A 72,089-nucleotide genomic window follows, 5' to 3' on the forward strand; every position below is an offset into this window, starting at 1 on the left:
ATGTGTTCTTCACTTTTTTCTCCTTTCAAATGGATGTTCTGGCATTATTAAAAAGAAAGAAAGAAAGAAAACTGCTGTGTAAATCAGACTGTGGTTTTGTCTCCCTTTCCATTCCTTCTTTAATCTCACTCAGCAAATGAATTTGCCTTGCTTAGAAATGGACTTGCTATAAAAAATATTACCAACTTCACAATGATTCTAGAATCCCATAAATTGTAATAATTAACATGACCTCCCTTTGTAATTTGATTAGCTGCAAAGGAACACTTCTCTTCAATAGATGACCTCTGTTATTCCTACAAAATTAGCTGGGCAAGGCTGCGGATGGCATCGTGAGCCAGCCCAGTGCTTTGTCCAGAAGCACACTTGTCTTGAGCTGAATCCAAGGGTATCTAGGGGCCTGGATATCTCGGGTCCTTCCTTCTTTTGCTGCTCTTCTTACCCAAGGTTAACTGTGATGTGGTATTTATATCATAAGTACAGATTATTCTTGTGTGCATGCTCAGTCACTCAGCGGTGTCTGACTCTTCGCAACCCCATGGCCTGTAGCCCACCAGGCTGCTCTGTCCATGGGATTTTCCAGGCAAGAATGCTAGAGTGGGATCCCATTTCCTCCTCCAGGGGATCTTCCCAACCCACAGATCGAACCTGCGTCTCCTGCATTGGCAGGCGGTTTCTTTACCACTAAGCCAGCAGGGAAACCCATTGATTCTCTTTAATCTCTAACAATGACTTAGTAAAATGTCTACTGTTGCTACTATTCCTGAAGTTTTCTATTTTTTTATAACCTCATTTCATTCTTTGCATTGGAAAGGCAGCCTCTGAAATGATGATACCTTAGAATTTTTGAATTTGGCAAAGATCAGCAAGTGGAACAGTGATCGCTTCCCCAGGACAAAATGAGAGGTTAGCTTATAGAGTCCCTTCCTGTTCTAAAAATCTGGGGATTGAGAATCAGTCAGAGTACAGAGCTACTCTGTGACACAGTCATGCAAGAAGCCTGCATGCACAGACCTCTTTCAAGGGGTCCTCAAATAAGCCATCAGGATTCTGACCACAGAACTGTCCACCTGGTCACAGCTGACTGGCTAGCATAGTTGAAGTAGGACTGTGATGATAGCCCTGGCTCAGAGTGACTCAGTGAGATCCAGGGATTGGGGAGTTCACTAATAGGAGCCCATACAGAGGACTGGGTTAGCTACTAGTGCCAAGAGTCATAGAAGCAGAATCATAGAAAAGTAATGGCAGAAAACCAGTAAATAAAGATCAAGATTGTCAGTATATCTAAGTTCCAGATCTTCACGGAATCTTGAAAAAAATTTTAGCTTCCTATGATGCTAGACTTTCTATTTCTTCTCTATTTTCATATACTCCCCATGACTAAGGTCTTAACATCTGAGTTGACTTGAACAAGCCAAATTTTGGTATAAAGTAAATGATCCTCAATAACTGTGATATAAAACTATTTATTTTAAAAAAATCTTATATTATCTAGCAATAACTTGAATGTAAAATATTTATAGAGGTTTAATTGTATGTCTGATTAGGCAGAATATAATAATTGTATGATTCATTGTAAATTTAATTGTAAACTATTTTTAGACCACTAAGTTCACTGTGTGTGCAAAGCTTTGAAAGTAAGAGTCATATAATGCCAACCAAACAGTGGAATTATACAGAGCCACTTTGAAAAATTGAATCTATTTACACCAAGCTCTTTCCTTTCACTTCCAAATAATCTATATGGTTGTAGAAAAAGTTCATATTCTTACAAGTAAAGAGTTTTGCTTAATGAAATATATATATATATATATATATATATATATATATATATATATATATATATGCATGTGTGTGTATTTGTGTGTAGTTTTCTTCAAGATCACAGAAGAATTATTTGATTTGCTTCTAATTCACTTGACTTTTTAAAACCTATTTAATACCACTATATTCAAAACTCTTAGATTCTCACAAGGGCAAGTAGTGTAATTAAATTGACAATTGAAAGGTCATGTGGTTCAGTTTGATTACAGATTAACAAGTCTTTTATATGGAAAAAGAAGAATATATCTGCAGAAAATGAGGAAATTGTTTTTTTTTCTTCGCTAAAGCCATTTGATTATATAATTTAAAAGGTTTTAAAAATTTAAATAGCAATTACAAAAAACTAAAATGAATAGTTGAAGCTATTGAACTATACTGGGTTTCATGCTTTAAAAAATAATATGTACTCGAGAAGCAAAAATGAGTCAAAATTAAATGCACATTGAACAATGCTATTCACAGCACAAGTATGAAATGCAAAGATAATGGCCTCTGGAAAGAATAACAGAAATTAAGTTAACTAAATGAATGGGGGAAAAGTGACCATTTGGATCCATTTTTAAATACCCATAGATTTTCTTTTTAAATTATGCACATAAAAGTTTTTAATTTCTGATTTTAAATTACTATATACCACAGAAGAACAATTCGAAGCCCGTAGGATAAAATATATCTTCATTCTAAGAAATGCACTGTTTTTTCATGAGATGTTGGAACTCTGTAACTAGCAGCAAAGCTCAAAAGAAATAATTCCCTGTAAAGGTTCTTGCTGTGATAACTATTCTTTATTTTTGCACCAAAAAAAAAAAAAAAAGAGAGAGAGAGAAGTTTTTCAAGTTGCCAAAAGGAGAATATAAACAAGAGATATGTGAAAAATTTAGGATTCATTCATGACATTTTGTTCTACCCTGTTGACCTTGGCACAGGAAGAGCCTCATTAGCATGCGCTCTGAATCAGGATCCAGACCACCTTTCATAATACAAGGTACCGGGTTCTGGCAAAGTCCCTAATGATAATTTCTTCAGGCCAAGGTAACTTCCTTTCCACAAATTAAGAAAACTTTGGTGGTCTTCATATTTTCTGTCAAATTGTTATTCCTATCCATTTAGACAGACTATTAATTAACGACAGAAGAGTAATATTAAATCTATGCACAAATAGTGAAAATGCTGACTTTAATATTCAGGATAGCATTAAAATTAATTTAAAACAAAACAATAAAATGATAATCTCTATGAGGTTGATCCTCATTTTTTTAAAGTAGCATTAGTTACCAAGAAAAGAAGCTTTTAAAGCTAAATGTTTATCTCTTTTTAGGAAAACAGTTGAATTAATTTTATATGTTCTTTGTTTACATTTTTCTAATATTTGCAACATCTTTTCTCAAAGATCCTTTTACATAAAGATTCTTTCCCCCCTTTTAAAGGAAGGAGACACATAAAATCTGGTCTAATTTAAATGTACTATTTGATTTTAAAATTACTTGACAAAAGAGTAATATAACGAATTATTTTTAACCTGTGGTTCAGCTCTTAGCATCTAAATAAATGGTCCTAACTTCCTGTTTTCCTCCTCCTAGCAGGGAGGGGGTGTGTTTTAAAAAGAGACAGATCCCATCACATTTCAACATTTTTGTTTAGTTCTCAAACACTATTTCTGAGATGCACCTGATGACTTGATACAACTTCATATAGGAGCTAGAACCGGCTCTAGGCTTATATCTCCTCTTCTTGACAAACACTATTTCCTTTGAAATCATGATAGCCACCTCGATCACATCTGCCTCTCCTACGTCCCTAAGGACCTCAACTGATTCCTCCTCAGTGCAGGTCATGTCAGTCGCTCAGTCGTGTCCGACTCTTTGCATCCCCATGGACCGTAGCACACCAGGCCTCCCTGTCCATCACCAACTCCCAGAGTTCACCCAAACTCATGTCCATTGAGTCGGTGATGCCATCCAACCATCTTATCCTCTGTTGTCCCCTTCTCCTGCCTTCAATCTTTCCCAGCATCAGGGTCTTTTCAAGTGAGTCTTGAAATTTGATACTCTTTGTATCAAATGGCCAATGTATTGGAGTTTCAGCTTCAGCATCAGTCCTTCCAATGAACACTCAGGACTGACCTCCTTTAGGAGGTACTGGTTGGATCTCCTTGTAGTCCAAGGGACTCTCAAGAGTTTTCTCCAATGCCACAGTTCAAAAGCATCAATTCTTTGGCACTCAGCTTTCTTTATAGTCCAACTCTCACATCCATACATGACTACCGGAAAAACCATAGCTTTGACTAGACGGACATTTGTTGGTAAAGTAATGTCTCTGCTTTATAATATGCTGTCTAGGTTGGTCATAACTTTTCTTCCAAGGAGCAAGTGTGTTTTAATTTCATGGCTACAATCACCATCTGCAGTGATTTGGGAGCCCAAAAAAATAAAGTCTGCCACTGTTGCCAGTGTTTCCCCATCTATTTCCCATGAAGTGATGGGACCTGATGCCATGAACTTAGTTTTCTGAATGTTGAGCTTTAAGCCAACTTTTTCACCCTCCTCTTTCACTTTCATCAAGAAGTTCTTTAGTTCTTCTTCACTTTCTGCCGTAAGGGTGGTGTCATCTGCAAATCTGAGGTTATTGATATTTCTCCTGGCAATCTTGATTCTAGCTTGTGCTTCCTCCAGCCCAGCGTTTCTCATGATGTATTCTGCATATAAGTTAAATAAGCAGGGTGACCGTATACAGCCTTGACGTACTCCTTTTCCTATTTGGAACCAGTCTATTGTTCCATGTCCAGTTCTAACTGTTGCTTCCTGACCTGCATACAGATTTCTTAAGAGACAGATCAGGTGGTCTGGTATTCCTATTTCTTTCAGAATTTTCCACAGTTTATTGTGATCCACACAAAGGCCTTGGCATAGTCAATAAAGCAGAAATAGATGTTTTTCTGGAACTCTCTTGCTTTTTCGATGATCCAGCAGATATTGGCAATTTGATTTCTGGTTCCTCTGCCTTTTCTAAAACCAGCTTGACTATCTGGAAGTTCATGGTTCACATATTGCTGAGGCCTGCTCAACTGTGGAATATTCTCGCTAGGTCGTTTCCTGCAAACATCCACCTTTCGTGGCCCCTCAGCCGCTTGAGCAACACATTCCAATGAAATTTCCTCTTATCTCCACTTGTGGTCATGCTCTGGACCTTCTCATGGTACTATTAATAAATGATGAATTTCTACATCCTGTTCTGGCTTTTCCCAATGTCACTCTTGTTCCACCAAAGCCTATTCTCTCAACAGTTGTCAGAGAAATTCCTTTGAAACATAGGTCAAATCTTCCCAGTTTCTGCTCCAAATACTCTCACAGCCTCCCATCACACCAAGAACACAATCCAAGGGCCTTACCAGGGGCCACAGACTGGATCTGTGCTCAGAGGTCTTCAAATCCTCACAACCCCCATCCTAGCCGATCCTCAGTCTCACTCAGCACCCCCACCCCCAGGACTGTGCACGCACTAACCCATCAGCCTGGATTCCTCTCCCTTCTTTTGGTCTCAAACATCACTTCTCAAAGAGGGGTGACAGCTCTAAATGAACATTCCAAGCTTCTGTTACCCCTTCATCTACTTTATTTTTTTCTTAGTATTTATTGCTGCATAACAGTATGCTTGTTTACATGTTTATTGTCCCCCTTGAAGGTACAATAAATTTCCTGAGGGACAAGGGCTTTATTTGTGTGATTCACTGGTCCCCCTTTATCACTGAACTTAGCTAGAATACACAAATACACTTAAAAAATGTGAATACAAAGAATACAAAAAAAAAAAAAAAAAACCAATAGCAACCAAAAATAAATAAATAAATAAAATAAAAGGAAAGAAAAGAACCTTTCCTCCTGAAAACACTGCCTGTTCCAGCTCACTTGTACATCTGTTTCTCTAACGGCCATTTGTCAGATTCAGCTCAACTTCAATAGAGAAACTTGCCATACCTCTCCTTCCTCTGGATGCAGCTAGATTAATGATGGGTCATCATCTCAGCCGCACCACCACAAACACCAGCCTCCTTGTACTGTGTCCGAGGCAAAGACAGAGTATTGGGTGGACTTTATAATCTGCTTCTTCCTTGAATGAACCCACACAACTCACTGCTACCACAACGGAATAAGTGAAAGTGAAAGTGAAGTCACTCATTTGTGCCCAAGTCTTTGTGATTCCATGGACTGTAGCCTACCAGGCTCCTCAGTCCATGGAATTTTCCAGGCAAGAATACTGGAGTAGGTTGCCATTTCCTTCTCCAGGGGATCTTTCCAACCCAGGAATTGAACCTGGGTCTCCTGCATTGCAGGCAGATGCTTTACCATCTGAGCCACCAGGGAAGCCAGAGAAGAGAGCTAATACCATTATTTTAGGTATTCAGGGGATCAAACTGACATCACTTGTTTGAAGATACATTACGGGAGAAGGAGAAGTAAATGATGACTGGTATCCTGACTTGGACTAGATGTACATGGTGGTGGTTTAGTCACTAAGTCATGTCCAACTCTTGCGACTGTAGCTTGCCAGGCTCCTCTGTCCATGGGATTCTCCAGGCAAGAATCCTGGAGTGGGTTGCCGTTTCCTTCTCCAGGGGATCTTCCCGACCCAGGAACCTAACTAGGGTCTCCTGCATTGCAGGCAGATTCTTTACCAACTGAGCTACAAGGGAAGACCAAAGTCACTTAGTCATGTCCGACTCTTTGTGACCCCATGGTCTATACAGTCCATGGAATTCTCCAGGCCAGAATACTGGAGCGGGTAGCCCTTCCCTCCTCCAGGGGATCTTCCCAACCCAGGGATCGAACCCGGGTCTCCCGCATTGTAGGCGGATTCTTTACCAGCTGAGCCACCAGGGAAGCCATGACACTCTCTAAAACACTAGTGAGGAAGATGGTCAATTTTAGCGTAGGAGGAAATCACAAATTTGAGCTTGGCTTTGTGAATGTTTGTTTCACTTATAAGACATTCAATTGATGCTACTGAGAAAGCATTTTATTTCCTCAACCTGGATATATAAAACTGGGAAATCAACAATCTATGAATAGCTATTAGAAATATGGACATGTGTAAGATTGTAGAGGTGCGGAGGAAGGATGAGTAAGAAGGTGGACTGCAAAGAGGTGGAAGGAGGTGGAAGGAAAAAGCAGGAAAATTTCCAGTGTAAGTGATAGTTTCAGGAAGAGAGTGAACAACAACATCATCTGCTGCAGAGATGACAAGTAGGAGGAGACCTGGAAAAGATCTCCAGATGCCACAGCTGCCCTTAGATGGAATACTTTCGGGACACGGCCAGGGAAGGAAGCAGAAGACAGCAGGTTAAAAAGTAAGAGGTGAGAAAACAGACCCACCAAGTGCTGTGTAGAGTAGGCAGATATCTTCCAGGATCTAAATCAGAGGAGGCTTTACTGGGCTTTCTTGGTGGCTCAGATGGTAAAGAATCTGCCTGCAAATGCAGGAGATGGCAGTTCAATCCCTGGGTCAGGATCATGGAAAAGGCAATGGCAACCCACTCTAGTATTCTTGCCTAGAGAATTCCATGGACAGAGGAGCCTGGTGGGTTACAGTCCACGGGGCCACAAAGAGTCGGACGTGACTGAGTGATTGATACTTGAACGCTTTTCACTTTTACTGGCTGTAGGTAAAAGGAGTGATATCTTCCATAGTGTAATCTGAGAACAAGAGAGATTTTGTGTGGGTGTAGGCAAGTTTGCAGATCTTATAGCTGGATGATGAGAGAGATTATGTTTATCGGTTTAGTTTTCAAGGAAAAGGGAACAATTTCCTCTGCTGAGGGTAAAGAGAGTGACGTTTGGAAGTGGAGGTGGAGTCCTAGCTTGTAAAAGAATGAAAAAGGCTCGTCCTTGTCATGGAAAGAGAAAAAGTCAGTTGCCCAGAGGTGCACAGAAAGACTGCAATGCGGAGAGATGGACTGTTTCTTCAATCAGACCACTCTGCACATCTTCACTGTCACCAACATGGTCTAAGCCCCATCTGCGGAGCTACAACAGTAGACAGCCTCCCTGTCCACTCTGCTGTCCGTTCTAACTCATTCTGCTCATGACAGCCAGAGAGAGAGCAAAAAACACAAATCTGTTATCGCTGTTATTCTATGGTCAAACCCCTTAATGGCTTCCTATCATTACTAAGATAAAGACCAAAATCTTTAACTCAAATAGTGTGACCATAAAATATATCATCCAACCCCAGAGCCTTTCAAGATTGATGGCACGTACTATTTGCAATGATGCTGGGAGAGCTAATGTAAAGTAGGATCGCCCTGGGCAAAATAGGATTGAGTATTACCTTGTATATTAGATGGTACTTGGCTTAGCTACTTCATCCCTCTCCAGCTTCTTTCATGTCACATCACCCTCAGCTTTCTCCTTTCCAGGTAAACAATTCTCTTTATTTTTCTCATCTGCCCACCTCACTCCCACTGCAGGTATTTTGCACTTGCTATTCCATGCACAAGAAATGTGAACTTCTCCCCCCTCAGAGCTGTTGGAAACACACCATGGGTTCGATGTTCTTAAAAAAGAGACGTTATCACGTTTTACAGTTGTCGTGAAGGGAAGGGACTGGTGCGTGTTCATAGCAGGAACCAGATCACCACCCCTAAGTACACTAGCCCACAGAAATGACAAGTCTGCATGAATATGGAAGTATTACCAAGATCTCCCATATCTTCCTTGTGGCGATGAAGAAAGTCTTGCTCAGGAAGCAAGGTGAGAAATTCTAACTGTAACATAGTCCTTAAAATGCTGTCTTGCCTTGTTTTGAGGTCTTGGCTAGAGGCCAGTCACTTCCTCTTAAGCAGCTTAAGTCCACATTCCAACCACCTGCATTTTGGGGTCTCAGTTCAGGGCTGCTACACACTCACCTGAATGGTCCCAGACAACAAGGACCCTCTGCCCAGAATCTGCCGAGACGACGTGAACTGGGCAGTCCTAACCCTGCTATCCCGGCATCACCCGTCTTTCCGCCGAGGCCAGGCTCATGTCCATGGCTTTGGCTCCCTTTCCCTGTGACCCACTCACTACTCTGCCGAGAGACCCTGCGGGGTCTGCTCTTTCTCCCCAGGGCGCTGCGAGTAACGAAGATGGGCGGCTCTTTTCGGTTTCTCTCTCTTGATACAAGTTTGGCCTCACTGTACTTCAGCCAAAATGATGTGGTTAAAACACAGACCTGTTGATTACAGCCTCCCGAGAACCTCTGAGATACGGTATGACGTGGTGGTACTCCACAGTGTCTGACTCTTTGCGACCCCCATGGACTGTAGCCCGCCAGGCTCCTCTGTCCATGGGATTCTCCAGGCAAGACTACTGGAGTGGGTGGCCATGCCCTCCTGCAGGGCATCTTTCCAGCCCAGGAATCAAACCCACGTCTCTTGCATCTCCTGTATTGGCAGGCGGATTCCTTATCACTGTGCCACCTGGGAAGCCCTGCTACCAGCTGTTAATCCTCAGAAACTTGGAGAAAATAAATCTTTGATTATTTTTGACTGCCAAATTTGGGGATAGTTTGTTATGCAGCAATAGATAACTAACATTCAAGCTAATGTTCCTCAAAATTGGCGTGATATTTGGGCTTTTTTCCCTCTCCATTAAATTAGATTCCTTTTGTCTGAAGGCTAATTTTTTCTGATCTCCCTCTTGCATATATATAGGAAAGAAAGAGTACACACAGACACACACACACTCTCTCTCTCTCCAAACAAACAATATATCTGGCAAGAGAATTATGCTTCTAATTCAGATCAAATTTTATAAATGATATATCTTTGGAAATGATTCATCCATACACCTGCTTCACAGATTTTCATATAATCAAATCATTTTACCATAATTTGATTCTATCACCATTCAATTCAATGAGTTAAGTGAGTACAAAGTGTCTGTGTAAAATTCTGGCTGGAAGTGAGAGGAATACAAAAGAAGGAAAGTATGCAATTCCTGTTCTCAAGGACTTAATGGTTTAATTAGCTAGTTCTCCAACTTTAATTAGTAAACTTGATAAATATGCAAATTCTCATTCCCCATCAAGATTCTGATTCAAAAATGATCTCTAGTGGACATAGAAATCTATGTATTTAAAAAGTTTCTGATAGAATTTTGGTACAACTGTATGCTAGATAATCCCTTGAAAAAATGCCCTATTTTAGGGTGAATATAGAACGGTGATTTAGGAGTTAATTTTTTTTTAATATCAAAGAAGCAAATCTAAAACATGCATTACTAGATTTGCCTAGAGATAAATCACATCCTCAACAAAGCAATGGCAAGGTTTCAGGATGGACATTAAAATCCTGAGTTCTAGGGAGCTGAGCCTAAGACTCTTGTGATGGCCTGGAGGGGTTGGGAATGGGTGGGAGGTGGGAAGAGATTCAAGAGGGAGGGGACATATGTATACCTGTGGTTAATTCATGTTGATGTATGACAGGAATCAAACCAATATTGTAAACCAATTATCAGTCAATTAAAAAAAAACAAACTTGAGTTCTGGGTCCACTTGTCCATCCATCTCTCTCTCTCACACACTGAACAGATTAGTTTACTTCACTGGGTCTCAGAGTCTTCACCTGTAAAGTGAGCGAAATGCATTCAATATTTCCTTAAAACATTCTCAGTCTTTAAAATTAGACAAGTTTAGAAAGCAAGTTGCTAGACACCAGTGTACTATTTTTGTCACACTCTCCCAAGATATGTTTTCTCTCCAGAATGTCTCTTCCTCAGTTTTTAGTATACAAAACTGAGTTAGTCAAGTATTATTCATATGATTGTTAAAAGGACCAAATGAGACAACGTAAGTAAAATTGCTTTTTAACTGTAAAGAGTGCTCAGTGAACATCCCCCAAACTCTGCAGGAAGAACTTGACCTGCCTTTTCTCATTTAAAATTCCTAACTTCCCATGGCACAGTTAGTATTCTCTGGTGGCTCAGTGGTAAAGAATCTGTCTGCAATGCAAGAGAGGAGGGTTAGATCCCTGGGTTGGGAAGATCCCCTGGCGGAGGAGGAAATGGCAACCGACTCCAGTATTCTTGCTTGGAGAATTCCATGGAAAGAGGAGCCTAGTGGGCTACAATCCATGGGGTAGCAGAGTTGGACACGAGTTAGAGACTACACAACAACTGTATTTTTACAGTCGAGGACAATGATAGAAAAGTTACAGAAGTGACCTCACGTCTCACAGCAACGTACAATATTGCCTCACAGTTCAGGTTCAAACTCAGGACCATCTCACCATGAAAGCTGATATACGTGGATAACTGGGACTCACACCATCACAGGGAGAGAAGCCTTCTTTATCCTCCCACTCCAGTATCTCATATCTCTGGTGGTAACAATCACTGAATGTATCCGCTTAGACACCGATTGCTGATTCCATCCTTGCCCCCGAATCTACATTTCCAGCATGGAGAATCACTACATGCCTTTGGTGGTTCTTACCATCAAGGACTTTTGGAAAGCGTGGTTCTGTCCATCTCTTTTCTATTGATTATGAGTACCTAGGAGAGTCTGGCTTCCCTGGTGGTTCAGCGGTAAAGAACCCGCCTGCCAGTACAGGAGCTGCAGGAGAGTGGGTTTGATCTTTGGGTCAGGAAGATCCCCTGGAGAAGGGAATGGCAACCCACTCCAGTATTCTTGTCCAGAGAATCCCATGGACAGAGGAGCCTGGCAAGCTACAGTCCATAGTCGCAAAAAGTCTGACATGATTGAAGCGAGTTAGCACACACTCATCAATGAGAGGTGATTTTCATCTTGCATTTGGGGCTTGACTGAATCCTATGATTAAAATCTCTAGCTCAGAATGAGGTGTATGCCAGTTGCATGGCCTTGTTCTTTCAGACTGAGCCTCCTCCGTGGCCGGCTTCGCTGCCTGCTGCATGATAACGGCTCTGTCTCATCCCCAGCCATCCCCAGATAAACAGCTGCGCTGCCGCATTCATTGTTGCTGAATCCCCTCATTGTCCATAGGAAGTCTCTGCCCAGCGCAGGGCGCTGGGAAGTCTAGAGACAGGTCAGCAACAGAGCTTCCAGGATTCCTTTCTGCACTAGTCATCCGGCGAATTTTGGGCCTGGCTGGACTCCAGGGATTCTGACAGAGGGGGGTGCAGCTCTGAGAAAATGCAAATAGCCTCAAGATTTCTTACAAAATGAAAGGTTTTATCCACTTACCCCATTCCTGAGTCATTACTGATCTTCCATCCTTGTCAATTCAAATGTGCTTTTCAAAATAATGGACAGCAAGACATAGAGGCGCCTTCAAAAGACAAATCTCATGAAGGAGTGATTAAAATACAAACAACGAAATAACATCTCATACCTATTATGACTTTTCATTATGCCTTTTCTGTCCATAAGATCAGATAAGCTCCATTTGGCTAGGATTTTTTTTTTTCTTGCTCGTAAAGTTTTTCCAAACAGTGCCTGGCAGAATGTCTTATTGAGCACTTTGTGCATATTTATTGAATAAATGGAACAACTTTAACACATCTCTACAGATATGAATAAGATTATTTGAACATATCATCAGTCTTGGACTATTCCAGACTGAGATGGATTATAGGAGTAGATAATTTAAAAGAATGGTACTTTTCTCTCCAGCATTAAAAAGGAAGTTGAATTCCTGGAGTGGAGTTGGATGAAGATAGTTAAATCAGAAAATTAATGTTCAGTGCATCCAGCTTCTATAGAGTCACAACCTGGCATTATATAACCTGAATCCATCTCACAGACATATTTCATTTGGTCTTCATACTTTTTTGGGGGGAAAAAAAGCCATTTAAAAAATCACATTGTTTCACATAAAAATCTAGGTTTCTGTCTGTCCTTGCAAAATCAGATCATCTGGCTAGGTGTGGTTCTAAATTCCACATGACAACCATTAACGGTTACCCATAGATGTTACCTAGTGAGACAGTGTGGTACCACAGTATTTAGGTTAGATGTGGTTCTAAACTTCACAAGACAACCATCAAGGGTTACCCATAGATGTTACCTAAGGAGATGGTGTGGCCCCACAGTATTTAGGTTCTTTGGAGGATTACAGTGGAATCTTACAGAAGTAACACATGCTGTCATTATCAGCAGCAGCATCAGTACTTCAACACCGCAACATCATCAACGTTGTGATACTTACGCGCCAACTCTGCACAGACCTAGGATGGGGACTCCGACATAAATATTACACCGTCTTTCTCCTTGACTCCTCCTCTGCGTTCTTATCCAACAGAACTTTCTGCAGCAAAGGAAGTGTTCTCTATGTGTGCTGTTCAGTATTACAGCTACTAATCACAAGTAGCTACTGCACACTGGGAAATGCGGATAGTACAATTAAAGAACTGAATTTCTGATTCTATTTAACTTTAGCTAACCACACATGGCTAACAGCTACTATACTGGACCACACAGCTTCAAAGCTTCACTCAAATATAGCTTATTTTTCCTCCCCTGTCTGTCAAACTCTGCCCTCCAGACCTGAAACTAATTTATGTTCTATCATAAGAAACTGGCAATATTTTATACAGGTTATCTCTTTAAGCAGCAGTCCCCAACCATTTTGGCACCAGGGACTGGTGTCATGGGAAGATTTTTCCATGGATGGGGGGCAGGAGATGTTTTTGGGATAATTCCAGTTCATTACATGTACTTGCACTTTATTTCTATTATTATATCAGTTCCACCTCAGTTCATCAGGCATTAGATCTCAGAGGTTGGGGGCCATTGTCTTCAAGGATAATTTAACAGTTTGCAATGACAAAATGACATTTAAAAACACGAATTCTTTGAATCCCCTTCCCCATCCTACCTTCACGATTCTAAGCAGGGACTCAGAACTCCTATTACACATGTTTAACAAGTATCTTCTAGGTGATTCTTAGAATCAGGTAAATTTAATTCAAAGAGGGATAAGGAAGAGGAGTGAGCTTGCATCATGCAATGTGTGGACGTTTTTGAACAAGTGCCAACCTCCCGGCCCACCTTCCACTGCCCTACCCCCACCCCAACCTCCCCCACCTCGACCACCCGCCCTCAAGTCCATTCCTTCCCATGGGCCTCTAAGAGGGAGTGTGGCCCTCTGGTGAGTCATTTCCTAACAGGCACTTTTCAGATATGAGCCAGCTCTGTTCTCTTGTGATGATTTATGCCCTAAACCCACAACTGCTACCCCTGCAACAATGTTTGAACTATGTGACCTTGAATTGCTTTCCATCATTGTATGCATCGTGGTAGAACCCGTGCTGGGCAGCCATCTTTTCTGTCCTGAGACTTTGAATTTGGAGTTCAAACAGAAGAAATCATGGTAGGATCAAGATGATATAAACTTATGGTGAGGGGCAGCCCGGTTTATTCAGATCCCCACGAAGGATCTGGTAAAGCCATTCCTAGGAAAAGAGAAAAAAGAAGCAAATGCTCAGAAGCAAAGAGAGGCACCTCCTGGCCTTGGATGGAAGGAGAGAACGACCCTCCTTTACATCCTAGTGGCTTTTCAGCGAGGAGAGGGCGCAGACTAGCTCTGATTCAGGTGACGAAACTGAGAGGACATCACTGGCTGACATCAGGCAAGGACAGCCTGTCACATTGGCTAAGCTCTCACTGCTTTCTGGGGAATCCATAAAGAACTGCAAGTTGGCCACTCAAGGACCCAAGACAAATGTCTCTGCTACCTTCCAGTCGACTGTTCTGCCCCAAAACGTGCAATACAAGTTCCACTGTTCCCAGATGGTCTTACTTTTTCTCTTCTCTCTCTTAGAAACCCTCTGTACCTCACTCTTTCTTAATTGTGAGAATAAACAATTAGCATGCAAAATAAACTCACCGTGAAGTAGTTACCCACGTGTCTCTGGGTTTTTCTATAACACCGATTTCCATCCCTAGTTAGGCCCTGTGCTCCAGTCAGCCTGGGGATGGCTCCGTTACATAGCCAGACAAACCAGCAGAGACACACGCACAGGTGTGTGGGGAACAAAAGAATCCTTGTCCTAGAATAGTTACTCCAAACTAGGTGTGCACCCCAGGAGCATTTCAAAGGTGTGGACTATTGGATTGGACACACAAGGATTCTTAATCCATAAGGCTCAGATAGATTTGAGAAACTGACATGTTTTTACAACACGTTGGTCTTTCTGATACTGGGGGGGGTACAAGTATTTTAATTTCGAAAGCAGTGTCCGAAAGGAGAGTCACCTGGATGGCTCAAGCAGTAAAGAATTTGCCTACAATGCAGGAGACACAGGAGACTCAGGTTCCATCCCTAGGTCAGGAAGATCCCCCGGAGAAGGAAATGGCAACCCACTTCAGTATTCTTTCCTGGAAAATCCCATGAACAGAGGAGCCGAATGGGCTATACTTCACAGGGTAGCAAAGAAGCAGACAATACTGAATACATGATGGATGGATTAACCCTAAAGGAAAAAAAAAATCAGATATTCAAAAAGATGTTTGTGGGGTGTATGTGGTGTGTGTGTGTATCTGTGTGTGTGTGTTCTAATATTTTTAATATCAGAAGGGGATTTCTGATAATCCTAAAGTCACATTTCTCCCTTACTGTTTTGAAGTCATTGATTTACTGCCAGTTTTGCCTGGAAGCCTAGTCCAGGCTTTCATATGAGGTGAAACAGCTGGGTTCAGCAGTGTTTTTGGTCAAGAGAAGACAAATGGACCCAGTACCCGCTAAACAGAAAGTCATGTGTGAACAAATTAGGTAACAGCTAGCTCAAGAACCAGTGGTGAAGAGCTGACTGAAAACCCAGGGGAGAATTCAAGACTTGAATTGAACAACTACTAACCATTTGCACGTAATCAATTTTTAGAGTCAGGGGGCTAGGGCAAAGTTTCTCAAACTCAGGAGTATTGACATTCTGGGCTGGAAAATTCTTTGAGGTTAGAGGCGAGGAGGGGGTGTGCATTGTCAGGTGTTGAACAGCTCCCCCCTGGCCTCTTCTCTCTAGATGCCAGCAGTTCTTCACCCCCAAGTGTGATGATCGAGCATTTCTCCAGACTTTGCTGAAGCTGCTGAGGGGCAAAACTGTCCCCAGTAGAGACCACTGTTCCAGATGCTCGGGGTGGGGGTAGGGGTGGGTGGAGGGAAAGAGGAAGGGTCCCATGCTGGGCTCCCTTAGTAAGTTTCATCTCCTTTAAAACTGTCTTTCATAGTAAAAGCAGGACTACAGGTAAGCAGAAGCGGTAGCAGTAAGATGTCTCATTTACAAAACACGAGCTTTTAGTGGACTTACGGGGAAACTTCTCTCCTCAGAAGCTGGCTTTGGTATTTTTGAATTTTCATAAATCCTGTTACTGTCATACAGATGTGTACAGCTGGATAAACAAACTCAGCCACATCTTCATTAGCAGCTCTGCAGGCAGAATCCGCGTCACTTTGAGATGTTTTGTATTCAAAGCAATTGCGGAGAGTATTTCCAGATCCTACTGCCTGCTTTAAATCTGTGGTTTTGTTTTTATCATTGGGGCAGCCTATTAGTGCTGGCCAGTTGTGTAATAACATTTGCAGCTTAAGTTTGGTGTCTGTTTCCGTACAGAGCTGAGCTGCTACCCTCCCAAACTCTGGTGCAAAACTAGTCACAGCAGCCCTCATGGATCAATACAACACACCTCTGTCCTTGATAAATGGTTCAAGGAATCTGCAACTGAGCTCACGCAGACAAAACCATGCCAAGGAAGAGATGTGCTAAGGGAAGAATAACTAAATCTTCCCTAGATTCAAGCGCCCAAGCTCTGCACCAGCCTATGCCTTGGAGACTTGGGCACAGTCAGCTGCTGAACACACAGCAATTAGTTCCTTGACATCCTTGCCCCAGTTATTAAGAGTCCACCAGAATAACAGATCACGAACAAATACGATTTCAGTCAAGGGACTTTATGTAGTGTCTTGGTTTGTTTTATTGCTTGCTCTTTATCCTTCTGTAAGGTGATGCAGTATTTACCTAGGTTCTAAGGCTCAGAACTTGAATTTACTTATCTTAAGACATAAAACGTCTTGCAGAAATTCTCCTTAAGATGTTGGCCAGCTTCCTTCTGAGGTTTCACTTGAATTAAGTCCCTCTAAGACATAGCTCTGACTCTGAGCTGTGGCAAGGTCCTCTGCACCACTGGGAGAGTAAGGACTTCTGTTCTACTCAGAACTCAGCAACCCACTTTAGATTTTTATGATTGTTTCCTTGCCTGCCATAAAATGAGGGTGAGAATTCATGTTCAACAGTCGATACACACTCGACACAAAGTGCTGGGCTCTGAGTTAGGTGTTGAAGAGTTTAAAAACAGAAAAGAAGAAAAAGAAAAGGTAAGAAAAAAGAAAGAAAGAGGATGGGAGGAGGAAAGGAAACCTCCTGCTTTGGGGAATCTAGTTGAGAAAGCATAATCTCTGATGTAAGTAGAGTGGCTGGGGGCAGCTGCTGCTGCTAAATCACTTCAGTCGTGTTCGACTCTGTGAGACCCCATGGACGACAGCCCGCCAGGCTTCCCCATTCCTGGGATTCTCCAGGCAAGAACACTGGAGTGGGTTGCCATTTCCTTCTCCAGTGCATGAAAGTGAAAAGTGAAAGTGAAGTCGCTTAACTGTGTCCACTCTTAGCGGCCCCATGGATTGCAGCCCACCAGGCTCCTTCATCCATGGAATTTTCCAGGCAAGAGTACTAGAGTGGGATGCCATTGCCTTCTCCAGCTGGGGGTAGGGTTGAAAGATATTAAAATTAAAAAAAAAAAAAAAGATTTTCATTAAGTGCTTTGAAATCACAAGGAAAATCTCATGTAGATTTAGGATCTTTTTATATAATAGGATATAGCAGGAAATCCCTAGAGCTAGAGTGACAGACTCTCTGGTTCTGCTCTTCTATTAAAATAAGATACTGCTCCAGGATTCTGAATTTAGCAGCTGTTGGTATATGTGTCTCTTGCCACACTCATAAAGATTTTTAATGTGCAATAACATAATATATACCTCATGCCTTCTATGGCTGGATGCATTATTTATAATTAACTAACTTCGTACCATCTTCATGTGTGGAAGGAGCAATAATTGGAGCTATCCATTTTTAGTTCACAGGAAGCAAGACGCTCTTCATTTTTCACAGAGCCGTTTACTTGCCACCCTTTCTTGCCAATGATTTGAAACGGTCAGCTATAGCTCCTGTTTTGTTTCAACAGACTCACAACTGGGAGACGATGCCAGTTCAAAGTGAATTAACCTGAAAGTTCATCTGGAAATGCTGAAAGGCCTGTGCACCCCACAGCTTAGGTGCAGACGTTCGGGGCAGACCTGAAAGTCATAATGTCTGTAAAGGAATGCATTCATCTGTAAAGTGAAAATGATCATATTGATGTTAAATCTGAAAAGAAAAAGCAAAGGCTTGGATGGAAGTTAAAATATTCCCCTGGCAGATGTTAGGGTTTGTAATTGTTTTCCATGGTTCACTTTTGCCCTGTGGCATGAGGCACTTTGGATTCACAGAATCAAAGAATCCCATCCACACATTTTGTTCTGAGAAACGGTCTGCATATTTACTCACTGTATTTACTAACACGGATTCCTAGTCACTTTCTAAAGTTCCTCTTTGCAGAAACTTATACCAATCTTTGCATCTGGGCTCCTCTTTCCTCCAACTCTACTTTCTCCTGTAAGGGAGGCTAAAAGCCAGGTCATCTTTCTCCATCGTGGAACGCATACAGGGACAGTCCCGACGTTTATAGGAAGTTCTGTCTCTAGAGGTCGGAAAAGGATCCTGGTTTCAGAATGAATCTCAGTGGAGGATATGAGACTCTACGTGAGCCCAACTGTTGACGCTTCAACTCATTTCACACGCAGGTACAGTCCTTATGAGAGGGGCTGAGTGACTGACCATGACCTGACAGAGCTTTGCAGAGAGCACAGTAGTCAGCCAGGGCAAGTATGACACATAAAACAAATGATCTGAGGCTGGATATATTTACAGATAAAAACTATAGCTGGTTAGGGAAAAACCTAGGGTGTATTTACAGAAGAATTTAAGCATCTGAGCTGGGACAAGTCTAATGAGAGAACTTCAACAGTCAGAAAAACTTTCAACCAGTAAATTGGGGTGTCGGGGGCAGAGAAAGCTATACAGGAAGGAGCTGGATAAGCATAGTTATGGAAGCAGCAGGCGAAAAGCAAGATTGGCCATTTGGACAGAGGTAGGGTTCCCAAGGGGCTCAAATACAAGATTGACAGTGAAGCAGAGACCACATTTCACACCCAAGGTAAATTATTTTGAAATGTATTCTGCTAGCAACAGTCTACTGTTTGGTTTTACCAGGAAGTGATCAGAGCAAGACACTCATTTTTTAGTACACATATCTGTCCCTTTCTACCAAAATGGAATGGAGTAGGAGGAAATTGAAGGCATCACCAGTCCCCAACGGGGTTGAGTTTGTTTATTTGCAACAACTGGTATTTCACTATATTAGACAGCAGACTCAGGTTGACTCATGTCCAAGTGTAATCTCAGATGTCAGTGAGAGGTTCCATATGTCCAGTACCACAGGAATTACAGCTGCTTGACGATTTCTAAAGTCTGGAATTGCACACACGCGTCACAGTAACTGAGTCACACAGTCTTCGCTGCCTGTGGGTCTTTACTGAACTGCAGGTTTCATTTCTTGAATAAGAAAGAGGTTCCTTCCACCTGCTTGTCACATACCTTTCCATATTTACACTGCCAGAGAAATTATTACAATCAATAAGGCTGATTAGTCTTTTTTGTCTTCCCCTGATCTTTAGCATCTGTGCTCCTGAAGTCCATCTTGTATTAATACGGTAAATTGATTTTGCATTTCTAAATGACAGCAACTCCAGCCCCGCTGCCGCACATTCCTCTCCTCAGCCCTTGCTCTTCCTGAAGGCCGATCCCAGACACCTCACGGCGTCACCCCGCCCATCCCCGCTTCCCCCATCGTTTGTAATCCGGCCCAGAACCTCCTCTATCTTCCTCCCATTCCTAGCCCTGCGAGGTCGGCCCTTTCCCCACAACCAAAGGGGTAACAGCAGCGGGACTCGGCCGGCAGGGAGAGGTCCTCGGACCCTCGCACTCCCAAATCCATCCCACCCTCCTTCTCTGGCTCCGCCGCTCCGGGAGCGCGCGCCGCCACGGCAGCCGGGAACACGCGCACTCGGAGGGCCCTCGGGTTCAGATCCCGGGGGCGGTCGGCCCCGCCCTCGGCCCCGCCCCATCTCCTTCTAGCCCCGCCCCCGACCCATCTCCGGCGTCGCCGATGCTCACGCTCCCTCAGCCCGAGGCCCCGCCCACGTCCTCCCCGCCCCGCCCACCACCCGCCTCGCCCTCCCAGGATCCGAGGCCCCGCCCCGGCCCCGCCCCCGGCCGTTCCCGCCCCGCCCCCGGCCCGCGTCGCAGTCTCTCGCCCTCCCCGGGCCGCGCGGCCGGAGCTGGCACTGAGCACTAGCAGCCGCGGCGGCTTCGCGTCCTAGGCACGCCAGCGCCTCGCCGGACACGGCGTCCCCGAGAGCGCCCGGCGCGCACAGATCTGCCTTCCACGGTGCCGGGCTGCCCGGGGGCGTCCGGCGCTCCCCGAGGGCGGGCGTGTCCGCGCGGCGCCGGGCGGGGCACGGGCGCGGGGCCTCAGCCTGTTGGAGCGCCGGGGGCGCCGGACCGGGGGCGTCTGGAGCCCTGCGGGGTCCGGGCCGCCCGGGTCCCACGCAGAGCAGTGTTTTCCAACTCTCCGCCTGCGTCTCATCGGGGCCCACCGCCACCCGGAGAGACCCCGTCCAGATCTGCAGAGGTAAGCGGACTTGGCCATTGAGGGGTCTCTTGTCCCCAGACCACTTGCCAGGGGTCGGGGATGGGGAGCGGAGGATGGAGCGGGCATGTTCGTAGGAAGCGAATCACAAAATGCAACAGGCGGAGCAGGAAACTCCTAGCGTTCGTGTTTCCCACAGAGAGGAGACTTGTCCAAGACTGAAACTTGGTGAGGTTCTTCGGAACCCAGACGGGCAGCCGCGAAGCTGCTCCTTGAGTCCGGGTTTGGGTCTGAGCTCCCTCTGGCGGCTTCTTGTAAGGATGGAAAACAAGGCTTTTCGGGAGGGAGACTGGAGCAGAACCGGCGTTCTTGGCTCCCACACATTGTCATGATTTCTTCTTCGAGAAAAGTGACTGCGCTTAGTATTATAGTTCCTCTGGCAAAGACACCTTGAGCCCTTGAAAGCTAAACCCTCATCTAGAATCATAAAATGGTCCTTTCAACTTTGGGTTTTTGTCTGAGTCTTCCGTGATCAAAACAAGAATGACGGCGGCACTCAATCTTCTCTTGACTGTATTTGAGTAAAAACATTTTAAATTACGAAAGCAAGCGGCCGTTAAAATAAATACTCTTGGGAAAGTTGCATCTTGTAGCCGCTTGTCTTCTACCACCATTGTTATCCTAATATGTGCCTTGAAAAGTATGAGAAAAAGGAATCATTTAGTGTAACTTCGATTGTATTAAATAACAGATCTTATTGTCATTCTAAAATTTCTATCAGGAGATGGTAGGACGTTGAAATCTTCCGTTTATGTCCCAGCATACCTGTAGCCTCAGAGAATTTCTGTTTTGTTTTGTCCCCCAGAACAAAATTTCTGTTTTGTTTTTCCAGTGTCATGAAAAAGGAACGGAAAAGAGACGTCACTGTTGGTGAAAGGGGAGTTTTCTTTCCCAGTTGGCGGTTACTTCATGATTGGAAAAGAAGTACCTAGGTGGTTGCAAAGATTAGATTTTCATAATTGTACATACAGATGAAGCTTTGTTAAAAGAAGATGAGAATATGCTTTCTCAGATGGGTCATAATAGGCCAATGAGTAAGTAAGCCTGAACAAGACAGATTGGAAATGAGGGCAGGAATCCGGAGTGTTTTAAAACCAAGTAGGACTTTGAACACTTGCTGAGGATGTTTTTCTCCCAAAAATGGAGGAAGAAAAAAAATTCTCACAGCCAGAAGTGTAAAAAGCTGAGCGGAGTAACAACCCAGTCTGCTCCAAGGATTTCAGTACTTCATCAACTTCTTTGAGAGCACACAAAAGCATCAGACCGGTATGATGATCTTATCACCAGTGATGGTTTCCTGCACGAGGAATGACTTCTTAATTTGGATTTTGGAGTGCCTTTTTTTTTTTTTTTTTAATTATTACAATGTGGGGTTTTTGACTCTTCATGTTAGGTAGATTTCTGTCAAAGAAGTAAATTGTGAATTCATAGTATTCTTGACTATTTCCACTCCTGTTTTCTATGTGACATGAGAAAATCAGAGGCTTTAACATTCTTTGAAGTTTTATTGGAAGCAACACTGCATCAGGGAGGCAGATTCACAGTGTAAGATTTCTCTTTTTGGCAACTATACTTTGAATGAGCTGAATGTCAGCAGGATTTCACAGCACATACAATTTACAGTCTTTGTTTTATCAAGGCCTTAAATGTATGTTTTATACTCAGCAGGTGGGAAGCACATTGAGCGCTGCATTTGACATGTATGCCTGAGGAAAGGAGCTCCCCGATGGATCATGGCGTTAATGTTTACAGGACATTGCTTATTTTTAGTATTAGTGATGTTTGCTTTCTCTACTTTGGAGGAATCTGTGAGCAATTACTCTGACTGGGCAGTTTTCACAGATGACATAGATCCATTTAAGACACAAAGAGTGCAAGATGTCAGACCCAATCAAAAACCGAAGAAGAGTATGCTTCATCCACGTTTGTATTTTGATGCTGGAGAGATCCAAGCAATGAGACAGAAGTCTCGCACGACCCATTTGCACCTTTTTAGAGCAATCAGAAGCGCGGTGACTGCTATGCTGTCGAACCCGACTTACTACCTACCTCCACCCAAGCATGCTGATTTTGCTGCCAAGTGGAATGAAATCTATGGTAACAATCTGCCTCCTTTAGCGCTGTACTGTTTACTGTGCCCGGAAGACAAAGTTGCCTTTGAATTTGCCTTGGAATACATGGATAGGATGGTGGGCTACAAAAACTGGCTGGTGGAGAATGCACCAGGGGATGAGGTTCCAGTTGGCCATTCCCTAACAGGTTTTGCCACTGCCTTTGACTTTTTATATAATTTATTAGATGGTCGTCGGAGACAAAGATACCTAGAAAAAATATGGGTTATTACTGAGGAAATGTATGAGTTTTCTAAGGTCCGCTCCTGGGGCAAACAACTTCTTCACAACCACCAAGCTACTAACATGATAGCACTGCTCACCGGGGCTTTGGTGACTGGGGTAGATAAAGCAACTAAGGTAAATCTGTGGAAACAGGTTGTAGTAGATGTGATGGAAAAGACCATGTTTCTGTTGAATCACATTGTTGATGGCTCTTTGGATGAAGGTGTGGCCTATGGAAGCTACACAGCTAAATCAGTCACACAATATGTTTTTCTGGCCCAGCGTCACTTTAATATCAACAACTTGGATAACAACTGGTTAAAAATGCACTTTTGGTTCTATTATTCCACCCTTTTGCCAGGCTTCCAAAGGACTGTGGGGATAGCAGATTCCAATTATAACTGGTTTTATGGTCCTGAGAGCCAGTTAGTTTTTTTGGATAAATTTGTCTTAAAGAATGGAGCTGGGAATTGGTTAGCTCAGCAAATCAGAAGGCACCGACCTAAAGATGGACCCATGGTTCCCTCCACCGCCCAGAGGTGGAGTACCCTTCACACTGAATACATCTGGTATGACCCCCAGCTCACCCCACAGCCTCCTAAGGAATATGGCACTGCGAAATTGCACATGTTCCCTAACTGGGGTGTGGTCACTTATGGGGCTGGGCTGCCAAATACACAGACCAATACCTTTGTGTCTTTTAAGTCTGGGAAGCTAGGAGGGCGTGCTGTGTATGACATAGTTCACTTCCAGCCATACTCCTGGATTGATGGGTGGAGGAGCTTCAACCCTGGACATGAACATCCGGATCAGAACTCATTTACCTTTGCCCCCAACGGGCAGGTGTTTGTTTCTGAAGCTCTCTATGGACCCAAGTTGAGCCACCTAAACAACGTGCTGGTGTTCGCGCCGTCACCCACGAGCCAGTGTAATAAGCCCTGGGAAGGTCAGCTGGGAGAATGTGCACAGTGGCTCAAGTGGACCGGCGAGGAGGCTGGTGATGCAGCCGGGGAAATCATTACTGCCTCTCAGCACGGGGACATGATATTTGTGAGTGGGGAAGCCGTGTCGGCTTACTCTTCAGCGATGAAGCTGAAAAGCGTGTATCGGGCTTTGCTTCTCTTAAACTCTCAGACTCTGCTTGTTGTTGATCACGTCGAGAAGCAAGAAGATTCCCCAATAAAATCTGTCAGTGCCTTCTTCCATAATCTGGATATTGATTTTAAGTACATCCCGTATAGATTCATGAACAGGTATAATGGCGCCTTGATGGACGTGTGGGATGCTCACTACAAGATGTTTTGGTTTGATCATCGTGGCAGTAGCCCTCTTGCTAGTATACAGGAAGCAGAGCAAGCCGCTGAATTTAAGAAACGGTGGACTCAGTTTGTCAATGTTACGTTTCAGATGGAATCCGCAATCACAAGAATCGTGTATGTCTTCTATGGGCCATACGTCAATGTTTCCAGCTGCAGATTTATTGATAATTCCAATTCTGGACTTCAGCTTTCTCTCAATGTCAATAACACCGACCATGTTGTTTCGATCGTGACCGACTACCAGAACTTGAAGACAAGGTTTGACTACCTGGGATTTGGCGGCTTTGCCACTGTAGCTGATCAGGCCCAAATAACCCGCTTTGGTTTGGGTGCTGAGGCAATAGTAAAGCCTGTAAGACGTGATAGAGTTATTTTCCCCTTTGGATTTAAATTTAATGTAGCAGTTGGGTTGATTTTGTGCATTGGCCTGGTGATCTTAACTTTTCAGTGGCGGTTTTACCTTTCTTTTAGAAAGCTTATGCGATGGATCCTCATCCTTGTTATTGCCTTGTGGTCTGTTGAGCTGCTGGACGTGTGGAGCACTTGCACTCAGCCCATCTGTGCCAAGTGGGCGAGGCCAGAAACTGAGGTGAGCGCGCAGGCGCCGGCCGCGGGAGGCCAGCGCGCAGACCCGCCAGACGTCATCATTACCTCACTTCCTGGTTCCGGAGCCGAGATTCTCAAACAACTCTTCTTCAACAGCAGTGACTTCCTGTATATCCGGGTCCCCACAGCCTACATTGACATCCCGGAAACGGAATTGGAAATCGACTCTTTTGTGGACGCCTGTGAATGGACAGCATCTGACGTCCACGGCGTGCGTTTCCGTTTACTCCGAGGCTGGCTGCAGTCCTTGGTCCGAGACACGAAACTCCACTTGCAGAACATCCATCTGCACGAACCCAGTAGGGGGAAACTGGCCCAGTATTTTACCATGAATAAAGACAAGAAAAGGAAGTTGAAAAGGAGAGAGTCTCTGGCAGAACAAAGAAGCAGAATGAAAGGCGCCTTTGACAGAGACGCTGAATACGTCCGGACTCTGCGGAGGCACCTGGTCCACTACCCCAGCGCGCGGCCGGTGCTCAGCCTGGGCAGCGGGAGCTGGACCTTAAAGCTGCATTTCTTTCACGAGGTGTTGGGAGCCTCCATGAGGGCCTTGTACGTGGTGAGGGACCCTCGGGCGTGGGTTTATTCCATGCTGTATAGTAGTAAACCTAGCCTTTACTCTTTGAAGAATGTACAGGAGCACTTAGCTAAGCTGTTTAAAACGGAGGGAAGTGCAGGCCGTTGTACCTTGAACTCAGGCTATGCTGTCGAGTATGAATTGCTGAGGAAGGAACTGTTGGCATCCAGACCTCACCCAGTCTCGCTGCTGGCCCACGCGTGGCTGGCAAACACTGCCGCTGCCCTGAGGATAAATGCAGACCTGCTGCCCACCAGCTACCAGCTGATCAAGTTTGAAGATCTTGTGCATTTCCCTCAGAAAACCACGGAAAGGATTTTTGCCTTCCTTGGGATTCCTTTATCTCCTGCTACTTTAAACCAAATATTGTTTGCCACCTCCACGAACCTTTTCTACCTTCCCTACGAAGGGGAGATATCACCCGCTAATACTAACGTTTGGAAACGAAACTTGTCGAAGGATGAAATTAAACTAATTGAGAACATCTGCTGGACGCTGATGGATCGTCTAGGATACCCAAAGTTTATGGACTGAGTGCTGCAGGTCAGCAGAGATTTGCACTAATACTTTCCAACCCAATTTGTGGATATGAATTAGAAGTTTGTTTATTCTTGTACTGTGTGTGTTTGTGTGTGTGTTTGTGATCAATTCGTTACATGCAGAGAGAGATTATTTTAAAAATAAGCACTGTATTTGGCCTAGCAGGATTTATTTTTATGTCACCACTTTCCTTGCCTTTGTCTCTGATTTTTTTTCTGCTCAGATGTTTGTGCCACGGAGGTGTAGATGAAGTTATATTACCATGGTCAGGGGAGATAGGAGGATTTTAAAGGTTTTTGTCTAACTCTCCGCTTCATCTGTAACTCAGCTGATCTAGCCCAGAGCCTCATGCACTGCTTAAAGCCTGGCAGTTACTGCTTTACCCAAGCGCCTCTTGCTTTCAAGACGAAGTACAAAAGTTTCTTATCTTTTTTAGAAGGTGTCCCAACACATTTATCTTGCACACCACACATACACACAAATCCTTTTACTGTGTAGAATGTTCACAGATATCACTGGGGAAATGGTGAAAGCTCCTATCGGAATTATCAGATCCCTTCTGGAAAATACAGATGGAAGTACAGAATGGACTTTTTTTTTCTTTCTTTCTTTCTTTTGAGGTAAGAAACAGTGACCTGAAAATCCTCCTTAAAGTGTTTTACTTAAAAGTCATAAGGAATCAGTTTTGGAACAGTGGATGCCAAGGGCTGGTAGGGTATTTTAGGCCCTCTTGTCTCTTTAAAGCCCTCTCCTTCTTGCTTCCTTGAAACTGCAGCTGTTGACCATCACCACTCCCACCCTGTCCTTTCTGCCACTCACGCAAAACAGTCAGTAGTTACTAATGGCTAAACTCTGATATTTGTGGGGATTTTCTTCTCCCCTGTCCTGATGATTAATTTTGTATCAAAGCCTGACCGCCTTAGAATCAGATTTCTCCTTGTGGAATTATCACTCTATGAGTCAAAGCAGTGCTGCTGCCGCCAGTGTTTTTTAGACTGGAAACAGAATTGGAAAACTGCCTGACTTATCCTGCGTCCCTTTGAATGAGTCTCCAGACTGCTGGTGTCTGCAGAAGTTGAAGGCCAATGGCAGATGATGTCAGAGGCATCTGTTTCCTTTACCATCTGCATCTTATTATAAATGTCGTCGTCAGAACACATGGTTCGTTTTATTTTGATAGACGCTGAAATCAAAATGCGATGCCATTAGAGACCAGTGGAGCAGTTACAGTGAACTGGATGAAAATGATGAGGCAGTGTGGAGACTTGATGCAACTCTCTGTAGACTGCAGTCGCTTCCTGATGTTTCAAACTGTATTTTCACACCACCCCTCTCACCCCCCAGGCACTAACACTTGGGATTCTGTCATTCTGACCTAGATAAAAGTGGCTCTTTCTCAGTAGTTTGTTGTTATGTCAAAATGTGCCTCCAGGGTGATCAAGCTGTGGGTATGTTACATTCCAGCTGAAGCTAACCAGGCTGTCATTTTCCTTCCCTTACAGTAGGAAAGCCACCCTCTCCTTCCCCACGCCTACTTCCTGGCGTAGCTCTCCCTGCCTTCTCTCTACAATGTCAAAATGAATGAAAATCTGTTGTATTAATACAGGTTGAGAGGGCAACCAAAGACTCAAATCCGCACTGTTATTCTCAAGGAAGATTATTCTTCCTATCTCAGGGTTATCACGATGCATGTAACATTTCTACATGGATGATAACACCATTTCCATTACTGGTCAGCATCTCAGTGTCTGCTTTCAATTCCCAGGATGTGCGATCTTATATCAAATAAAAAGGCTTTGGGTTGAAAGTAATATGAGGTTCAATCAAGGTAAGAATTACCAATGTGTGCAGGTAACAGCAGAGAACACAGATTCTGGACCACTGCCTTGCCTTTAACTTTGCACAGAAACATGCTCACAGGCAGAAGAGAGCCAGGTTGAGTATGCGCAGGAGTTAGGGAAGAGATGCGGAAAATGAAAAAGAAAGCAGTTCTGTGAATGAATATGGGAACAAAATGAGAATGCGTTACTAATAGATAAGGAAAGGGACGCACTTAAGGTGATCTTCACAGGGTATCTTTCACCACGTAGGAAGGTCAGGGTGAATTTCCTTGTCTACTTCTGACCCAAGGGAAAGTTTGCTGGAGGAGATGCCTTAGGTTCACAGGTTCTGTTTCTGAGGAGTGTTATACATAGGTGAAAGCTGGCCCAGCCATTGTATATGCAAGGACTTGTTCATGCTTGGGACCCACTGCCTTAACATCCCAATTATGATCTCAGAACACCAAGGTCCTGTACTTCCAGAGTGTTACCCTAGGAAAACTGTGAACAGACTCTACACTTACTTCTACTCTGATCGTCACAAAAATAAAGCAACACTGATGACTTTGTGACATTTTCAAAGGAAACACAAAAAGTTTTTTCCATAAAAATAATTCTTTCCTTCATTAATTTCCCCAAACTTGGGCTCAATTGGAATAAAAGCATTTATTAAAATAATACTGTTTACATATTGAAATTCTGAAAGAATGGGTTACTTTTGCTGACACAAAAAGTAACTTAAGGGTGGTGGTAATGTTGATCTAGTTTTCAAAAGTTAGAAATGATGCAAATTACTCACTTTGGATGAGAGAGGCCATATCCATAGCTGAATTTACTGTAATGACAATTCCAGGAAGGAAGGAAATGGGAGAACCTGCTTAGGAGAAAGAAGTCTATGGTTATACTTAATCTATAGAAACCTGAAAGGCATGAATTTTAGGTAGATACACTTTAACGCCTCCATAATGAGCCTAGAACCTGAGTATTAGATGTTTGATTAATTGGCTTTTTGGATAAACAGAATAATTAGTACTATATGTGCCTGGCAGGAATGGGGTAATTATTTATGTCTAATTCCCAGGTGTGGGATAGGATCTGCCATTAGTACCTTCATATTTGAAGAAGAGACTCCACACACTAGGTATGTTTTTTTTCTTTTTGTAAAAATACCACCCTTTCTGTCTGCCATTGACTTTTGATTGGCATCATTTATCAGCAGAGTTTTTGGTGATTTGGTTTAGGATCATCATAGATGCTGTGTGTATTAATCACTCAGTCGTGTGTAACTGCAACTCCGTGAACTGAAGCTTGCCAGGCTCCTCTGTTCTTGAAATTTTCCAGGCAAGGATAATGAAGTGGGTTGCCGTTTCCTTCTCCAGGGTATCTTCCCGACCCAGGGATCATCCAGGTCTCCTGCATTGCAGGCAGATGATTTACCATCTGAGCTACTATATAAAGTCTATCTCATTCAGTTATCTATAAGTAAACATGGACAATGGTTTTAAAATCTGACTTAATTCTGATCATAATTAGAAAAATGTCACTAGTGAAAAGTGTAAGTAGAAGACAATATGTTATAACACCACTTACAGAGGTAAGGAAGCCTAATATTCTAAGACAGATCTAGGAATTTAATATACATGTGTGGGCTATCTACTGCTTGTTTAAATATAGACCAAAGTATGTCTAAAAATAGCTGCTAGGGCAGTGTTTTCCCTACTTGACTAGTATTATTTCCCTTCATGTTGGCATAAAAATTCAAATAACATTTTAAGAACTAGACTGAGTTTTTATTTTTTATTTTGCACAAAGAATGGGAGAAACTTAAAACATTCTCACATTCTCTAGCTAACTTGTAAATGCTTGAGCTGTAATTTACATGAGCTTCTGTTGTGTTTAGTCCAAGTAACATGTTTAGCTCCATTTCCAAAGATAGGTTTGGAGAAGGCTTCCAAACCTTAGCTGGGTGTCTTGCTTTTGTTCTTCATTTTCATTTTTCTTTCACGTCTAACCAGTTACACGGTGAAGAAAACCCTAACTGGAGATCATAGCCCAGATTATTCCAACTATATGTATAACGTGACTCCTCTGTTAATAAAAAGCTAAAAGCAACTTGGCTATGGTTGGGATAATTTGTAATAGCCCTCTCTTTAGGTCTTTGGGTACTTGTGCTAGGATTTTGTTTGGAGCTGAGAAAGCAGAGTTGGGAAACGCAGTCCCATGATTTCAGCCACTTAACTTGCATCCTTCAGTGATGGACAAGCCATGACTCCAGTCCTATAAGTTAATTTTAAGTCCTGCCTTCAGTCCGTTTCACTCTTCTCTGTACTTTGTCCTAACTTACTAAGTAGCAAGAACATCCACAATTGCCCCTCCTACCATTGGTGGAATCTCCATTCGAGCAGGAGATCTATGAAAGGAAGGTTAGTGCAGGTCCCTTGAGTCATTCTAGTAGATAGATGGTGCCAAAGGTCAGTATATTGGAGACTTTTGTTTTTAAAGATAGAGAAGGATCTATTATAAATTAGTCTGCACATTAGTATGTGCTGCACAGAACTATAAGGTTTTCATGTACATCGTTACAATCTTCACAGCAATTCACTGGTGTTGATTTTACAGATGCATCTGAAGCCCATATTCTCTTTGCAGGGAACCTGTTTTTGTGAAGGCATTTGGAGCAGGTTTACAGTTCAGCTATCAATTCACAGTAGTTTTGGGGTATCTACCATCAAGGTATTGATTTGCAGGAGGAAAGAAGACAAAAAAACATGAGTTGACTCTGTGCTTGCCCTGTGAAGAACTGGTGGTCTCTCCAGAGACTTCAGAGCTAGTAGGAGTTCATCCAGAGGAGAAGGAGAGGAAGGGCATGCCGGTAGCGATTACCGCCGGAGGCACGGCGGTGTCAGCTGCTCTGCGGTAGAACGGTGGTTATGAGAAAAGGGAGTAGTTTATGGAGCTTCAGTACATTTGGAGAGAGATCACCATCCATGCCTTTCCTAGTTAGATTTGACTCTATCATCACAGGATGTTCCATCAATAAACAGTGAGAGGCACAAGCGGAACGAACTGCGGACACTCGCTCTCTCCCAGTCCTCCCCTGACTTCATTGCCCCAACACATTTCTCACATAGAGAAATGTGGTCCATGACTCAACAGCAGGGGATGCCCTGAAGAGAAGGCTGTGTGAGTGTGGTCGGACTGGGGTGCATGCAGATCGCTGCTGGTAATAACAGTAAAGGATGACTCAGGGTATCTCCTCCGGGCTCCTGCTGGCCAGTAGTATTTCTTTTCCTTCCCCTACCCTCTCAGTGCCTCCGGATTCACATTACCAGGCGGTTCATTTGGGGGGAAAATAAACTGTTCTTGTCCCTACTATGGAAATAATGTCAGAAGGAAGGGAAGGAGTGAAGGAAGAAATGACAAATGGAAGGAAGGAACTCTGAACCTAAATCTGAACACAAAGTAAGGTGCATAAGGAGAACTGTTCCTCTAACAATTGAGCTCATTATTGTATTAACTATTTAAGAATCTCTTTGAAATCTTATTATAGCTAAAACTTCAGAAAGAAGGATAGATTGTAATCTGAGCAAATCCTTTCTATAGTACATTGCAGTTGCTCTGTCTTGTTTCTTTAAACTATTTCTGTATTGCTGTGACTCTTGAGATGAAATGAATTTTTTCTTTCAAGGGTATTAACACTGGTGTTGAATTTCATCTAAGTGTCAGGTTTTACAGCTTCCTAGGTAGTGTGGTGTTTTCCTATATACTGTCTCCCTCGCTGTTTCCAAGCAAGGAGTTTATACCATGATCCCAGTGATTTAAGGAAGCAGATATTCATACACACAGAACATCCATTGTGCTCTCCATTCTTTTGGAAGTTAATTCAGCTCCCATCACTGTTACTTTTCTCACTTCATGAGTAAATGAACAACACAGAAATGTCTAATCCCTGCATTAAAATCTGACATCCCTCTATGGACAATGCATAAGGCACTTCTTACCTTATTCATTGCATAATGGAAATAATGCTTCCAAACTTTGTTCTACTGCAATGAAAGATAACTGCCCAACTTTATTAGTGTTTATTTATTGTTTTAAGTATTCATTTATTTCTTTGCCATGTTCCAAAAGATTAATTTTGTTTTATATATTTGTTTAAAGTTTCTGGAATTTTAAAATAAGGCTTTTTAAACTATGTTGAGCCATTTTAACTTGATGCCTTAATGCAGTATTTCACAAAACTTTGAAGGGAGATTTACAAGAACACAATAGAACCAAAAAGTGATGAAATTGCTTCCATAAAACACCCATGAAAAGACAACTGCATATAAAGAGTACAGTTAATAAAAGTTAACCCTACACAGTGAAATAGGTGGGTTCTGCTCTTCATTTTTATTCCAGACATTAACCTGGGTGTCCTGGCCAATTCAGTGTTAACTCAAGCATATCACACTCACAGTGGGCTTATGTGCGCCCAGGAACTTGTGTTAGTTTTCTTTAGATTGACCAAAATAAACTGAAATGTACATGCATTCAGTTATACTTTATCTTTTACTCAAAATTAACTATAAATTTTGAGTTTATAATTATTGAACAAAACCCCCATTACTAAAAGGTACTTGCTTTTATGCTCAGTCAGTCACTCAGTTGTGTCCGACTCTTTGCAACACCATGGACTGCTGCCTGTCAGGCTCCTCTGTCCATGGGATTCTCCAGGCAGTACTGGAGTGGGTTGCCATTTCCTGTTCCAGGACTTTCTTGGGCATCCACAGGAAAATCTGGCAGGATTCCATTATCATATGAGGTATAAGGTTTTCTGTGTATAATCAACATGTTGTACTCATGGGTTTTTCACAAGCTATGTTTATGCCTTTCTCCCATTTCCTTGGTTAATTTGGAGAGGGAGATTTCTATTAAAAATGTTATATTAACAGCACTTTGTATGTTATATGAACTTTGAAATTTGATAAAATTTGAATACAAATCCCTAGGTCAATAAATAATGACCAACTGTGAGGTGTTGGGCAGTTTTCTTAATTTGAAATCACCATTTCCCCATCTGTAAAACTCCCCCCAAGTTGATGTAAGGATTAAATAAAGTCACACGTGAAAATTAATAGAATGATACTTGTTTCCTCTTTGTGATCACCTCCAATTCATTTTCTATCAAACCCATATATAACAGAAGGCACCATTCTCCCAAGAAGAAAATATTAAAATGTCCCCAGTTGAGCCTACATAGTTGGCATATAGACCAGTTAGACACTTATTTTAATGTTTCATATATCAACTGAGTTGTAAAAACATGTAAAATCACAAGTATGCAATTAATATATTAATTTGGAAATAATTTGGAGCTTTTTTCATGTTCACATTTTAAGAAAAAGTCATTCAAATTTTCACTTACTTCAGTGCTTTATTTCTAGAGTCATGGTTTGAGTTATTACAGAGAATATTGTATTTCCTTCTGAGTTTTATGAAGATAGAGACTCTTTTAAGTTTATGTTTAGTTGCCCAGTTGTGTCTAATTCTTTGCAACCCCATGGACTGTAGCCGACAGGCTCCTCTGTCCAGGGGATTTTTCAGGCAAGAGTACTGGAGGGGGTTGACATTTCCTCCTCCATGGGATCTTCCCGACCCAGAGATCGAACCTGTGTCTCTTATGTCTCTTGCACTGCAGCAGAATTATTTACCCTCTGAGCCATCAAGGAAGCCTACTGAATTTAAGTATGATGCTATTACTTAAAGTTTTATATCATGTTACAAGAGCTATTTGTATAACATTTATCATAATTTTATGTTCATACCTTCATTCAGTGGATACATTATTGTGATCTTATGCATCATAATCAATGTATTTTTCCTATTTTAATGTTTTCATTTATTTATTATGAAATATGCTTAAAAGCTGGGAGTGTTGGAAGACTATGTGTGAACATGACATTTACTCCACTGGCTATGATGGAATAAGTGAGGACCGACCTGGTGGCTGCTAATGCAGGAGATGCAGGTTCAGTCCCTGGGTTAGGACGATCCTTTAGAGAAGGAAATGGCAACCCACTCCAGCATTCTTGCCTGGGAAATCCCATGGACTGAGGACCCTGTTTGGCCACAGCCCATAGGGTTGCAAAAGAGTCAGACACGACTTAGCAACTAAGCAACAACAATCTGAGGTAGCATATCCAAGTTACACATGTCATGATTATATACCTTGACACCGTATGTAACAAATGGTTTTATGAATAGAAAATGATCTCTTTACAGAACACTTAATGCCCACATCCTTCACACACATTCTTTGGCTCAGGGTTAAGTTCTACAATACGTTATCATCTGCCTGCTGCTTTGTAAGTATGGATGTTCTTTCTCTTCTGTGGCTGTAGATCACAACCCAGGAGCAGTTCCAGAGCCTCCAGTTGGAACCTCAGCCTTCTAGCGAGGAGCCCGGGACAGCACGCGCCTCTGCCACACACCTACGATCACAGGGTTCATCCCACTGAGGACAGGAGTTCCTCTTCTGTGAGTGGTTTTCCCTGGATACTACCATCCAAACCCTGGCTGAGGCTCACCATCTGCAAACAGAAGGCGCTGTTTTGCTGAGCCTTGCACATGTCAGGCCTGCTGCCCCCACTTCTCCAACTGTAGGTATGATGGATAGGTTATGCTAGTATGTGGACACTGAAAAGATGTGCTGACCCTATCAGAAGCCCTCTTCTCTGATACTGATAAGTCTCTGTGACCAGAGCTGGGACTGAGTCAGAACTCCTATACTCACACCCTACCCTGTGGTACAGAGCCTATACCTCTGACCTTCCATTACTGCATCCTCCTGCCCTTACCAGCGACCCCAGAGGTAACAACTATCCTAGATTTTGTGTTTGCCATTCCTGTGCTCTTCTTTATAGTTCCACCACATATGTCTCTATATTTATCAACACATTGTGCATTTTTGCATGTTTTTATACATTATGTAAACCAGTAACATACTGCATATATTATTACACAGCTTGCTTTTCTTCACTCAAAATTTTGTCTAATGCATGTTGATGTTTGTAGGTGGAGAGCACTTATTTCCAACATGATGGGTTCCAGTATAGACTACTGTCCAGAAAGCATACTTTGTTAATCTTTCATCTTGTTGGATTTGGGGAATATTTTTAATTTTTATAATTTTAAGCATTACACATAAAACTTTATATATGCTATATAATGCACATATGTTAATGCAAGAATTTTGTCATTGTGTTTTTTTTTTGGTACCCAGAAACCTTCCCACCCAGCCACACTGCAGCCTAGTGTATATATTGAGGGCTTAAAGCACATCCTCAAGTATTCTTGATACCAAATTATTATTTTCACAGATTGTTTGTACAAGTTGACACTCTAGCAATCGTTGAAAAGCTTGTGTTGCTCCAAAGCTCCTCCTGTACTTGGCATTGTCATACTTTTAAATATTTTTCTGTCTAGTGGGATAAAAGAGTGCTATTTTTTTTTCAGTTCTGTTAATAACATAGAACACATGTGCAGCACATGCACTAGTGTACACACACACACAGTATTCCTTATTTTTCCCATTTGTGTTTCTTCTTTTGTGAAAAGAAATCATGCTCCTGTCCTTTATCCATTTTCCCATGGCATTCATTTTTTTCTCATTGATTCATTGACATTTACTGTATGTTAATAGTACTAACCCTTTTTTGGTTATACTTGCTGTGAATAACTTCTTGGCTTATATTTTTATGATCTTTGTACTATGACTTTTATGACATTTTGATATGCAGGTGTTCTTAATTTGAATGTAGATAAAATATGTTTACAAATAATTTCTCTTTATTACTTATACTTTTTTACATCTTATCAAAGAATCTTAGTGTCTTGGCACTGAAAAAGTTCTCCTGTATTTTCCTATCATTATCAATTGCTGCCAAGCAATATTACCACACGTGTAATGGCTTAGAACAGCACACATTCATTGTCTCACAGTTTCTGTGGGTCGGGAATCCAAGCCTGGCTGAACTTGGTCAGTCTGCTCGTACATGTGGCTGCAGTGACGTTGCTGGGACTGGGATCTCATCTGAGAAGCACCCACTTCCCAGCTCATGTGATTGTTGGCAAGACTGAATTCTTTGTGGGCTATTGGACTAAAAGCCTCAGTTCTTTTCTGCCTGTTGGCAGGAGACCTTGAATCACTTGCCATGTGAGCTTCTCCATTGGCAGTTAACTTCATGAAGTCAGGATGAGAGAATCTATAGAGAAACTGCTAACACGCTATCATCATCTTGGAAGCAACACCCAGGCAGCTTTGGTTAGAAGCTAGACTGAGGTCCCCTTACCCCTACACCCAGGGGAAAGGGTTTCCACAAGGAGAGGACTACCAGGAGATGGAGAGCTTATTTTAGATTCTTCCTGCCACACATTTTGCCTTTTATATTTAAATACTTAATCTGCATATTTAGTTGGTCAGTCAAGTCCGACTCTTTGGGATCCCGTGGACTGTAGCCCATTAGGCAACTCTGTTCATGAAATTTCCTGGGATTTCCCAGGCAAGAATACTGGAGTGAGTTGCCATTTCCTTCTCCATTTAATCTGCTTTACATGAATTGTTAAATCCATTCTGAGTTTTTTTTTTTTCCCTGTATGAATAACCTGCTGTCCTAGACTGAAAGGGTTCAGTACACTCTCCCTTCCACTAATCTTCAGTGCCATTTCTCCTGCATATCAAGTCCTTACATTTTGCATGAGCTGATTTCTGAGATCTCTACTGTACTCCACTGGCAAATTTGATTACCCAATGACAATACTGCACTGTCTTAATTACTGCAGTCTTTTTGTTGGCCTTGAAATCTGGCAAGGCAAGTCTTCTTATTTTCTTTTTTCTATTTCTTAAGACTTTGTTCTTCCATATGCATTTTAGAATTAGTTTGCATAGATCCTCAAAGCAAGCAAAGAACAATACATGTTATTGTAAATGTGTTACATCAATTTTGGGAGAATTGACCTCTTTAATTAATCCCAATTCATAAGCATGTATATCTCTCCTTTTATATAACATTTGTTAATCCTTTGATAGATTTAAGTATGAGCACTTTATATATTACAGTGAATCATATTTATGTTTAATGATATGTCCTAACTGATGATAGTATGTAGAAAATACAGTTGACTTTTGTGTATTTATATTGTATCAGGGAACTTACTAATTTAATAATTTACCTGTAAATTTTTTTGAAATACTTATATGAGATGATTTTGTAATCTGTAATTGATAGAATACATTTCCTTCCTTTTAATTTTATAATTTTTTAATGTTCTTACTGGATTTGTTAGGACGTCCTGTAAAGTACTGACTGGATCTGGCAATGTGAATATTCTTGTACTGTTTCTAATGTGAATGGAGTAATTGTGCATTTCACCACTGAGCAAATGAATGGATGCTGTGTGTATTTCATAGATTCCCTTTATCAGGATGTGGTACTCCCTTCTATTGCCAGTTGATAATTGCCTTTTTATCATCAATGCATGATGAGATTTATTCATGCCTTTGCTGTATTTATTGTGATAATCATATGTTTCTTTGCCCTAATCTGTTAATGCAATGTATTTTGTGAAAACATTTTTTTCTTTTGAGATTAAACCAAATTTGGCTTGCTATGATGAAACCAGACTGGGAATGATTTATTCTATTTATATTTGTGGCTGAATTGAGCTTATTAATAATTAAGATGTTTATATCAACATTTGTAATTGTGATTTTCTCATGATATACTTGTCTAATTTTGAAGTCAACAAACTTGTCACACAAAGTAAGTTGACGATGTTCTATTTTTATATTCTCTAGATGAGCTTGCATGGGATTGAAATGACCTGATACAAGAATGTTTATTAGAACTTATTTGTAAAATTATCTGAGCATTCTGTTTTCTTTGTAGGAACACTTTAACTAAATATAAAATTTTATTTGGTGGTTGTAGGGTTATTTTATTTACCTCATGAATTTATTTTGAAGCCTATTTTGGCAAATTATGTTTTTAAGGAATCTGTACTGTTCTTTTAATTTTTCACATTTATTGAGCTAAATTTCCTTAAAATGCAAATTACCTAATTTGCATTTCTAATTATCCATCTCCCACACATGTATTTTCTCTCCCTAATACTGAGTATGTGTGACTTATTTCTTTATGTTCCTGATGCTTTTGGCTGGTGGATATTGACAATAATAGGCCATATACTTAAATTACCTTCTATATTGGTGGTGGTTTAGTCGCTAAGTCATATCCAACTCTTTTCGACCCCATGGACTGTAGCCCGCCAGGGACCCCATAGAAGGTAGCCCGACAGGCTCCTCTGTCCATGGAATTCTCCAGGCAAAATACTGGAGCAGGTTGCCATTTCCTTCTCCAAGGGATCTTCCTGACCCAGGGATTGAACCCTGGTCTCCTGCATTGCAGGCAGATTCTTTACTGACTGAGCTACCAGGGAAGCCCTATTTATATTTTCTACTAGTAATATAAATTGAAGGTCCTTTACAATGACTAATTTTTAGCTTTTTTGTTCTTACCTAATATTTTATGTTTAATTGCTATTGCATACCCAGCTCCTAATCTTATGTATTTCCTTTATTTATCTAACATCAGTTGTTTTTCTTTTCTAATATTTAATTATATGCCCCATTAATTTTTGTCAATGTCCACCAGCCAAAAACCACCAAGAACAAACTGGATTTATTACAGTAAGAGGGTTTTAAGCAGTACAGCTTTGCTCTGCCCTATATCAAAAAATGAACTAACAAAAACAGCATTTAAAAAAGCACCAATTAGAAAATAAGATTTTATCACAAACAAGTAAAGATTCAATATCTTTAGTATAGAAAAGATTTTACTTATATATAAGCAAACAATGATTACAACTTTAAAAGAGACAGAAGTTAAAAGCAATAAAGCAGAAAATCAGTTTCACTAATTCAAAGTACAAATACTGTCACTTTCCTTTTCTTTTACAGTTTGTATCTTGGCCTCCAAATTATTTCTACTTAAGGCCTGTCCTCCCAGTACTAAATAAATTTTTAAAAAATACCAGGGAAAAAGTCTAAAATTCCTTGGGATTTAATCAGAAGGTTTAGGACTACTTCCAAACATAAATCAAGAAAGAGCTTTAATCCCATGTGACCAATACTTCCCCTGTTTCCCACTGGTATAATGTATCACTGTAGATGACTGGGCCTGTCCAATGCAAACCAAATGACGCTTTTCTACAGAGGCTAGAATCACATGCTTATATTGTTTCTGCAGAGTTCACGTTAGTGACCCATGCACAAAAGGCTGGTTCATTTTAATTCACCTCCGCCACCCACCTTTTTTTCCTTAATTTTATTCTTGAAAGCACAACTACTGGACCACTGTTCTTGGGTCTAGAAAATTTGCCTACATTAGGTATGTATTGATACTATGCAGAAATCACTCCTACCTTCCACCCCATCCTTGCAAAAACCATGAGACATTTTTATAGAGACTGGATACCAGCCTAAAATCCCCTCCCAGGGGAATGTTATTTCAAGTATTTTCTCGTCCTTTCTTGAACAAGTAATTGTTTTGAGGGCCATGCTGAACCAACTTTTAAGGGCTCTCTACTTTCAGATTTTGAAAAGAGGTATCCGTTACAGGTCACTTCATGTTCACAAATGCCCTGGGCTCCTTCAGCAAAGAAATCGGCAATCACCAAGGAATCTGATTCAGATTATTTCAGGAAATAGAGATACAAGATGGCCAGAAAACCACCTGACCCAGTCCAGTGGGGAAGAACATCTAAGGTGGATATCCAGCTTCCCTGTCATTGCAGGGGACTTCCCAGGGGGCCCCCTCTGGTCTCACCTCATGGGGTCCCTGGAAGAATCCAGGGAGCTAAGTAGATGGGGAAATGGAGAAGAGGGACGGGACTTAAGAGCAACCAGTGTTCAAATCTCCGCGGACTGCATTCCTGCTTCCAGTGATACCTGAGTGGACAGTCCACACAGTAGCTCTGCACATGTGCAAAGGTGAACTAATCAGTGAAAATCAGTAACAGGAAAATCCATAAATACCCGGATATTAAAGCATGCACTCTTGAAAGACCCATTGGCCAAAGAAAAAATCAAAAGAGATATCAAAAAATATCTTGAGACAAACCGAGATGGAACACAATATATAAAAAACTCATGGGGTGCAGCAAAAGTAGTTCTATGAGGAAAGGTTATATTAATAACTATGAGTGACTGCATTAAGAGAACAGATCTCAAATAAACAACCCCACAGCATATTTCAAGGGGCTAGGAAAAGGAACAAATTAAGCCAAAATTTAACAGAAGAAAGCAAATAATAAAGATTAGTATAGAAATAAATGAAATAGAGAATAGAAAAACAATAGAAATGATTAATAAAACTAAGTGTTCATTCTTCAAAAAGATAAACAAAATTGTGAAAAACTGTAGGATGGTTTACCAAGAAAAACAGAGAGAGGACTCAAAAATAAAGGCAGAAGTAAAAGGAGAGAAATCAAAATTAATACCACATAAATACAAAGGTTCTTAAGATATTATGATAAACAATTATACACCAATCAACTAGACATCCTAGAAAAATTAGATTTATTGCTAAAAACATGCATCCTGCTAAGACTGAATCATGAAGAAATATAAATCTGAAAAGACCAATAATGAGTAAGAAGATTGAATCAGTAACAAAAAAATTAAACAGTAATGAGAACTGGAGATAATAAATACTGGCGAAAACATTAGTATCAATGTCACCTAGTTAGAGTTATCTGATTACTTTAGAATATTTTCTTCAACCTGGGTACAGGAAAAGACTTTCTAACACTCAATATTCACATGCCTGAGTTCACTTTTGGTTAAGGACCAAAGAAACCAAGATTGCTTCAACCCTCCCACAGACAGCAGCATTTAACTCTAGAGAAAACTTTTTAAAATAAATAATAAACACACATGCACACACAACTAATAGAAGACACTGGAGAGTGATCCAAAAATTAGCAGAAATCTGAAAGAATTTCACTATTGGAAAAAGGAAGAGGCACTAGTGATTTTCTTATTTTACCACTTCTAGCTTGGAGGTAGGCTTTGCCTGCAGCATAAATGGAAGCTAAAATGCCAACAGAGTAGAAAAGGCCATTTTCCGGTGAAAGAAGAAACTGGAAAAGGCGAGTACCAGAGACTGGGGGCACAAACCCCATGCACAAGCTCTGCCTAAGTATCTTTGAGTGTGTGCTCCCTCATGTCCGACTCTTTGGTGACCCCATGGACTGTAGCCCACCAGGCTACTCTGTCCATGGCATTTCCCAGTCAGGAATACTGGAGTGGGTTGCCTTTTCTGCCTCTAGAGGATCTTCCTGACCCAGGACTCAAACCTGGGTCCCCTGCTTTGGCAGGTGAAATCTTTACCACTGCCCCTAAATACCTGGCCTATCCCTAAACCATGAGAGCTAAGGGCAGAGTCTTGGCTTAAACATAAAGATAAAATAACCAATCTAAGATTCAATCTGTCAAAAGTCCAAAAATTAGCAGAATTAAAACCATTAAATCAATAAACAGTCTTTAGTAAGAACTTATCATGCATCACTTCAGTTCAGTTCAGTCGCTCAGTCATGTCCAACTCCTTGCAACTCCATGGACTGCAGCACACCAGGCTTCCCTGTCCATCACCAACTCCCTGACCTTACTCAAATGCATGTTTTTTGAGTCACTGATGCCATCCAACCATCTCATCCTCTGTCTTTCCCTTCTCCTCCTGCCTTCAGTCTTTCCCAGCATCAGGGTCTTTTCAAGTGAGCCAGTTCTCTGCATCAGGTGGCCAAAGTATTGGAGTTTCAGCTTCATCAGTCCTTCCAATGAATAGTCAAGACTGATTTCCTTTAGGATGGACTGGTTGAATCTCCTTGCAGCCCAAGGGACTCTCAAGAGTCTCCTCTAACACCACAGTTCAAAAGCATCGATTTTTCGGTGCTCAGTTTTCTTTATAGTCCAGCTCTCACATCCATATGACTACTGGAAAAATCATAGCCTTGACTAGTTTTGTTGGCAAAGTAACATCTCTGCTTTTTAATATGCTGTCTAGGTTGGTCGTAACTTTTCTTCCAAGGAGTAAGTGTCTTTTAATTTCATGGCTGCAGTCACCATCTGCAGTGATTTTGGAGTCCCCCAAAATAAAGTCTCTCACTGTTTCCACTGTTTCCCCATTATTTGTCATGAAGTGATGGGACCAGATGCCATGATCTTTGCTTTCTGAATGTTGAGCTTTAAGCCAACTTTTTGACTCTCCTCTTTCACTTTCATCAAGAGGCTCTTTAGTTCTTCTTTGCTTTCTGCCATAAGAGTGATGTCATCTGCATATCTGAGGTTATTGATATTTCTCCCGGCAGCCTTGATTCCAGGTTGTGCTTCATCCAGCCCAGCGTTTCTCATGATGTCCTCTGCATATATTTTAAATAAGTAGGGTGACAGTATACAGCCTTGATATACTCCTTTTCCTATTTGGAACCCATCTGTTGTTCCATGTCCAGTTCTAACTGTTGCTTCCTGACCTGCATACAGATTTCTCAAGAGACAGGTCAGGTGGTCTCGTATTCCCATCTCTTTCAGAATTTTCCACAGTTTACTGTGATCCACACAGTCAAAGGCTTTGGCATAGCCAATAAAGCAGAAATAGATGTTTTTTCTGGAACTCTCTTGTTTTTTCGATGATCCAGCAGATGTTGGCAATTTGATCTCTGGTTCCTCCGCCTTTTCTAAGTCCAGCTTGAACATCTGGAAGTTCATGGTTCATGTATTGTTGAAGTCTGGCTTGGAGAATTTTGAGCATTACTTATATTATCATGCATATACATTTGCAAACCAGGAGCTTTCAAAAGGGGCTTCATTAAGTTACAAGGATGACTTATAAAGGAAAAACAAAGAAGTTGTTTACCCTTTGGAGAGATTACAATGGAGGTTTCTGGAGGGCAAAGGATTGCTTAAAAGTGATTACTTCATACTGTTTTTAGGAAGATAACTTAAGTTTCTTTTATGATTATCAGATGCATTTGTAAGAAATAACCTAAGCTTTTTCTTTTGTGCTCATGAAATAGACTTAGTTTTGCTTATACGACTTAAATGGTTTTGTCTTCTCAGGAAATTCTCAAGTCTGGTCTTCATTTTGCTTTTAATTTTAATACCTGCTACTCAAAAGACTGAGTTTTCATTTTGAGAACAACTGAACTAGTTGCCTATTAAAAACACAACAAAATAAAAATGTCTCTTTAGGGTAAAATAACAGAATACAAATTCTCCAACAAAATGCTTTTCATAGCACACAGGACACAGTTTAAAATCACACAACATATAAAGAAACAGAGAAATGGGACCTATATTTGAAATTAAAGACAATTTTTTGAGACTGACTCCTAGAAGACACAGATTTTTGAATTAACAGACTAAGATTTTAAAGCAGCTGTTATAACCATGCTCCATGGCATAAAGGAAGCTTAATTTGCAATAGCTAAAAAATAGAATATTTCCATTGAGAAATATAAAATAAAAAGGAAAATTCCATAGCTGAAAAGCACAATATTTGAAATCTTTAAAAAAATAATAAAAATGCTTGATGGTGATACAGCAAAATGGATATAGCAAACACTGTGAGCTTGACAGATCCATAGAAATTATTTAAAGACTAAAGAAGATATTAGTAATATTTGGAAGCAATAAAATACACATATTTGGAGTCCTATAAAGAGAGAAAAAATAGGACAAAATATATTCAAAGAATAATAACTGACATGTTCTCAAATTTGTGGCAAGATACAAATTTATATTCTGTGAGCTCAGAAAACCTCAAGTATGTTAAATGTGAAGAAAACTATGCCAAGACACACCACAGTCAAAAATGCTATAAATCAAAGACAACAGAACATCTAAATACGGTGAGAGCAAAGTGGTGTTGTGTGTACACTGGGAAATAATTCAAATAACTCCTGACTTTAAAAACAATAGAGTTGAGATTTGAGAGAAAACAGCAAAATTCTGTAAAGCATTATCCTTCAATAAAAAATAAATTAATTAAAAAAAATAGAATTTAGAGGATATTGAGCCAATGTCTTTATAGTGCTGAATGAAAACAACAACCATTCAACGCAGAAGTCTCTATACAATCAACAGGTAGCTCAGGAAAAATTAAAGACATTATGTTATGCACAAAACTTGATAAAATGTATCATCAACCCATGTGAGCTACAAGAAAGGCTAAGGGGATGTTCTTTAAGTAGAAAAGTAATCAAACAGATGGAACCTGTTTACTCAAGAAGGAGTGAAAATAGAGCCAATAATATGAGCATAAAGAGGGAATGCAGTACTGTGACATCGTCAGATGAGAAATGGGGACCTGGAGGCAGGGAAGTGGGTATTCCTTGGAGTTGCCTAGTACACACTCCAAATTTCTTTAAGTTTCTTTCTTTTTTTTTAAGAGTCCATCTACATGAAACACTATGTTGTTTAGTCACTAAGTCATGTCTGACTCTTTTGCAATCCCATGGACTGTTGTTGCCCACCAGGGTCCTCTGTCCATGAGATTTCCCAGGCAAGAATATTGGAGTGGGTTGCCATTTCCTTCTCCAGGGAGAATTTCTTTAAAGCCTCATTACCAAAGGAGGTAAAAATGTCATAGACTATCCCATGATATAGACAGATATGTTTTAATAGTAAAATTATTTATCTATTGTTAACAATCATGAGACAATTTCTCTGCAAAAATATTCACTTAAAATTGAGAAGCAAGAACTAGACCTTGCCTGTTGTGTGGTTTTACATATGAACCCCTTGGCCATAGATTTAAGACTTGGGCAAATTGAGAACTGATTGTGATGGAAGGCAATATCCTTTTCATCTGACAAAGGCAGAAATAAAAATACTGTTTGAAATTGCCCTTTAACCCAGGAGGGTGGAGGAATATAACATCTAGCATTAACTTTCTATTCTGCAAACCAAGCGTTTCTCTGTTAGCATTTTTAGGAATCTCATCCTGCTAATCAAAATGTATATACACGTCCAAATCTCCAGATTTTTTAAAGGAACTACTGCAAAGGAAGTTTCCTCTTTTCTGAAATTATACCACTGAGTTTTGAAAAGTACCAGACTTCTGCTCAATTTCTATAAATTTTTGTCTGAGTTTCTACACAGCATACCAGATGGTCAAAACCATTTCTTTTTCCCCTTTCTTGATTTTGTTTATATTGCTTTAGTTATCACTTCCAGCTTGCTGCCATCTACAAATCTTAAAGCTGGGCCCTTTATCTGTCTTTCTCCTGTTAAAAATTAATCAAATTTTTAACAAGATAGGGATAAGAGCCAACATACACTGTAGAACTCTGCTAGAGACTATTCCACTTTGCAGTTTAATATTTATTAGCATTCTTTGGGCATCTAGCTATAATACAACTTGATTTTTCTGTGAGAAACCATTAATCTTCTTTTGGCTTATTTTCCTTATCTTAAGTATAGGGTGGATTTCATAGCAGTGTTTCCCAAAGCATCTGTGGTAAGGGACAGTTTTGCTTTTCAATTTCCATTTGTCAGGTATCTATGTTTTTGTCCAGTACAATATGAATGAAATGTAAAAAAAAAATTTCTAGAAAAATGGTAAATAAAAGAGAAATGAAATAAGAACCATTTTATTATTAGACTCAAAAGACATAAGACCACATTTCAATAAGCCAATCAAATAGATACGAAAATAAAACTGTTGCAAAAACTATAAACATTTTTCATTGAAACTGTGCATATAGGTAATTAATATAGGAAATATTTTTACAGTTATCACTTTTTGTTGTTCTTCAACTTTCACCAAATAATGGTTGTTGAAATAACAATCCCTGTACCAAACTGCTAGGTACACATTTTGAATCAATTCTGTTTGTCAATAATGTTTTTTCATGTGACAGATGAACTTACATTTTGCTTGTTAACTGATCTAATTTAGATTGGATAAATGACATTGCCACTCATACAGGTTAACCTCAGTTTTGATTTCATAGTACTCAGAGAAGACTGTCTCAGAGACAGGTATCCTGAGTGGATTGGAAGACAAGAATCTGAAGTAAATTCAGTAAACTTACTGAATTCACTTTTAACATAAAGTAGATGATTCTATATTTTAAAAATTTATCTTCAAGCCTTCATCATCAGTGAGTTTTGGCCATTAATCTTGTAAATTTAATTAAAGTTACACTTTGATAAAAGAAACAGAGTTCATCTTTTTCCCTGGTATGGATATTTGATGAAAAATGAAATTCAAAATATTCAAAAATAAAATTCAAAACATTTGTGTTTGGTGGTTGTGTGTGTGTGTGTGTGTGTTAGCCGCTCAGTCATGTCTGACTCTTTTAGACCCCAAGGACCGTGGTCCGCCAGGCTCCTCTGTCCATGAGATTCTCCAGGCAAGAATAGTGGCCTGGGTTGCCATTTCCTTCTCCAGGGGGGTCTTCCCGACTCAGGGATCGAACCTGGGTCTCCTGCATTGCAGACATATGCTTTACTGTGAACTACTCAGGAAGACATTTTTCACAAACGTACAAAATCAAAATTCATTGAAGTAAGTATGTGTGAATACTTCCTGCCAGGCATGGAAGTAGTAAGTAAGATGATTTTAAAAATTCAAATACTCTGGTACAGGGCAAAACTGTTTTTGGCACCCTGATCAGTTGGCAAAGCTAGACGGGAGATTTTAAAGTAAAATTAACATTCCTTACCAAATTTGAAAATGTGACTATCTGCTAGGAAATATTATTCCAGTATTTTCTATGCAGACATTTAGATTGAATCTGAGACAAAATACCATTAATTTCCTAGTCTGTCTCTGTACTTTAAAGAGCTAATCTCCAGTGTGCTGGCTGTCACGGTGCTGAGTCACTAATATATTTTGACTTCACGCTAGGAGAAACTACTTCACACGTAGTATTAAAAAGTGTTCATATTTCTTACTTCTTTTGACAGTTCTTAGCAGAGTTTGTTAAATCATAATGTTTATTTAAACATTTTTTAAAAGATGTGCCCAAATTGCTTTTATTTTCATGTAGTTTGTACATAAAATCATCTCATGTAGAAAACCAGAAGATATATAAGATGCAAAAATTACTCATCTATAAATTGCTACCACTTGAATTTAAATTTTTTAATCTAAATAATGGCAAGGAGGCTTATAACTGTGAAAATCTTAATAAAATCATACCTAAAATGATAGAAAATTTCTGCTCGTGATTGACTCTTGCTTATGGACAATATTCGCTAAAATCCCAGGAGGATTGGGTACAGGCTTCTTTGTGCTTTCATAAAAGTTTGATTGTGTATGTATGTATAAGGACATTGTGACTGCCGTAACAAATTACCATTAACTTGGTGGCTTAAGACAACACACATTTACTATCTTTCAATTACAGAGATCAGAAATCCAACATAGGTCTCACAGGATGAAATAAAGTTATGGGTAGATCTGTGCTTCTTTCTGGAGTCTCCAGAGGAGAACACGTTTCTATGGATTTTCAAACTTCTAGAGGGCACCCTTGTTCTTTAACTCATATCTTCATTTCTTCGTCTGTAGAGACTTTGGGCCATATGCTTCTTACATTGCCATCTCTTCATGACTCCCTCCTCTCTCGGCCCCTTTTGATCCTCTTTTGAGGATCCTTGTGATTATACTAAACCCACCCAAATAATATATAAGAATCCCTCAACCCTGAAGTCAGCTGACTGGCAACATTCAATATGAAACCTTAGTTCTCCTTCAGGCTAACACATTCCTAAATAGAGGAACAGATGACTAAAGATTGAAATGGAAGCTTTATCAGTGAGAATGACTAGGCTGGAGGACTAGGGGGAAACGGGGTCCCTGATCGTTTAGTCTAGATATAGGCAGAGTTTTCCCAAAGGTCCCAAGTGCTGCTGGAAGCCTCCCACGGGAATCAACCCTGACGGTACTCTAGCTTGGGGGAGGAGATTAGAGCATCTAATGCTGGGGGCAACAGGAGTGTGGGCTATGGGCCAGTGGGATTCACCACTGGGTAATGTCACCCCCTGGGGAGAAGACCAGTGACCAGCACAAAGCCCCCCCCAGGTGGGGCCACCACAGGGGGTTGGAAGCGCTCCCCCTCCACCCAAAGACCAGTCACTTCATTAGAAATACAATCTATCTATTCAATTCAACCTGTCAAAAACAGTTGTGGATAAAGACAAACTAGCATTTACCTTTGAATATAAAGACACATTTTTAGAAACTTACTAGAGTCAATTAGTAAGTCTTCCTTACTAACTGGTAAAGATGGTAAAGAAACTGCCTGCAATGCAGAAGACCAGAGTTCCATCCCTGGGTTGGTAAGAGCCCCTGGAGGAGGGCATAGCAACCCACTCCAGTATGCTTGCCTGGAGAACTCCATGGACAGAGCAGCCTGGTGGGCTACAGTCCATGGGCTTGCAAAAGAGTGGAACACGACTGTGTGACTAACAATTTCACTTTCAAAATCAGTTAAAAAGAAAGTTGATATTGTTATACCATATTATAACTATCTGGAAATACACTTGTCAGGAAACATGCAAGACCTATCCCAATAAATTGAACTGTAAGAAGTAATTTTCCAAATAATCTGCTCCTCCACTTGTTCAAATAGCTTCCATTTTAAAACTATTTATGTTGGTAATGCTTGCTTTACATATATGTTTGGAATAGAGGAACAGAATTTTGGTTTAAAGCATAGAAAATACTGAGAGAAACAATTAAAAAATAATCTGAATATTTATAAATATGTTACTAATACCTGTTTTTCTTTCCACCAGAATCCACAGGTTGCAAAGTATGTTCCCAATAAAACAAGGCATCTGTGTATAAGGTGTGTGATAAAAGATCTTTGTCCTCTGGAATCACTGCTCTTCGAGACCAAGGCTGGGACCATACATGTCTCAAGAATTAAGCAAAGGTTTGTTGAGGCAAAGGATAGATGAATCTTCACATTGAAATAGGAAGTCGTTTCCATTTGGTTGGAGCCAAACTTCCTCAGTTCAAATCCTGTCTCTACAGTGAATGACTTCAGGCCAGTTACTTAACATCTCTCTGACTCAGTTTCCTCAACAGGACAAGGATTATAATAATGGAACCTACCATAAGGTTATTGTAAAGTTATACGTAAAGCTCTTAGAACAACAGGTGGAATGTTTTAAATTATTATGCGTTCCTGGTAAAATAAAGAACGACTCAGAGGTTTCTTTCTTTTTTTTTTTTTATGTCTTACGGTTAGAAGTATTCAGGACTTGAGCTCAGCATTCTGATTCTTAAATTCAATTCTATGTCTAATATGTCTGAACTATGTTCAAGATACATAGGCAGATTCTTTACCACTAGCGCCACCTGGGAAGTCCCCACAGAAACCAATCTTGAAATGTATGTCATTTTTACTGTTTATGGATTTTTGTAAGATACTGACTTTTTATCTGTCTAGTTACAGAATAATATGAAATAATTCTAATATGAAACAGTCAAATCTTGATTGCCTGATAGTGATCTCAGCGAGGCAGCAGTGGGAGGTGGTGTAAAGTGAGATCTTAATTCCCTGCCCAGGAATTGAACCTGGGTGAGCACCAGGAATCCTTGGCACCAGACCAGCCAGGATTAGGGGCTAGAAGCTATTTTTTTCTTGGTCTTTGCCCCCAGTGAAAGATGCACTTATCACAGAGGCAGAAACTATAAATACAGGTATAAACTTTACTATTAGAGACATATCACAACAGCAAGCAGGAGAGCACAGAGAGAAACGGTTTGTTTAGTTAAGACAGAAGCAAGGCAGAGATCAACACCTGGAGAGAAAGGGTGAGGAGTGCTGTAGAGAGGCGGTTAAGTCATTTATATAGGGCACTTTTTCCGGCTGCTTGTCTTCCTTCAGGCCAGTTATCTGGTTTCTCCTCCCACATCTGACCTGTCCTGGGATACTCCTTTGGGGTGCACAAGCCGGCCTCAACCAAGATGGATCTCAAAGTGAAGGCTTCTGGGGGTGCATGCCTCCTTACGACCTGGCGTTATCCCCTGACCCTTGACCCACAAGGAGGATTTCTGCGCATGTGTAGCATCTCCCTTGTTCCAAAAGAGGGGTGAGTGGAGATCCTTTAACCTTTTACTCAAACAGGCTTTTACCTTCTTTGTCCTAACCGTGACTTACCTTAAGGTGTTTATGAGAGATAAGCACTGGCTTTTTACCCTGTTTCTGTTGTTACTTCCAATTTGGAAGGCAAATGGGAGGCTGATTATAAATGCCTCAACTGGGACCCACCTATTTCTTGTCTCAGGAAATGCAAACAGGAGGCTAGTTTTAACTGTTTAACCTGGACCCCATCTCTCTCCTACATCAATCTTTCCATCAAGGGATGGGAAGAAATGGGTTTTACAGCAGTGTGATTTTTCTCCATCTGAGAGAAACTTTTATGCATGGGGAAAAAAAAAAAAAAACTATGTGCAGTTATTTGAGAGATAAAATAGGGTACCCTTGTTTTAGTAAAATAATACATCATTAAAAGTGCTTCAGCTGAGCTTTAAATTCAACTCAAAATATCATTCTGGCTCAAAACCAAGATCCTGTCCCTACAACCTGGGGTTTTGCTGTTTATAACCATCATTAAAATATTTTTTGACATAATATACCCTAGGCACAGATTTTCAGGTAGACACAAAGAACTCGCAGGCTGGTGGGAGGCTACGTGGATAAAATGGGGCTACAATACTATCATGGCTCTGAGTGCAGAGAGGAAGACCGTGATTGGCACGGGGGAAGGCGTTATGCAATCACATCAGTGCAGTGACGTTTCAGCCGCACTATGTAGTCTGGGTCTTGGGAGTCGGCACTCCTGAATTTTAATATTTGATTTATTTGCAGCATGACTTGGGGCAAATTACTTAGCTTTTTGAGCCATAGTTTCATCATCTGTAAAATGAGAATACTAATACACACTGTCAGGTGTTTCTAAAGATGACAGATACAAAGGACATGTTAAATAGTATACATGTGTTTCCATGTGTTCAAAAATAGGTACTTTTTAGGTACTTTTACCATTTAGTTTAAGTCCATACATTATTAATCTTTTCCATCTATACAGTTACTTTTTTTCTGGTGCAGTTCAATGAACAATTACTATTATACCTAATTTTTTAAACAAAGTTTTGCTAATAGTAGCCCTCTTAGAAAAAGGACATACATATATTTGGGGAAATTATCAAGCAAGTCCAGTCTAAATTACTTAGAAAGTAAAAATGTAAAGTATGTTAAGCTTAATATTATCAAGTGCAAAGCACTTAGATCTTTTCAATATTTAGCCTTTGTTCAAAGACCAAGTCATTTTCTGATGTTCCACATATGCACTATCTTTCTTTCATAAAAATTTCTCTTATCGATCCTCCCATTTTCTGAACTTCTAAATATTTAGAGTAGGTAGTATTCTAGTTCCCAATCAAATACACATTTAGGTACCATAATTGTATTTTCTTTGTAAATGTTTGTTGATTTTTTTTTTCTTTCTTTCAAAGGAAGTCTTTAAAAATATGATGATTTTCTTCTAGGATAATGATGTTTTTGAATGCCACACAGAAAACAGCCTCTTTCTCACCAATTGTATTTCTGTAAATGCACTTCAGAGGAGCCTGCTTCTCCCTTTTCCACCTTAATTCATTCATTAGTGGTGATTTCCTTTGGTCCTCCGGATTTCCTTTTATCAGTGAAGGAGCACCATCTGGTAGCAGACAACAGTAAAATCAAGCTACACAGAACACACGCAGGGAGGACTCCCTTCAACCTCCCTCCTCCCAGCCAACATCTGCTTCCCTCTGCTGTTTGCAGTGACACTTTAAAGGGAAAACTGGGAATCATGGTAGTAATTTGAACTAGGTTAAGCAATTTTGATGTTTGATGAAGACATCTGTAATGAGGATTTCAAATCACCAGTATAATCAGTGTTTGCTTCTGTTAAAGTTTTATGTCTTAGGCATTGAATTTATGTAGTTCTTGAGAAACATTTTTAAAAAATATTTTCCACTAGCTGCGTAAGTGCCTCTTATTTACTGATGGTGGTAAGTTAAATTTTGACTAGTTAAGTTTTGTATTGTATCACATATTCTGAAGAAGTTAAGTCTGAGTTAATGGAATTTGTTTATAATTAAGAATACTGTGGCATGAGTAATCACATACACCATCAAGTATCCAGTATATAACCACAAGTTAATGTGACACGGTTTGTACAGATAGGACTGAGCAACTGAACAACAGAAATAAACATGCAATTAGTTATCTAAGATCCAAACTGATGAACACTTGGAAATGTTAAGCAAAGATAGCAGAAATCACATTGTTTTCACTATAGATGAATTAAATTTTAATAGATTCGTTAATAGTCCAGAATTTAGACCATCAACTCAATGGACATAGATTTGAGAAAATTCTGGAAGATAGTGCAGGACAGAGGAACATGGCATGCTGTAGTCCACGAGATTGTTAAGAGTCAGACATGAGTTAGTGACTGAAAAACAACAATAGCCCATTTAAATATGCAAAATCACAGTGTTATGTATGAAGAGAGAAACATGAAAACCAAAAGAGTTCAGTTCAGTTAAGTCACTCAGTCGTGTCCAACTCCTTGTGACCCCATGAATCGCAGCATGCCAGGCCTCCCTGTCCATCACCAACTCCCGGAGTTTACTCAAACTCATGCCCATCGAGTCGGTATTTAAAAATTTGTCTTTAAACCCATTTAGATTTCTCATAACCTCACTGGGTCAGGCCTCAGGTTCATGCCATTGGTGTTTTCATAAACAATGGGGGAACCAAAGGCGTGGCTTGAAATATTGAGCTTGCTTTCTCCACTTGTAAAGAACTTTCCATAACTAGGAATGCTTCCAGCTTCACGTAAACACTCATTGCAAGCAGTATGCTTAATAAATATGGATTCATTCTTTCTAGGATAATAAAAAGTCTTGAGAGAAAGGTAGTTACCAGTTGTGATTCAGTTCCATGGTGCCAGGGTGGCAACTCTGATATTCTCATGGTAACAAAATGGCTGCCCGTATCAAAACATTACATCCACCCTCAGGGCAGAAGGGATCAAGAAAGTGATGGCGACAGGTGCTTCAATCCTTTCACCGGGAAAGCAAAATCTTCTCAAGAATATTCTAGCAGAATTTTTTATTATGTCTCATTGGACAGAAATGTAACATGTGAACATTCTTAGCCAAGAGAGTGTAGAAATAGGAGAATTTATCATTCTATCTCCTTAGGGAGATAGGAAAAGGGGGAAAGGATTAAGAAAGGATGTTTGATAAACAAGTCAAAAATGTTTAACCTAGTTCCCAACCTCAACTTCAAGACACATCAAAGGGTTTTTAAAAGTTTGTTTGTTGAATAAATAGTATGAATGAAAGCTCTGACACCTGTTTCTAAGAAATATGCATCTTCTAAACCCTTCTAACATAAATTCTGGAACCACTAATCTCCCATTCCATTATCTCCACTGTCAAAATTACTCTCTCTCTTGTGTGTGTGTACGTGTGTATGTGTGCATGTGTAAAGAGAGGGAGAAGTATTGATTATTCCTCTCAATCCTTTAGGCAGGTGTGGTGGAGACTGGCTAGATGTTCATCAATTCTATTTCATTAATCTGATCAGACCACATCTCTCAACATCCTTAACTTCCCATAAAATAGAGAGTGTGAGCAGTGTAACTGGGTTTGGACCATGCCTGCAAATGGTCCAGAACATCACAGAAATGATGTCCTGCAAAAATCCTTGTGTTCTCTCTCTCTTTCTCTCATCCTTGCAACTGTAAGTGAAGGACTTCAAGATGGCAAAGCGACAGGATGAACAAGCACTGACTCTGTCACAGGGGGAGAAGCGCTAATCTGCACTCATCTGTCACGTGAGTGAGTCACTGATCAGAGGGGTATCTCTTCTAACAGCTGATGTTACTTACGCTACTTACCACCAATGGTGTATTCCCATGTGTAGTTTTTCCCAGATGTCGAGATAACTGGGTGATTGCTTGTACTTCAGGGATGATTATCAGCAAAATGACAGGGGAAGAAATATGTGCTAATGTAATTAAAACTGAATACAGCTTTTTATGGTATAATTAATGTCTTTATAAGGACTCCTCGGGAGGTTACAACTTAACGAGTAGGTAGGCAAACCTCTTAAATAACTTGGTAACCATCAAGATTAGACAGCTTTTTAATTAGAGAAAGAAGAAAAAATGTCTTTTTACAATCATTAGGCACAATATATCAGAGTATCAGCTAATTGCAAATAGATTTAACAACAGCCTTGACATAATCAAGAAGCAACTATTATTTAAATACTGTTAATCAAATAAAAAACTCAGTGTATCATCAGAGGTAGCCTAACCTGATAGAAGCTGAGTTCTTCCATGGCAACTAATTCCGCTGGGGGTAGAGCAATCCTGATAAAAGTGGCTTCTTCCATGGCAACTAACAGAAGCAGCTACCTCTCAGTTGCTGTACTTGGGTTTGCCAGGTTTCTTACTTGTTCTCCTTTTAATTCTTGAATTTTGTTAAAAGGACAAGTGCTCTTTCTCCCCTTTACTACCCAGAGATTTCCTAATTATTCTCCAAGTCCCAGAGCAACTGCAGTCTTCTACATGAAGCATTTCTGTTTCCTGAGTTTCTTTAAGCAAGGCCGTCTGCTGTCTCCATGGGGCTGTTAAGACAAATTGCACCTGCCTTTGTCAGCACTTAATATTTATACGATCTATGCCTGCCTTTCAGCCAAAGATATTTCCATTTATCCCTGAAATCTGGAACACAGAATAAGTAAATTTATTTGTGTGATTTATTTACAACCCAAATAAGAGTTTGGATCTTTCATAGTCCTTTGACAGAGCAGGATCATATTCAGACAAAGAATAGGAAGAAAAGCAATTATATATGTGTGTATATATGTATATATATATGCATTATGATGAAAAATTTTAAAATTTACTTTCTTAGCAACTTTCAAATTTTCAATATAATATTATTGACTATAGTCCCCAGGCTGTACATCACATCCTTACTTATTTTATAACTGGAACCCATTATAACTTATAAGTATGCTTACTTATTTTATAACTGGAAGTTTGTACCACTTTATCCTTTTCACCCATTTCATCCACACCCCTAATCTCTCTGTCTTCTGTCAACCACGAATCTGTTCTTTGTGTCTATGAGCTTTGTTTTACTTTGTTTTGCTTTCTAGATTCCACAAATAAGTGAAATCATTCAGTACTTGTCTTTTTCTGACTTATTTCACTTAGCATACTGCCCTCAAGTTCCATATCTCAGAATAATATGCAAACAGAAGAGGAAAATCAGAGGGGAAAATTAACTGAATGGTGTAATATTTTGAGCTTCCCAGATGGTTCAATGGTAAAGAATCTGCTTGCAATGCATGAGATGCAGTTTCCATCCCTAGGTCGGGAATATCCCCTGGAGAAGGAAACAACAGCCCACTCTGGTATTCTTGCCTGGGAAATCCTATGGACAGAGAAGCCTGGCAACCTAGAGTCCATGGAGGTCTCAAAAGAGTCAAACTTGACTTACTGACTAAACAACAATGACTATAATTTATTTTCAATGCAATAATTACACATAACTACATAATTTTTGATTCATTTTGTATTTGATTTTGTTGGAAGGAGACCTTACAATTGCAGTGGCTCATGGCAATTGCCACACTTAGATACATTGTTCTGGCATATTTTTATTCTAATACTGCAAAGCTAAGAAACAGAAAATTCTGCCCAGGAAATAAGTGGCGAGGGAAGTTCTGCAGATAATGAAAAGGTACATTTTTATAAAGTGATTTTTGTTAGGATTTTCAATACTTTTTCTAATGCATTTTATTTAATGGACCATTTAGAGCAACAAAACCTGGTTGGTTAATTAAAAATGAGACTCAAAATAGACCAAATTATTTTGCCAACAGCCTATATATCAAGGTATCACTGTTGTGCCTGTGCCCTTATGAGAGTTGTAGGAATTAACTTTTACCTAGAGTTTTATAAATTCCTCAGTGTTAAGAAATTTGACCTTTTTTTAACTTTCTCTTTGGATTTTCAGCCAAGACTGGATGCCTAAAATGATGAAATACTACAAGGAAAGTGTCTTGTAATTTTCTGGCAGTTGCCCAGAATATAATATAGGAAGTAAGACTCAAAAATACATTCTGTGAGGATCCACTGAAGCAATAATTTTTTTCGGATGTACTCTAGTGGCCTGAGAGACATGATGCAGTTTAAAAAAAAAAAAAAAGAGGAAAAAGAAAAACACTCATGTGCATTTAGGGAGTAACTTATCAATAGAGGCATCAGTTTGTGAATAGAACAACAACAAAAAAGATTCTAGCTCCCTGTAAGGGAGCTAGAGGTCATTTAGTACAAGTATTTTCTTCTAGTGTCCTGTTACAAAAATTAAAAATGTATTTCGTTAACACACATATTCTTATATAGTATAGACATAATCCATATTACATAAAATTAATATTCACACTTCTAAGAATTTCACATGTTAAGCCTATATGACAGGGATGAGGGGCTTCCCAGGTGGCATTAGCAGTAAAGAACCTGCCTGCTAATTCAGGAGACATAACAGACATGGGTTTGATCTGTGGGTGGGGAAGATCCCCAAAAGAAGGAAATGGCAACCCACTCCAGTATTCTTGCCTGGAGAAACCCATGGACAGAGGAGCCTGGTGGGCTACAGTCCATGGGGGTCAAAAAGAGTTGGACATGACTGAACAACTTAGCACATATGCAGGCTACATGACCGAAGTCGACCTATATCCTACAGCCTCTGAATTTATGTCAATGCCTTCTTTAAAGTTTGAACAGTTTGGAATTTTCATTTTTCTTTCAGTTTCATTTATCTAAAAGACTTTCAGTATAAATTTGATTATATTAGGAAAGTTCTTTCTGCTTACCAGAAATGACTAATTCTGTACCACTTAATGACTTTTGCCTTGAAGTTTATTTGCACTTGCCTGTTTTAATTTGCCTCTAAAGTTACCTCTGCTATTTAGTGTCACCAAAACTTGCAGGAAATATAGGATTTTCTGCTTGACCCCCATTAATCAGTTTCTTATTTCTAGCTATTGTTCTAACTTAAATATTCAGGTTAGTTCTAGTTCTGTTACTTACAATTTATTCTTTTTTATTTTATTTTTTATTTTTTGCTTTTGATGAACACCCTGTCTTTCCATTTCTTATTTGTTTTTTCTCCCTGGGTGTCTCAGAGGATATATTTTGTGATAAATTCTACTTTGTGGCTATCATTTACTTTTTCAAAGTGATTCATTTTATTATTCATTATCAGATTCAACTATAACTCCCAGAAATTTCTGGCAAGCAGTACAGGAAATACTTAACTTCTGAACGATTTTTCAAAAGTAACTTTCCTTGTTTTGATATATTATTTGAACAAAAGTAAAATGTGATTTTTCAGAAAATTTCTGACATTTTATTTAGTTTCAATTATACATATATTAACTGATTTCAAACCCCACAATATATACACTTTAAGTATTTTTAAAAGGATGAACACAGTTCAGTTCGATTCAGTCACTCAGTTGTGTCCAACTCTTTGCAACCCCATGGACTGCAGCATGCCAGGCTTCCCTGTCCATCACCAACTCCTGGAGCTTGCTCAAACTCATGTCCATTCAGTTAGTCATGCCATCCAACCACCTCACCCTCTGTCGTCCCCTTCTCCTCCTGCCTTCGATCTTTCCTAGCGTCAGGGTCTTTTCCAATGAGTCAGTTCTTCACATCAGGTGGCCAAAGTATTGGAATTTCAGCTTCAGCATCAGTCCTTCCAATGAATATTCAGGACTGATTTCCTTTAGGATGGACTGGTTTGATCTCCTTGCAGTCAAAAGGATGAACACACTGATGCCATATTTTCTGGTCCCTTTTATATCCAAGCCTTTAAAACTCATAACGCCTGCCATTCACCTTCACATAAGAATAATTTATTGGTTGCTTAAAATTTTTCTTAGGTCATGTTTTCCATGCAAGTTTGAGAATTTTTAATTTGTTTTTATTAAGCAGCTATTTTTTTTATTATCTACCTTCCTACTCAAGATCTACTGATTTCTTTTTCCCCAGTTTTATTCAGAAGTGATTTTTCTAATTGATTTGATTTGTGTCCCCATACATTAGTCTGAGTTTCAGTAAGAAACGAGTAGCACTCACAAAAGCAGTGATTAAAGAAAGGAACGAACTGTTTACAAAGGTGTGGGCTGGGTTAAGAGAAACCAGTGTGTTTGTGTGTGCATGTGTGTTCAGTTGTGTCCAACTCTTTGTGACCCTATGGACTATAGCCTGACAGGCTCCTCTGTCCATGGATTTCCTTGGCAAGAATACCGGAGTGGGTTGCCATGCCCTCCTCCGGGGATCTGCTCAACCCAGGGATTGAACCTGCATCTTCTGGGTCTCCTGCATTGGCAGGTGAATTCTTTACCATTAGCACAACTTGGGAAATCCAAAAGAAATCAGTGAGAGATACTTAAAGGAGCAAGAGGGGAGGGAGATTGCCCGTATCCATGAGTGCCAAGCTGTAGGAGAGGGCTACTTGATGTGGGCTGTGGCCCCTGCAAGCTGACTTCTTCACTGGCAGACTGTGGCCCTGCTGGGAGAGGAAAGGAAGTAAGCATTCCCAACTCTCAGTTCCTGGTGGTTCTGGCCACCCCCCACCCCCCACCCCCTCCAGAAGCCAGGAGACAAGGGAGCTGGTTGGTGTGGTCAGTGGGCACAGCAATCAGCAATCAGCGGGCACACATATAGTTCTAACGAATGAGACCTAAGGGGAAACCTGAAGAATGTTTGCTTAATTATTTTCTTCTGTTGATAAATGGCACCAATGCTCCTTGTTCTAACTTTCCCCCCCTTTCCTTTTCTTTCTGTCTGGAAAGCAGATGTGAACCAAAATTCCTGGCAAGCACATTAAGCAACTAACTCTACCAGCCTTGGGTTGCCTACATTTGAATATTTTTTTTAATATGATAGAAAACAAACTGGAATACTATATTTAATAGTCCTTGTTGCTTTTCATCTCTGATATACGATACTTCTCATAATCCTATATTTTCTGTCTTTGAAATCGCTCTTCTCATTTCCACTCCTATATGATTTCTTATTTTAATCCTGGATAATGATAATAGGTGATTAACTGACCTTTTTCTTTATGTTCTCCAAACTCAAAACTATCCTAATACTTCCTCAGTGTCTCAGTGGTAGAGAATCTGCCTGCCAATGCAGATGTAACAGACTTGGATCTGATCCCTGGGTTGGGAAGGTCCCTGAAGGAGGAAATGGCAACCCACTCCAGCATTCTTGCCTGGAGAATCCCTTGGACAGAGGAGCCTGACGGGCTACAGTCCATGGGGTCACACAGAGTTGGACACGATGTAGATACTAAAACACAAATCCTAGCTGTGGAATAAATTAGTCCTCCCAAAACACCACTTCCACAACCATATTCCCTTGGCACCACCCCAGTAATGACTCTTAATCTACAGAATTCATGACAAGGCACTCCAAGGATACATGCTATTTGGCTCCGATCTACTGGTTGGAATTTATCTCTCAACACTTCCTAAAGGTGTATGCTATTTTGACATAAACATTGTAATGCCAAGTGCATTTTGACACACTCACATTGATATTGTCATTAAAAAGAGGAGAAAAATTTGGTTTTGCTGGAAAATAAACCTCCATATTTGTATTCCTTTCTCTCCTTTCGAGTGAGTGAGTGAAAGTCCCTCAATCATGTTCGACTCTTTGAGACCCCACAGACTATGAAGTCCATGGAATTCTCCAGGTCAGAATACTGGAGTGAGTAACCTTTCTCTTCTCCAGGGGATCTTCCCAACTTAGGGATCGAACCCAGATCTCCCGCATTGCACACGGATTCTTTACCATCTGAGCCACAAAAGTTAAGGAGCAAAATACACACTTTCACCCTCATTAAATCATCCCTGAGCCTTAAACACTAACCTACCCCCTCTTCTGTAGGGAAATAAACTTTGACATGGCTCTTTAAAGGGTTAAAATTCTGAAATAAGCCTACCATGCCACTATATATTACAATATATATATGTATAATTAAGAAAGTTTAATTTATAATATAAATGCAATTTCTAATAGATATTAGGAGTTAAATTAAGCTTTAAAGCTGTCCTTCAAAAATATCAGTTATGTATTTTACTTTACAAAAAAGTAATGTTTCAGCTATTCAAATCAATATAATTAAGAAGTATATAACTTTTAAAGAAAATAATAAAGAAAAGTGGAAGATATAAAAATGGGAACATGCAATATGCTTGAAAGAAGAGCAAAAAGTATTCTGAAGGAAAAAGCTGCTAGAATGGCTAATATTATGTGAATATATGTGAATTCACAAATTATGTGAATACTATGTGAATATACGTGATAATAAATATTCAGGCTCTTTCTTTCCAGTTGTCCTGAAACTAACAAAATGATGTTTGTGAGTTTCTGTGTATAAATATGAACAAAAATATTGAATTAAGACAATTAGTTGCAAACAGCTGTCACAAATGTGACATTTTTGTGTGTGACTTGGTATATAATGTATTACTCAAGTATATTTACACACAATATATACAATACTTTGTTCATCACTGCTATTATTCTCGCAAAATCTAAGAGGGATTTATTGTAATAAAAAATACATCACAGATGATGAAGTCACTGCTCTGTGCACTGAGACTTCATGTTTTCTGAGTCTTTGGGAAAATTTAATGTGCTTACCAACATCAACCCACTCCTCAGACAGGATCATCTTTTCTAGTGATGGTAGCATCATACAAAACAATTTCATAAAAATAATTAAATGACTTAAAAGTTACTGATAGACAATGGTGGTATAACTTACCACTTTGTAAATGAAGCTTAATAGTAAATGTGGTGTACTTTTAAAACATTTTTGTAAAATTGTATATTAATTTGCAAACTTATCCCAGAAATATATTGAACATTATCTGTGGGTGTAAGCTAATAAAGGATCACTCATGGCATGGAGATGGTGGGGTTAGAAATGTTACGAGATTTGGCGTTTTCTGTCAGGTAAAATCAGATGTCAATCATGACTTATCTGCTCATAAGTGATTATCTAAAAAAGGCTCATTCTTGAAAACAGAAAGAGAAATTAAGGAAACAATACCATTCACCATTGCAACAAAAAGAATAAAATACTTAGGAGTATGTCTACATAAAGAAACGAAAGACCTATATATAGAAAACTATAAAACACTGATGAAAGAAATCAAAGAGGACACAAATAGATGGAGAAATATACCATGTTCATGGATTGGAAGAATCAATATTGTGAAAATGGCTATACTACCCAAAGCAATCTATAGATTCAATGCAATCCCTATCAAGCTACCAATGGTATTTTTCACAGAACTAGAACAAATAATTTCAAAATTTGTATGGAAATACAAAAAACCTTGAATAGCCAAAGAAATCTTGAGAAAGAAGAATGGAACTGGAAGAATCAACCTGCCTGACTTCAGGCTCTACTACAAAGCCACAGTCATCAAGACAGTATGGTACTGTCACAAAGACAGAAATATAGATCAATGGAACAGAATCAAAAGCCCAGAGATAAATCCATGAACTTATGGACACCTTATCTTTGACAAAAGAGGCAAGGATATACAATGGAAAAAAGGCAACCTATTTAACAAGTGGTGCTGGGAAAACTGGTCAATCACTTGTAAAAGAATGAAACTAGAACACTTTCTAACACCATACACAAAAATAAACTCAAAATGGATTAAAGATCTAAATGTAAGACCAGAAACTATAAAACTCCTAGAGGAGAACATAGGCAAAACACTCTCTGACATAAATCACAGCAGGATCCTCTATGACCCACCTCCCAGAATATTGGAAATAAAAGCAAAACTAAACAAATGGGACCTAATGAAACTTAAAAGCTTTTGCACAACAAATGAAACTATAAGCAAGGTGAAAAGACAGCCTTTAGAATGGGAGAAAATAATAGCAAATGAAGAAACAGACAAAGGATTAATCTCAAAAATATACAAGCAACTCCTGCAGCTCAATTCCAGAAAAATAAATGACCCAATCAAAAAATGGGCCAAAGAACTAAACAGACATTTCTCCAAAGAAGACATACAGATGGCTAACAAATACATGAAAAGATGCTCAACATCACTCATTATCAGAGAAATGCAAATCAAAACCACAATGAGGTACCATTACTCGCCAGTCAGGATGGCTGCTATCCAAAAGTCTACAAGCAATAAATGCTGGAGAGGGTGTGGAGAAAAGGGAACCCTCTTACACTGTTGGTGGGAATGCAAACTAGTACAGCCACTATGGAGAACAGTGTGGAGATTTCTTAAAAAACTGGAAATAGAACTGCCATATGACCCAGCAATCCCACTCCTGGGCATACACACCAAGGAAACTAGATCTGAAAGAGACATGTGCACTCCAATGTTCATCACAGCACTGTTTATAATAGCCAGGACATGGAAGCAACCTAGATGCCCATCAGCAGATGAATGGATAAGGAAGCTGTGGTATATATACACAATGGAATATTACTCAGTCATTAAAAAGAATTCATTTGAATCAGTCCTAATGAGATGGATGAAACTGGAGCCTATCATACAGAGTGAAGTTAGTCAGAAAGATACAGACCAATACAGTATACTAATGCATATATATGGAATTTAAAAAGATGGTAATGACAACCCTATATGCAAAACAGAAAAAGAGACACAGATGTACAGAACAGACTTTTGGACTCTATGGGAGAAGGCCAGGGTGGGATGTTCTGAGAGAACAGCATTGAAACAAATATACTATCAAGGGTGAAACAGACCACCAGCCCAGGTTGGATGCATGAGACAAGTGCTCAGGGCTGGTGCACTGGGAAGACCCAGAGGGATGGGATGGAGAGGGAGGCGGCAGGGGGGGATCAGGATGGGGAACACATGTAAATCCGTGGCTGATTCATGTTAATGTATGGCAAAAACCACTACAATATTGTAAAGCAATTAGCCTCCAACTAATAAAAATACATGAAAATAAAAAAAATTAAAAAGGCTCATTCTCTAAGCTTGTGAATGTTTTAAATAACTCATATTATCTGAACTGCTGTTTTGTTACAATTCATTATGCTAATGGCCTTTTAATTAATAATACATTTGGTTGATTACTAATGGAATTAGGTGAGAGTAATGACAAACAGTAATTAGGTCTTTTGTAATCATAAAAGTAACATCTTCATTAAAGCAAAAAGTCAAAACGAATTTTGTGTCAAGCAAAAGTCTGCTGTAATGGAACGAGTTAGTGTGAAGTAAGAACCAAAATGTCCTTTGCATACATCATTGTGCATAAAAATGCCCAAAGGATTTCATTCTGACAGGGTCTTTTGGACCCAGCTATATCCAAAGAGTGTGAACATGCCTAGAGCAAAATGCCCGGTTCTCCCCTGTGTGACGTGTTAGCCCAGAATAACTTACAATGCGTGTCCCTTTATCCCTGTCTGAACATCTCCATTTTTTCCCAATATACATGTCCAGTTCAATCTGTGCATTTTCCTTATTACCTTACCTTAGTCCATTCTAAAGGAGGTCAGTCCTGGGTGTTCATTGGAAGGACTGATGTTGAAGCTGAAACTCCCAATACTTTGGCCACCTGATGCGAAGAGCTGACTCATTTGAAAAGACCCTGATGCTGGGAAAGATTGAAGGCAGGAGGAGAAGGGGACGACAGAGGATGAGAAGGTTGGATGGCATCACCGACACAATGGATATGGGTTTGGGTGGACTCCGGGAGTTGGTGATGGACAGGGAGGCCTGGTGTGCTGAGGTTCATGGGGTCGCCAAGAGTTGGACACGACTGAGTGACTGAAATGAACTGAACTGAACCTCTTATAGACCTTTGTGATGATAACACTACTTTTCATCTGTACCATGCATCTTTGCATTGAATCCCATAATACCTCCTATTTTAAAACTAATCAAGGAACTTCCATAGTGGTTCAGTGGTGAAGACTTCACCTTCTAATGCAGGGAGTGAGGGTTCGATCCCTGGGCAGGGAGCTAGGATCCTGCATACCTTTTTCAGTCGAAGAACCAAAACATTAAACTGAAGCAATTTTGTAATGAATACAATAAAGACTTTAAAAATGGTTCATATCAAAAATCTTAAAAATAAAAAGGAGAAAAAAGGCTTCCATGATAAAGGAGAAAGGCACACTACCTGATGGGTTTCTTTGAGTTCTGCAGACAGCCTGTCTCACACTTAGGTGTGTGCCTTGAACTACATGGTAGGTGACAGGAAGGTGCTGGCTTTCATTGGAGCCAGACTCAGACGTGCACCACCATTGGTCTAGACAGCTGCTTGAACCATATGGCTGATTCCACGTGTAATGCTATCAGAGACAGGAAAAGACACCACATGTAATAAGACCTAATGGAACAATTACTGCTTTGACCATGAGAGTTTTCTGATCTAAAATATACCAACTGAGATATGGAATTGTATACCTTTTGAAAGAATAGCTTTTGGCTAGTTCCTGAGCCCTGGAGGGGTCAGGGATTTTTGACCATGGAACATACTCCAATTTTTTCAATGTATTACTGAGTTTCATTAAAGGACAAAATTGCAAACTGTATGAAAGATTTTTAAAGGCGTTTTGCATAGAGGAAGAAGAGACAATTTCTTTTACATTTCTATAACCTCTACTTTATAGGTAATTGTGATGCAGTTGATGATTCCTAAGCTTTTATATCCAAGCTGCTCATATTCCCAAGAAGCCCTATAGTGAATGTCACAATTCAACTTTTATAATAACATGCATTGATGGCCATGAATGCATAATGGATACCTCTGAAATGGTGACCATTCTATTCCCTCAAAGCTCTTTCCTGTTATAAAACATGTAGAAGGTTATTATTATAGTTTATTAGCAATCATTTTCCTCTTTAAAAGTTTAACACTATCTAGAGGAAACTTCACGTAAAACCAGTAACAGTGAAATTCTTCCACAATTCATTAAAATTGCTTTTTTTTTTCATACATAAAATAATAATCAGCAAACTGTACCAGGAGACAACTTTGGCATACTTTAAAACAGCATCTGCTATTTAAGTATTTAAACTATCAAATTTGATAGAAAGTAATTAAACAAATTTCTTTTCCCAGAGATACTCTGAATCTCTATAAAACTTGTGCATTCTTCCTTGTGATGACTTCTTATTTTTCCCCCACAAAACATATTTTATTTGTTTACCCCCACATGGATAACTATTGCCAGAGAGAATAAGACATTCATTTAGGACAAATAGTTGACTTCTTTGAAGAGTCCTGTGTCAATCAAGCAGGCTCCAGAGAGCCTTTTTCTTTGATGGGTAATGGACAGGTAATGGACAGACTGCACAGGTAACTAGAAGTCAAGGGGTCACCATTTACTACAGACAATATCTTGGATATATGATGCAGGGTTTCTAAAACCTAAGCCCCCATGGTCAGATCATGTCCATGGAGCACTCTGTCTATGACATGTAATATACTAACAACTTTTAGAAAAGCAAGGTCTTCTCTTTCCTTTTTGATGTTTAATGTTCCATGGCCATTACTATGGATTAAATTGATATTTTTAGAAATCTGTTCCAACAGTTATTATTTATTTCACCCAACACATTTTTATCTCTTTAGATTCCTTGTGAGAGGTTGAAGTGATCTAACTACTAACTCCACAAAACAGTTATTCTTAAACCCAAACAATGAAGAGTGTAATCTCCCACATAGACAATCTAGAAGCTTCAGAAGAGACACAGTTAACTTCTTTGAGTCATAACATATTGTTTCTTGGTGTCATCAAGACATGGTTATAGCCCAAGCATCAATGCATCCCTTATGGAGAACAAGAACATTTCTTTATCTATGTGTTAACACAGACATATCTGTAATGACAGTACTGGTAGGTTAGTGAAATAGAGCACTAATATTATTTGTAATAGTGATAACTAACAATATCTCATTAAATTAAATTATGGTAGTAAAGTTTAAACCTAAGGAAAGTCTTACTGTTAACAAGAAAAAAAGAGGCAAAGTCAGAAGCATATAATTTTAAAACAGTAAAAAGGAAATGTATAACCAAAGGGATAATTATTTTTTGAAGCATTGCAAATGAAGGTGTGACACGTAGAATAATGTTCCATTGATCTTATGTAGAACTCTCTGTTTTGTCTGCATTTTCCAAATATCCTGTATTCATATTCCAATCTCTTCAAAAACATCTGTGAAGAACAACAGTTTAGGGTGCTTAATAGGTGTTATCCCAGTTCTCACAGGCTTTGTGGTCATTTTAGTTGAGAAATATGCATCCAAGGATGAATTCTTTGTCATCAATTCCTGTACTGACAATAGAGTCCTTGATAAGGTCTTCTGCCAGCAGGTTTTAAGGGTAACCTTTCTCTGATATCTCTTCCAGGATACTAGCTCACCTGTTTTTAGGTCACGTGAGGGGCTGGTTAGGTGATTCTTAAGGAAAGCAGCCTGTAGCCATTAATGGTAGGACTGATTATATTTGTTCATTCCCTGACAATGATCAGCTGGAGCAACATTTAAATAGTTGGAATTCAGTATGAATGGTGACATTTCTAGTTGCAGGGGCCTGCTTATAAATGATCCATAAAGAGACAACCTATGCATATCTGAGAGACAAGACCACAAGGTCATATAATGTTTAAAAAAAAAAAGGAAGTGTTAGTCATGCCCGACTCCTTGCGACCCCATGGACTGTGGCCTGCCAGGCTCCTTTGTACATGGAATTCTCCAGGCAGCAATACTGGAGTGGGTAGCCATTTCCTTCTCCAGGGGATCTTTTCAAGCTAGGGATAGAAACCTGGTCTTCTGCATTGCAGGCAGATTCTGTCTGAGTCATCAGGGAAGCTCATATAAACTAAGGGTAGTAATTGAAACCATAGGAATTCAGTGGCATCTGGTTGGTTAGCTAAAAATTTTAGGCTTAATGTTTATTTTTTTCCCATTTTTCAAGAGTAGTGGGAATGATAAGGAAATGAAGTTTCTGAGTAAGTGACAAATCTTTCCATAGTTTACAAACAGCTGGGCCAGTAAAATATGTTCCTCTATTGCTAGATAGATAAATCTGAATGTCCAAGCAGGGAAACACAGTATCAATTTTTGTTTTAGCCACTATGAGGTTGTAGTTCGATAGGAAATTGGTGCAACCTGTTCAGGTAATAAACTACTACTAGGATATTGCCATATCCATAGCAGAAGGAAATGATATAAAATCTATCTGAAGAGCTGAAAGGATCTTTTAGGACATAGTCCCAGTTCAGTCTTACCTTGACTTTTTCTTAATTATCTAAGTCACACAAAAGTCATGAACTCCCCAGGCTCTGCTGTCTCAGAAAAATTTCCTTCTAGCTTTCTCACAACGTTTGTTTAATGGTTACAGTTAGTCTCTACCGTGTTGCTTCAAGGGGGGGGGTTGGCAAATGTGTATCGGAGGTTTTATCTGGGGTAATTGGATGGCTATGCTAACATTTCCAAATGTTATTCCCATGGATTTTACAATCTGATCATTTCCAGAGCTCATATTTTGAATTTGGGGCCACATTTCCATATCTATGACAAGATTTTTGATTCTCCTCATGCTTTGTGTTTGTTTTATAAAAGATTCTTGCATAAAAATTCTGCCAGTGTGACCTATTTAGCATGATAATCTACTAACAGTATTTTCTCTAGACTCAATATTATCTTTTTTTATTATTGACTTTTACAGTTGACAGCAGGCATCACAGCATTATTACTCTAAATACAAACATATACACTTTCAGTGTATATACTTATTCCTTTATTTATAGCAAACTGATATGCCCTAGAAAAGTGAAAGCCGTTCAGTCGTGTCTGACTCTTTGTGACCCCATACAGGCCATGGAATTCTCCAGGCCAGAATACTGGAGTGGGCAGCCTTTCCCTTCCCCAGGGGATCTTCCCAACCCAGAGACCCAGGTCTCCTGCATTGCAGGAGGATTCTTTACCGGCAAAGCCACAAAGGAAGTCCTAGAAAGGGTCAGCTTTTACCCTTTAAACCTATTTTCCTCCTGGTTAGAAATGAAATTCTATAAGACACTAACTATGAACAGCTAGGCTGGTATCAACTCTTTTTATTTAAAAATAATTGCTAGGAAGGAAAGCATTAAGACTTATTTGGTATAAGAAGGGACAAAAGTCTTTCCTGGGTGCCGATACTTCTCTAACTACAAAATTACAATCATGAGATTCTTTTTCTCTGTGTAAGCCTCATAGAGTTGCCTGATTAGGGACATTACAAAAACGAATGGCAATGTGAGAAGAAAGCAAAAATTATTTACCATTTATTAACTAGAAAAAATGTTGTGTGTTTTTCATTAGCCACAGAAACTCACTTAGCAGAGTAGCTTTGGATTTAGAGATGATCCTAGGGACTTACCTGGTGTTCTAGTGGTTAAAAACTCCCTGCCAATGCAGGGGACATGGATTCAATCCGGTCCAGGAATTAAGATCCCACAAGCCTTGGGGCAGCTAAACTCGTGGACCCCAACTGCTGAGCCTGCGCTCTAGAGAATGCTCCGCAACAAGAGAGACCACCGCAAGGACAAGCCTGCACACTGCAACTAGAGGAAGCCTCTGTGCCCCAAGGAAAGCCCAGTGCAGCCAAAAATAAAATTAATTTATTAAAAATAAAGATGATCCTAATAGAAGACATTAAGATGCTTTGATTAATTTAGTTGAGGATTTTAATTTCTCTGAGGGAGGAAGGGTGAGTTTTGGCTATTGGATCAGAAGATCAGTTTTTTATAGACAATAGATCTTTGATGTGGGCCCTGAGTTAGCACCCTAAGGGTATATTCTTAACCTCTTCGTATTCATACAAAAATAAAGATCTACATTAATCTAAGAATAGATCTGAATTCTTATGGATTTTGTTCCAATTATTCTACCTATACTCCATTAGTCTTTTCTCCATAGGGACTCTGGGACTTTGGGTAATTCTTTGCTCATTTTTGGCCTCATACATAATATAGTGTTCTAATTTCTGGATCAGCTATAATCTGATTATGTGCAGATAAATTAAAGGAAATTTGAATATATTTTATCAGACAGTTCTATTTGCTAAGTAAATCCTGCTTATTAAATTTTTACAGGTTATAACAAAAAGAAGAAAGGAATATTCTGTGATAGCATTCTCCAAATTGAAGGTCTGTATTAGAAATTGAAAAGTACTTAGAACTGTTACAAAGTTCCACTACTTGAGTAGTTCTAGTAAAGCAGAGAAAATTAATTCTCCCTTAAGATTTCTACAACTGATACATGCAAAAGTTTGCTGATTTTTTAAATATTTTATGGTACAACCAGATGTTTTGCTTCAAGACAAAAATTACTCTTTTTTCCTTAATACAATTTGTCTTCAATTTTATTTTTTTTTCAGACTACTTAAGATTTTCTCTAAAGCTGCAATTAATTGTGGGTGGAGCGCTTCCAAATTTACCGGTGTATTGCCATTTTTCTGTATTTGTAGACAATGCCTCTCAGAAGATAAGAGAAATGGCAGGTAGTTTTTGGAGTACTAATTTTTTCCTCAAGTGGACATACTGAACAGGTTTTGATAGCTTTTCTTATTTCCTATCAATATGGTAAATGGGATCTTACAAGAATCTTTTTGCTTGCGATTAGTTTACCTGTATCCTTCTCTATGAGCTCTTAATTCTTAGGGAACCAAGGAAATTTGGTCTTATATTTCTTTCATGAGCTGGTTGTTCTCTCCAGAGTTAAAAAATTCTTACTTTTTTATATGGATCTCTAAACCAAATTGTAAATTTCACATTTCCGTTTGTATTTTTCTGATGAAATTTTAATTTAACAATTGAATCCATTTGTAGAAAGTACAGGACTCCTTTTATTTAAGCTGTCAAGTCCACCTGAACCTCGAGGCAGCCTAAAGTTCTATTTCTCATCCTTATCTAGTTTATATTTTTAAATTGGACTTTGTGAAAAATTAAAGTTTCTTAAATAGCATTATGTGGTGATATTTTTGCCCTTTAACAGTAAAAAAAAAAAAATTGCATGACTGGAGTATTTAAATCTTAGTTCTGCCATGCTGCTTTTTAATACCTTTATCTCTAAGAGTCTTATTAACTAAACTAGTTGTGGGTGTGTGTGCACTCAGTCACATAGTTGTGTCCAACTCTTTATGACCCCGACCCTGTGGACTTGTTACATATCTGTATTACAAAATAATATATGTCTAACAAAATCCTGAAATCTGCAGTTAAATTCTGCACTTCTCCCTGTGGTTTAGGAAAATCTGTAATTGTTTTTATTTAACTTGATGCTCTGGAGTCCCAGTACCCATTTTAAACCATGGGGTAACCTTGGGCTTGTGAGCCAAATACTAATGATATCAGAGGAGAAAAGAGTCCTTGATTAATCATGTCACAGAATTGGCTGCAATGCCAGCCTTTGACCAGCTACCTCCAGACTTCCTTTTCTTGAAAGAAGGCACCTGATTTCTGAAGTCACCACAGTTTGGTCTCATTCATTAAAAACTGTATCTGAATTCCAACTAATACAGGATTTTAAAGTATAAGTAAGCGGAAAGTAAATGCAAGCAGGAATAGCAGATTAGTAAGTGGCAGCTTAACAGGTTAAAAACAAAGCCGCAACAGCAACCAGCCAAATTCTTCAGGCAGCATACATGGAAAGGAAGGGAGACATTTTTTAGGATGCTTCATATCTAGTGATTGACTTGCAAGGAGTGAGAAAAATGATATTCTAACAAAATCCCTAAGGAGAGTTGGCATTTCAGAATATTTCCATGGCTCTTCTCTTTCTGTGGGTGAGACTATTGTTGCAAAATGGAAATAGAAGCAAAGAAATGCTATCTCTGCTTTCCTTAATGAAATGAGGTCCTCTTTTCTGAAGGAAGTGGTTTTCTTTGAAGATTATGAATGTGGTATGTCTGAATATTTTTGAAAATCTTCATTCAGTGTTTTGGTGTAGTAGAAAAATTAAGAGAATAAATCCTGTTCTGTGATGTACAGCATGTATCCATAGTATCCACAAATAAAAATCACAATTTCCCCTTCTTTTTTCTCTCTTGCGCTTTTCCTCATTCTTATTATTGATATTCTTAACTATGTGATTTTGTCTTTTTAATTCTATACCTGTTTCTATTTTTTTATTTGAAGGATAATTGCTTTAGAGAATTTTGTTGGATTCTGTTTCTTAACTGTAAATTCTAGCTTTGGACAAGACGATCTTTGTAGACTCTTCCAGTTCTGACATTTTACAATTTTATGCCCCATATCTAAAATTGGGAAATAATGCATATATTCCCCAGCTTTATCAAAATCTAATTGACATCAGATATTATATAAGTTTAAAGTATACAAAGTATTTATTTGATTCACTTATATATTGCAATATGATTACCATTTTAGTGTTAACTAACATCTTCATTACATCACATAATTACTATTTTGTGTGTGTGTGTGGTAAGAACATTATCTCATGTTTGTATGAATGCCTAAGTTTAGAGATTCTAGATAATATGCTACCATTGGTTAAGCAAGATATATAATATAAAAAAGCAGGATTCCAAAGAAGTTATAGACGTGTGTGTGTTATTCCCTTTACTCTATAGGCTTTTACAAAAATCACCTAGGAAATACGATATTATTTTATACATCTATATATTATTTTATGTTTTGCAGGGGTGAAAGTGAAAGTCGCTCAGTTGTGTCCGAATCTTTGCGACCCCCTGGATTATACAGTCCATGGAATTCTCGGGCCAGAATACTGGAGTGGGTAGCCTTTCCCTTCTCCAGGAGATCTTCCCAACCCAGGGATTGAACCCTGGTCTCCAGCATTGCAGGAGAATTCCTTACCAACTGAGCTACACGGTGGGGGGGGGGGTGGGGGTGAAGTTTCCAGGGGTAAATATAGGTAAATTTTAGTGAGTCTTCAGTACTAAAAGTCTTTCTAGAAGCTCCCATGGGGATCTTACTTAACTTCTTAACATTGTTTATTTTTTTCAAGTAACAGACTACTAAAATCTATATACAATGTGGCATAGATAAAACTTTG

General features: G+C 39.7%; 1 protein-coding gene and 1 non-coding gene across 7 annotated transcripts; one reads left to right on the top strand and one right to left on the bottom strand.

The window, feature by feature from the left end:
• Window positions 1-6,113: 6,113 nt before the first annotated feature.
• On the bottom strand, window positions 6,114-6,185 carry TRNAC-GCA. Its single transcript has one exon. It is a non-coding gene; the product is annotated as a tRNA-Cys (tRNA).
• Window positions 6,186-20,236: 14,051 nt separating this feature from the next.
• Window positions 20,237-37,491, top strand: DSEL (dermatan sulfate epimerase like). 6 transcript variants are annotated; one of them, XR_006338148.1, is made up of 4 exons: window positions 20,237-20,616; window positions 21,467-28,973; window positions 34,216-34,351; window positions 34,889-37,491. XR_006338148.1 is itself a non-coding variant. In XM_043889038.1 (3 exons), exon 2 carries the CDS (start codon window positions 22,368-22,370, stop codon window positions 26,004-26,006), a length of 3,639 nt encoding a protein of 1,212 aa, XP_043744973.1. In that variant the 5' UTR covers window positions 20,237-20,616; window positions 21,467-22,367; the 3' UTR covers window positions 26,007-26,015; window positions 34,216-37,491. The 6 variants fall into 6 exon arrangements, 3 of the variants coding, with proteins under 3 accessions (XP_043744973.1, XP_043744974.1, XP_043744972.1); XR_006338149.1 differs by having other exon boundaries at window positions 21,467-26,015; window positions 28,914-28,973; window positions 34,216-37,491; XR_006338147.1 differs by having other exon boundaries at window positions 34,216-37,491.
• Window positions 37,492-72,089: the final 34,598 nt, after the last annotated feature.

Source organism: Cervus elaphus, chromosome 27 (genome assembly GCF_910594005.1).
Source record: "Cervus elaphus chromosome 27, mCerEla1.1, whole genome shotgun sequence".
In the NCBI taxonomy this organism is placed as follows: domain Eukaryota; kingdom Metazoa; phylum Chordata; class Mammalia; order Artiodactyla; family Cervidae; genus Cervus; species Cervus elaphus.

Coding starts and splice junctions, on each gene's coding strand:
- DSEL (XM_043889038.1), top strand. CDS start 22,368: ATGGCGTTAATGTTTACAGGACATTGCTTATTTTTAGTATTAGTGATG.